This window comes from Sander vitreus, chromosome 24 (genome assembly GCF_031162955.1).
Source record: "Sander vitreus isolate 19-12246 chromosome 24, sanVit1, whole genome shotgun sequence".
NCBI lineage: Eukaryota > Metazoa > Chordata > Actinopteri > Perciformes > Percidae > Sander > Sander vitreus.
Genome location: NC_135878.1, coordinates 4732731 through 4804819, shown reverse-complemented (window position 1 = coordinate 4804819; position 72089 = coordinate 4732731). Strand labels below are relative to the sequence as shown.

At 39.5% G+C, this 72089-nt stretch overlaps 3 protein-coding genes across 3 annotated transcripts in view; 1 reads left to right on the top strand and 2 right to left on the bottom strand.

Moving 5' to 3' along the window:
* Positions 1–40292: 40292 nt before the first annotated feature.
* cfap221 (cilia and flagella associated protein 221) lies at positions 40293–60679 on the bottom strand. The gene is made up of 25 exons (XM_078243836.1): positions 60593–60679; positions 58596–58773; positions 58268–58368; positions 57705–57791; positions 57488–57583; positions 57160–57260; positions 56847–56950; positions 55604–55763; positions 53332–53461; positions 52867–52981; positions 52539–52650; positions 52101–52188; positions 50593–50682; positions 49975–50070; positions 49416–49503; positions 49047–49138; positions 48638–48718; positions 47797–47904; positions 47566–47658; positions 47344–47429; positions 47110–47176; positions 46735–46835; positions 42428–42517; positions 42213–42323; positions 40293–40823 (listed from the first exon to the last, which is right to left on the bottom strand). Exons 2-25 carry the CDS (start codon positions 58723–58725, stop codon positions 40694–40696), a joined length of 2457 nt encoding a protein of 818 aa, XP_078099962.1. The 5' UTR covers positions 58726–58773; positions 60593–60679; the 3' UTR covers positions 40293–40693.
* Positions 60680–61136: 457 nt separating this feature from the next.
* sctr (secretin receptor) lies at positions 61137–67084 on the top strand. Its single transcript, XM_078243406.1, has 13 exons — positions 61137–61300; positions 61377–61476; positions 61895–62008; positions 62516–62622; positions 63668–63777; positions 63866–63998; positions 64173–64326; positions 65122–65182; positions 65291–65360; positions 65469–65560; positions 65873–66011; positions 66114–66155; positions 66248–67084. The coding sequence occupies exons 1-13, from the start codon at positions 61232–61234 to the stop codon at positions 66431–66433; spliced, it is 1377 nt and encodes a 458-aa protein (XP_078099532.1). The 5' UTR covers positions 61137–61231; the 3' UTR covers positions 66434–67084.
* A 1094-nt stretch (positions 67085–68178) lies between these two features.
* LOC144512596 (metalloreductase STEAP3-like) overlaps positions 68179–72089 on the bottom strand; it is an 11931-nt gene continuing 8020 nt past the window's right edge. Inside the window, 6 exon segments of the mRNA XM_078243405.1 lie at positions 68179–68361; positions 68492–68554; positions 69550–69667; positions 69952–70030; positions 70032–70057; positions 70270–70360. Of these exon segments, the coding sequence (XP_078099531.1) occupies positions 68288–68361; positions 68492–68554; positions 69550–69667; positions 69952–70030; positions 70032–70057; positions 70270–70360 (451 nt within the window). The 3' untranslated portion in view covers positions 68179–68287.

Genomic DNA, 72089 nt, shown 5'->3' with positions numbered 1-72089 from the left:
GCAAAATGTCATCTTTCCACTTTGTTCTGTGTACGAATTAAACTAACAAAATACAACATGTTAATTAGTAAACTTTAGAGTTGCTCCTGGGTGGATTTTGTCACTGTTGGCATTGGACAGAGCCAGTCTTTATGCTAAGCTAAGCCTGCTGGCTGTGGCTTCAAATTTAACATAGCATCCTAAGAGTGGTATCAATCGTCTCATCTAATTCTCAGCAAAAAAAGCAAATACATTCGACGTTGTGTGTATGATGTTGTATATTCATACATCATCATTTTTAAATAAATATATACAGGAACAAGTACTAAGGTCAATGGATATTTTAGGGGGTTTAGCAAATGGAAAGGAGTTACATTCTACAAAATAATAGATAAATACATGCTTCAGTCATTCCAAACCAGAATTGTATTCCTGATTAGTACAGAGAAGGCTTTGAAACCACGTTTTGGGAAATAAAACGTAATTGAACATTTAACTGAATAAAGACAATATGACGAATCAAAATGAATAGAACATTTTATAAATTTTATTTTTGATGTCTGATCAAACTTCTTTGATGGGGGAATTGGAGGGGACTTGGACTCATGACCTCAGTATTTATAAACTCCTAGCTACTGTCCTGAATACATACTGCTTTAAAAAAAAAAAAATCACTGGAGTTAGTCCTTTAACTGGCACTGCATACATCTGCAGCTTTAATTATTTATTGATAACACGTTTCCTTAGACATAAATGTGTGCAATGGCAATCTGTCGCTTTATTTCTACTGTGGCATGCAGGGCAGGAATCAAGTTGCTGTATGTGCTTCAGTAGACAAAGCAAAAAGAATAAGAAAGCACAGCTATTCAAACAAATAATTTCAGCTTTTTATGTTACTGAAAAGCATCTGCTCTTCAATATTCTCCTCTATATCCATAATTGATGCCACAAATTGCTGCGTGTCTGCTTAGTTTGTCGCATGAATGGTTGTTGTCGCACTCTTATGTCTGCCAGTGTTAATGGACACTTCAATGCTCTAACAATATGAGGCCTGACATTATTCAAATAGCTTTTCAAGAATGAATCTCTGTGTTTTGAAACAACTTGAAGCACAAGACGGTTGAGTAGGGTTAAAATCATTAAAAATGATTCAGGTGACAGCATCAGGAATATTGTCATTGTTATTAAACTGACTTATCTGCATGGGCCATGGGCACAGCACAGGTACCTGGCCTACTTATTGAGAATCATCTGTGCTGTCTGGTTTTGAAAAAACAACAATCAAAGCTGGGTGGATGGGTGGCAACAGCCCGAGGGCTACAGACGCAGAAAATTGTAGCTTCAAAGAATCAGACTAGTGTGAACTGGGCAGAGAATATGTAATTGTTAATAGAGGGTAAATGTGAAAGTCAAAATAAAAGACACCACTTTAAAAAGTTACCATTAATGTAGTCTATATCCTTGACGTACCACTTCCGGGATTGCTCTGGTGCCGCAGGAAATTCCGCCGGATGCATGCATTTTCGCTGATGTCCGTTACCTTCTGCTTTCTTTGTGTTGGAATTTAAAACTCCGGTGGATTTCTGAGGACTATGGTTAACTGCTCCTCAGATCTCTTCAGGGTAAATCCAGACAGCTAGCTAGACTATCTGTCCAATCTGAGTTTTCTCTCGCCCGACTATTTTGCAGCGGCTCCGTGCGGCGCGTACAGCCACTGACAATTGTGATTGGTTTAAAGAAATGCCAATAAACCAGAGCATGTTTTTCTGCCATCCCGGAATGCTGTGTGGACTATCCAGACCCTCCTCCGCTCCGCAGCATGTGGATGGTCTGGCAAATCGAGAATACCATTAATGTGATGAAGGCTGTTAACCTTTAGCTGCTCAGTGGTGGTGTAAAACTATCATCGTGTTGAATACTGTAGGTCTTGTGTTTGTGATTCCCCACCTGTCTAAATAAAGCAATCTGATATTCCAAGGAGTTTAAAAATGAAAACTGAGTATATCAGTTTCATTATAGCTGCAAATTGCATAGTGGATGAAGACATGTGCCGCATGCACAAACATATCTCTGACAACTCGCAACCCGCAAAACATTTGGGCCTCATCTGAGGGCTTTCATTAATGGAAACTCCAGGGAAATCGGATCGTTGGCAAGGTTTGTCTGACTCTCAGCCTCATGCAGAAATGTTTACAACGCAGCAGAGAGAGAGAGAGAGAGAGAGAGAGAGAGAGAGAGAGAGAGAGAGAGAGAGAGGGAGAGAGAGAGGGAGAGAGAGAGAGAGGGAGAGAGAGAGAGAGAGAGAGAGAGAGAGAGAGAGAGAGGGGCGGGGGGGTGCAGAATTTTGGGCTCCATCTCACAATGCCCACCACTGACGACCTCAATTGGAGATGCATCCTGTTTCGGTCTGGGTGCCTTAAGTAACAAATAGCTCAGGGGAAATCTAACCAAAATAGTTTCACAGATATATATCTCCATCTTTCCGAGGGGAAATCTTGCGATTAAAACAAAAAACTGACAGGATCATCCGCTAACCCAATTTATATATCTGTCCATTCGATCAAATCCAACAGCATTTTCTGGTCAAATAAAAATAAAAAATGTTCATGGAATACAAACAAAACAATTTTGAATTTATTATTTGTTTATTTTCCACATGACACAGGTGGCTTTTGGTTCCCCAGTTTATACTTGTACTATTGTGCATTCTCTTCCATTTTGGGGAATGCCTACTTCAAATTAGGCAATTCCAAGCCTGGATTTAAAAATGGGAGGAAAAGGGAATTAGTAAGAGATATGGATCCTATCGTTTGAGGAATTGAGGAACGAAACATAACATAAATATCCCAATACTAACTTTAGAATTTTAAAGCCCAAACTGTCATTTGTGTCATTTCCTCAGTTAGATCTCCTGTTTCATTGCGCACACAAAACCGTGGCTCCGGGAAAATCCTTTGACCATCACAGTTATTACAGGGGAGTGATTAAGAGAAATGAGCAGCCGTTGTCCAAACATCTGTGGCAACTCTATTAGCCATTTTTGGTCCTGTGAGGGGGGAACCTGAGTCAAAGTCATCACGTCCACCAGCTGTCACCACCGGGCGCTCACGCTCCTGAGATAGGCTTTTGTGATATTTTTGATACCACTATTGGTGTAAATACATTAGGTTTATGATATAACTTTTCACTTTTAAAGCACTGATGCCTTTGGCTCTAGGTGTAAGCCTGAATTGGCCGGATTGCCAAAGTCAGGATTTAAAACAAGACGTTCAAATTGTCTTTAAAGGCCAAAAAAAAATATCAGCCAAGCCAAAAACCAATATACGATTAAGGTCCTACTTAGGATTGACCTCCTATCCATCCACCCATCCCATGTTTTTCATGGCACTGGAATAAAAGGATTTTAAGTGCACATGTTGATTTGCTTTTATCTGAAGCATACAACAGACCTTGAAGAAACACTATACAAGCTAGTCCAGTGGGTGTCTTAATGGATAAGCAACGCGGGGCAAAGAACAAAATGTTTTCTTTACACCCAACTTCTGTTACATGGCATCCCCTGTGTCTGCCAACTTCCACATAAATGCCTTTAGAAATTTGGCGTACTTCAGGTGGAATGCCGATCTACGCTGTGATGTTTCTCGCTCTGCTGAGGTTTTTATTTGCATTTGAAATAGCAAACTGCGAAACACAAACCCGAGGCAGAATCAACACCAATCTTCTTGCAGCTGCTACCTTGCAGAGTGCTCTCTCTGGATTCAGGAGAGGACAAGACCAGATGCCAGAAGAGAAGCCTGAGACAAAAATATTGTCAGAGTACAGGGGTACAATGTTCAGAGGAGCAGCAATTGGACCATGGGGTTGAAATTATTTTCCAAAACGCACCTGGATTCCCCCCTTTTGACATGATATCACAATGCTTTTTAAATTCTGTGCACAGTTTTTAATCTTGTGTGAAAAGGTTTTCATCTAATAGCAATCAAGATTTCAGGAATTTAGGAGAAAGTTATTTTCACTTTATTACTTTCAGGGTCTTGGGGGGGGCTGATAGCTTTTCCAGCATGCACTTGGACAAGATAATACAGTGGAAAATGGTAAATAAAGGCAGACAAGTGTAACTTAGATCACACTTCCAGTGGGACTCATAAAATGGAGACAATAGAAAACCAAAGTGACATCATGACTTTGCGTGAACATACACGCCACTTTCTAAAGCCAAGTGGTGCGTTATCTGTATGCATTTTGAGCTATCCACATGTATGTCTACGCCCGCCATATACAGCACATTGCATTTTGAGCTATCCGCGTGTATGTCTACGCTGTATTGAGAATGAGGACATACGTCATGGTAGCTTGCTGTCACGTGACGATTTGGTGTCTGAGCCGGCCCACCATTTTGGGATCCTATGCTATCGGTTGCCAGGGGCAACAGTGTAAGAGCGACACAGAGACGGAGCAGGAAAGACGGCTCGAGGAATTAGTATCACGGCGAACTGGTTGGGTTTAGGAAAAGATGAACGGGACGGTTGGGTTTAAGAAAACAATAATGGGACGCGGGACAACAACGGCATGGTTGGGTTTAGGAAAAGAAGAAAGCGACGGTTGGGTTTAGGAAACGTGACACGCGGGACACGATCCCCGGTCTCCTGGATGAAAGTCCTGTGTTGTTTGACCCATGCACCACCCAAACCAACCTCCCTAGGCAGATTTTTGGCCTTTCATACTACTCGCTACGGCGTAAATTGACACTTAATTGCAAGGTAATGTAAGTCAATTGAGGCCAAGCGGTGTTGATAAACACGCTAAAAAGCGATTATGCGTCTTGATAACATGCCAAAATGGCATACGAATTGGCGTGTCATACATACGCCACTTCTTGAGATCAGTCTGGGCAAACAGACAAAACAGACAAATTGCACCAGTGAAAAGGGTAGCTAGCTAGCCTACTGTAACCTGGTCTACTTGACCTGAAAATGTGTTCACGCTCTCAATAAACAATAAACATGTGAATTGCGAGTATTTTGTCCTTCCTTTTTTACTTCAATGCTCTTAATACACTAGCATGTCCCTCACTACAGCCCTCTTATGGAGAAATACAAAGCTTGACAGGCTGTTCCTAACCCTAACCCTAACTAGTTACAGTATGGTTGCTAAGCTATGATTGAACAATTGCTATTCAGGGAAGGGGTTTAGCAAACACAATCACAGACATTGTATGGGCAGGGGGTCAGGTCAAAATGGGTCAGGAGACACTGATCCACCACATCATGAGATTTGTCATTTGCACCAGTTGGTATGTTGGGCAGTATATATCGGTGCAAGCGATGCAACACATTACTCCTGCATAGGTATCTGGGCTGAAATGCCCACCGTATTGATTGGAGTGCTCTTAAAGCCTCCATTCCAGGCACATGATTGCATAATTGGACTGACGCCACAAAACACATATATAAGATGTGTGAAGGGTGCAATCATGTGAAGTGGAGAACCTCTAGACACACCGACTCGTTTAGAAGCTGGAGCCTCTTCTTCTTTTTTTGTGTGCGTGTCTTTTTTTGATCTCGCTCAAGTCAAATAAAATATTCAGGCTTCATCCCTGCAAGCTGAACACACTCCGGAAGGAATTTTTCTGAATGCACACTCTGCCTTTCTCTTTCTCTGTCTCTCTATATCTCTGTCACTTCCACACACACACACACACACACACACACACACACACACACCAATGCCACAAACATGCACTGTTTGTCTCTGTGCTCTGTGTGCTACAGATAATCTTTATGAGACAGAGACCCCATTGAGAGTATTTATAACCCAATCAGACGGGTATTCAGCCTTTTCTTCTCTTTCTACTGTTTCTGCCCTTGCTCCTGTATGAATGTTAAAGCTACTAAATCAACACATCAACGTCAGCTCCACGTTAGCCGAGCATACGTATGTATGTATGTGTATCCTGTATGTGGGAGCAGGTGGTAATCCTCAAAAGAAAGTTTAATCAAAAGCCATTAACCAAAACTAACTTGTCACTTGGTTAACTGCAAAGACACAAATGTGCATGCACAAAAGGTGAAAAAGCTGAGTGCACACATATGTGCCTTCCTACAGCTCTTTCAGCCAATAATCACAGTTGTTAATTCAACATGTGCAACTCCAGATGGCAGACTTTGAGGTGAAATCTTGTTAGTTGCATGTCATTTCCCAGGGAGCAGTGCTGCCTTTCTGCTATTTATTTTGTCAGTGCTAGGTGAGTCGAACAAGCAGGTGTGTGTCAGTGATGTTAGAATCACACCTTTAGTGAAACCTTGCAAGAAATGACAAGTTGTATCCCTGAGCTGCTGCAGGATCTTAGTAGTGGAAATAAATATACAAGCACGGCAGCGTAGGAATATTCTTAGATCGTGTTTGTGTTCATGAAATTGGCTGGTGACACAGTCATGTCTCACTTGCTTTCATCTGAAGAAGTGGGTGGATATATCCCAGGGATATCTATATATACAGTATATTGGTGGTTTTGATTTCAATTGACAAAACTAAACGACGTTAACTGGATAAAAGAATCCTTGAAAGAATTAATGTGAAATGACAGATGATTGATTCAGGAAATAGTGCCCCAAAAAATATGGGCATTTTGAGTGCACAAAAATAAAAGGTCATTACAGAGCTGTGTCAAAGTAGTCGGTATGTGCAGGGGTCAAAAACTGTTCCAATAACCCAGTGTTTCTCAAAAGGGGGTACGTGAGATATTTAACAAACTGTTTAATAGTTACAAGGCTGTTGTCCAGAACATTGTTCCTCTTTATGTAGACTTTTTTCCTACCAAAAATGTGACACTTGTGTTGCCTTCCTTCCTTCTACTGTCCTTCTACTTTTTACAAGTTTCTTTTTCGAAGTTATGTCACTGTTTTTGAAGGTTTTTTTCCGACTATTTTCAACCTATTCTTGCCTTTGGCTACTGCCTTCCTTCTTTCTACCATCTTTTTTCAAAGGTTTTGTCTTCTCTTTTTTTTTTTACAGTTTTTGTCCCCTTTTCTCATTAGCATTTAAATGTTTTTTCAGTTACAAGGCTGTTGTTTAGTAAATCTATCGCTGACAGCGCTGTACTGTTCCTCTTTATATAGACCTTTTTCTACCAAAAATGATTAACGCTGGTCAGGGGGTACTTGGCTTAAAGAAACAATTCAAAAGGGGCACATTATTGAAAAAAGTTTGAGAGCCACTGCAATAACCCTATTAAAGTAACATACACACAGTGGTTATATACTGGATATACTTGTCTATACACCACCGGTTTCTCCATACCTTAAACGAACACGACGACTTATTGGGACTTTAGCTTATTCACCGTATCCCCCAGAGTTAGACAAGTCCATACATAGCCTACCCTTCTCATCTCCATGCATGTTTTAACTCTGTCTGACACCCCCACCGCTAGCCTCGCTTAGCCCAGATCCTGGAGGTAACTGGCTCCATCTAGTCTACTGCTCCCAATAAGTTACAAAATAATGCCAACATTTTCCTGTTTACATGTTGTGATTTGTATAGTCACAGCGTGTACAAATAACAAGGTCACATGAGACACAGCCATCTTCTAACAGTATACAAACTGGGAACTATATTCTCAGAAAGGTTGTATACAATTAGAAGATGGCTGTGTCTCATGTGACCTTGTTATTTGTACACGCTGTGACTATACAAATCACTACATGTAAATAGGAAAAGGGTAATCTAGTATTTTTAACACTATTTTCCAATGCATTGGTAACTAAGTGTCTAATGTGAACACATTTTTTTTTAATTGGTCCAGTATTGAGTGAGAACGCTGCAACCGGCAGCATTATGGAAAGGATACCTACAGAGATAGATCTTATTATTAAAAGGGACAATTTTGGTTAATCAGAAACAGCCCCGAATTCACCAAACTCCATTTAAATAAACAATACTTTTAGCATGTATAAAGCCAGCATATTTTGGCATGTAAATGGGTGAATTAAGGGTTTATTTCAACCAAACCAGAGTGGAGATTGTTAGAACAGGGGAAAGACGAATCAAGACGGCTTTTGGCAGTTTTATTTTGTTTCTTTAGACTTAAAATAAAGTGTGTTTTACGATGATAAAATTACTGTTTATTTAGACAGAGTCTGGTGGGTTTGGTGATAGCAATTCCCGGGCTGTTTCATGTTACAGCCTCAGGCTGTTGGCAAAAACCATCATATGGATATAAGGGTTCTGAGTCAAGTTTATCTTTTTGAGATTCAAAATATTTTTAGTAGAGAACATTAGGAAAGGCGGAACTGTAAGAACGAAGATTTTAAAGAGCGCTCTTTAGAAATGAGCACACTGATCAAATCAAAAACTTCCTTTCATGTACATCATATGACTCAGCCATGTAAATGAGCTTCCGGGTCACAAGAGCCTGCTGTTGGTCAACGGTGCACCTGCATCAGAAGAAACAACCCTCTTGAATGGAGAGTTGTTCAGCACAGACCCATGATCAGCTGTAATTTAGCCTCTACTCGGATCTGCTGCATCCCGATTAAATACATCGATAACAGGAGGAAAGAAAAGTGTGTGCATGAGAAAGGGAGCTGTAAAAAGTGGGTTTTACATTGTGCAAACCATGCATCAAGGTTGACCACTGTCATCAGCATTGGCTAATGGCCCTATCATTACAGTACATGTTAATAAGGCTGTCACAGACAAATTACAGGGACGAAAAAATATAAGGAAACAGTTTGTTTTTTAAGAGATGCAAATTTCAAAGTTGAGGTACCAAACTAAAAAGAAAAGATGGAGTCTCACTCGTGCCTGAGATGCCGAACCACACTTTCTATTTTATGACAACAAAATTCAATGTTGTAGACACACCTCATCAACACCCTGCTATTTTCTCTTTGGTGTGCTACATCAATCAAGCGCTTTAGTTCCTGCACAGCCACACCACACATCAATCACACACTGATTTGTGAGTTTCACATAACCCGGTTATGTGCTGGAACAATGCATGGAGAATGGGACAGTGTACACATGTATCTAAGAGGTGAGAGGTGTGTGTAATCCTGTGATTGACTACACACACACACACACACACACACACACACACACACACAGACCTTGTTGTGCGTGAGAGAGAGTTCTCATTTTCTGCTGTTGAATCACTTAAGTTACATGACAGAATGTTGTTTATGAAAGGCCTTGTAATTTCAATAGCCTTTAGTGCAACATCTACAAATGTGGTCGTAAACCACATTTGCAAACAGCAATCTATGAAAAAGTGCATCAGTGAGTGTAAAAAGTGAATCATGAAAATTTAAATTTAAAAACAGCGAGGAATGCCTTTTCACCTACTTGATATTCAAAAGCAATTGAATGATTTCTTGCAGGAGACATATTGCTTGTTTGAATGTTGAATATTTCAATACTGCATTTCTAATGGCGCAAGACAACATGGGGAATGAAATAGATGACATATGGCAAAGGTCAAGACTTTCTGCTGGGACTAGAGAGCTGTTTTATTCAATTATCAGTGCTAAACTGCTACAAGGCTGCCATAGTTTGTGCTGAGCACCATAAGGAACTGCAAAATATCAGAGGATAGTTGATCCTTTAAGTTACTGATTCTCAGACTATTTAGTCAGCAACATATTTTACTGTTTAAATTAGCTTCGGTAAAGTTCTTTTTAACAGAATCAATTCACATTTTAACTTAAATAACTTAAAGCAGAAATATGCAACTTTTATAAGAAATAACACATTCTTAATCTTACAAATGAAAAGTTGGATTCATAAGCAATAAAGAGTGTTTGTGTGCAGGTAAGAGAACTCCATAATAAAACAAAGTTTTTTGTCTGATATAAGGCAGGTGAAGGGACACAATTTATGTTTGGGTAAGGGCTATGCCTATATATATTATATATTGCCTATGAAGCCAGCCAGGGCAGCCAATGTTATTTAGACTACACAGATTCAATGTAGATATAAGAAATGGTTAAGCAGCCCAGTGTTTGCTTTTTGCTTGTGCAAGGGTAGGATTCAAAGTCAGTTTAAAGGTACATTAGGCCAGACTTAGTTAGAGAATGGTGTCACCTGTCCAAGGGCCCATTACCCACTACAGTACAGGACTCCACCCTCACATCAAATCCATCACCAAATCCGCCTTTTTTCACCTTAAAAAAATCTCCAGACTCCGGCCATCACTCTGACTCTGCGGCAGAAACCTTAGGTACCTCCCGTTTGTGACTACTGCAATGGAGTCCTGTCTGGGGTCCCCAGCAAAACCCTAGACAGGCTCCAGTATGTCCAAAACTCTGCCGCCAGGGTCCTCACCCACACCAAGACCTGGCAGCACATCACCCCAATCCTCATCCACCTTCACTGGCTCCCAATTAAGTCCTGCATCACATATAACATCCTCTTTCTCACCTACAAATCCCTCCATGCCCTGGCCACACTGTACCTCTCCGACTTCCTCCATCCATACACCCTCAGACTCTGGCCTGCTCTCCATTCCCCACACCAGACTCTGTACCTTCGGAGACAGAGTGTTGCAGCCCCATCGCTCTGGAACACCCTCCCTGCCAATATCCAAAATGCTACATCCCTGGACATTTTTAAAAAAACTCCTGAAACACCACCTGTTTACCACAGCCTACAACCTCCCTTAGCTTAGCCACTGTAATTATGTAAAGTGTCCTTGGGTTTCATGAAAGGCGCTATAGAAATAAAAGTAATTATTATCAATTATTATCAATTATTACAGGGCCTAATGGTCAAAACGCCATATAACATCATTCTATAGGAATGCTTGACGAACTTTTGGCACATTTGGTGTGTACTGATTTAGTGTATACAATATCCAGGCTAAGTGTAGCCTGTATAGCCCCATTTTCTTTTGCGTTAAGGCCTCGACAACTTTAGAGCTTTTCTGAAGACTAATTACCCTCACAGGATAAGCAGTTTAATCTTCAATGCTACTCCATCTCTTTACTATCATCGCATTTTTCTTGATCAATAGTATAATTGACTACTGCTCATGAATGGAGCTGGGGTAAGAGAACAAGAAAAGCTGGCTTTTAGTAAAAAACAAAACAACTTCATGGTTAGATGGGATCCTTGGAGGGATACAGGTTTTTTTCACTCAAGGTCGACGTCAAAATGTAGCCAATATAAAAAGACATGAGCTTCTGTCCCCAACGTAGCTTAACAGAAAATCCAAACTCAGTTACTCTTGATCAATTTATTATGGTTTGGGATTTCCCAGAATGCCAAATAACAACATCGGAGAGGAGAGTGGGTTTTTAACCAGTTGAAAAAAAGTGACATTACATAAAAAATTTAACACAGACTGGCTGTATGATCTATCTTGGAAGCTGCACTGTAGATATGAGCAACACTGGACCAGAGGTGAAATAAGGTGAAAGGGTTCCTTACACTCAATAAGGTGAACCAGTGTTCATCGACAAGGTGTTACTGGTTCATCTGGTGCTTAGCTCAGTAGAGCTGTGTTTAAAGTTTGGATTAATTCATTTCCAGGCAGTCCTTGTTGGAAGAAAAAAAAAACAGGGGTTTCTCAACCAGACAAGAGAAAGAGTGTGCAGTTATTCCATTTACGTTTTCTTTTCTTTTTTTAAATCGCATACAGCCCCTTTCTGTGGCCATTCATCCTGCCTTGAAATGTGGCTGTTCGGAACTCGTATAGAAACTTCTGCCTTCCAACAAAATGCTAGATGGATTAGTTTCTACAAAGGTAGGATGTATAATATTAAGATTTCTTAAAACTATCCTGAAAAAAATAGTATGCCCTTTTTTTTCTTTTCTGTGAAGGAATAGTTTGACATTTTGGGAAATACACTAATTTGCTTTCGTGCCGAGACTTAGAACATCAATACCACTCTCATATATGTTAAATGTAAGGCTAAAGCGAGCAGCCAGTTAGCGTAGCTTAGCATAGAAAGACTGGAAATGGGAAAAACAAGAATAGACTTAACTTGTTATATCTTGTTTGTTTAATCCGCACAATAAACTAATTAATGTCTTAATTAGTGAGCTTTAGGGCATTTAGTATAGAGGTCTGTTGTCCTATACAGCTGAAGGGGTGAAATACTGCTGGCCCTTGCAGGGTTTTGGTAAAGTGTACCTTGGTTTGCAATGTGCAGTTGTTTCAAACATCACAAGTTCACTGGCTTGATAAAGAAATGCAGTATGCAGTAAGTTAACATGACAAGCCGATTTGACTGACAGCTCAAAGAATGCTTTCTTTTGATGCAATCAATAAGTCAGGCCTGATAGTCTATTTCAAACTCCAAAAACACAATCAAAGCTGTTTTTCCCTGTGACTGAAGGAAACAGCATGACGTTTCAGTAATTAATTACGTACAGTACCGAGTCATTTGCATGAAAAATTAGGATCTCTTATTACATTTATCAAGAATTGGAGGATTCCTACCCTATCAATGCAAGTTGGATGTCAGAAAGTTTTGGTGTGAATTGTGACGATCAAACATTTCATGCTGTGGGAGAAATGAGTGACAGACGGCACAATGGAGATACATGTGTGTATGTCTGTGTGTGCACGGGGGATGTAGAGGAAGTGGTGGGGGTTAAATGGGAGTAAATGAGGAGATTGGGGTGAAAATGAGAAGGGGGAAACGGGAGCGAGACGAGAGAGTAAACCAAAATAGAGCTGAAGAGAGTAGCGAGGGCGATGGCAGCGAGGGAAAAGTCTTAGTGGGAGATAAGGAGGGAGAGAAAGCGCTAGGGAGGGGGGTAAAGATGGACAGAGAAGGAAGGACAGAAAGAGAGAGAGATAAGGGCTGGCAGTAAACAGGGGCAGCCTGCTGATTGGATAGCTTAGGGAAAGCACGTCTGAACACAGAAACTCCCCTGCTTGGAAGAATTAGTCCTGAAAAAACTCATCTATCCTATTAAGGTAGCCATAGCAAAAAAAAAGTACAAAAAATGTTGGTGCAAAAAATGTGCCATTACAGGCATTACTTTCTCTTTTCAAAACAGATTCTAGCCTTACATTGCTTTTCAGCAAGCAATGAAAGCCTTTCAGAGCCAGCTATTTCCTCCATGCGATTTCAAATCCAGCCACTAAAAGATAAAAAGATGTTACCCCCTCTCAGCTGTTCATCAAAGAAGTTGACAGATTAATGTGCTTCAGCTATCTCGATCACCCTGTCAACCCAGCAGGGGCCAATTTGTGAAGCCTTGATGCCAAAAAGGTTTCCTTCTATTTTCATGCTTGTTTGTTGAATTTGTCCAATGAAATAGCCTAAATTGAAACAAGTTTGAAATAGTGTACAGAAACCTGAGTCAATTTCAGAAATTCAAAAAACTTGCTAATTCATGGAAATTAAATGAATTTTACGCTTGGCTGAGGGGGGAAAGTTGGCGGAAAAAAAGTAAGAGAAAAACAATAGGGAATAAATAACAGCATATGGACGAATCACTCTGAAGGTAAAGAGGTGCTTTTCCTGTAGATGTTTTATAATTGCTTTTTAAATTCAATTTGAGTCATTGCCTGTGGGACCTGCAATGGTTGAACCGTTACTGTGTCTTGAGCTCAAACGTTTTTGTGACGAAAGGCTGATTAGTTGACTTCTGAAACCAGCAAACAGGTCTCTTTGGTGCTTTTTTAAAGTTAATGTTGCGGGCAAAATAAAGAACTGAATTCATAAATGTTCTTAAAACATTAACATGTATGCTCTATCTATCTATCTATCAATCAACCACCCACCCACAGTAATATAATGGTTTCTGGGAGTTGGAGGAAATAGGATGTGCGTGACCAAAAGATTAGAAGTGATGGAAATAGCCTGCCACAACTGCTTTAGTTTCCACACACACACACACACACACACACACACACACACACACACACACACACACACACACAGCAGCAGAAGTGAGAAGATGGATTGTTTCGAACTGAACGTAAGTCGGATAACACTATCGACACACTGAATCAAGATTGCCATCCTTTAACAATTAATTGTGGAGCCTTTGTTTGTTTTTCTCATTACACATTAGTCATTTGATCCATTTTTAATACGTTTAATAGCCTTAAAATTAAGCCACTAACCATTCGGTTGCCAGTAGAGGGTAAATAACCAAATTCTTTGTTCAAGCCAGTTAATAGAGAAAGTTGAGGCGGTAGGAGCAGTTAAGAGAAGAGCAGTTTAGACAGAAGCGCATTCATCATGCAGAGGTGCAATCAGGCTTAGCTCCTAAGTGGCACCGATGCAAAAAAAAGAGGATAATTAGTGGGAAAGCCTGTTTTGTGTGTCTATGTGTGTGCCTGTAAGCTGTTTGTGGGCATGTCAGGAGGACAGGGTTTCTCAACAATGCAGCACACTGAATATCACCACTTTGTCATGTTTGTCACATTCCTGGAAGTGTTTACCTCTACCTACTTTTTTTACACTTCTCTAACTCATTTGTTGTATGAATCTGAATTTTTCGGATTTTACATGAGCATGGAGAGAGGAATTACATAGCAACTGCATTAGTAATGTCAAGAGAAGAGAGCTTTTGGTATGGAAAAGTGATACTCATGGCCCTTTTGGAAACCACCACACTTCTTGTTGCTGTGCAGTTCGGTGCATTCTGGTCAATTGAAGCTGACAGTAGAGAAATTGGTACTTCTGCTTGCTGACACCCAAACCTGGCACTTCCACTGCAGATGTCTTTAGCTGGGTTGGAAAGAACTTACAAAATGACACCACAAAATGGACCATCAGAACAAGGTAAATCCACAGCAGCTAATAGTTTTACAAGATGCATTAAATAGATTTGCACTACTGTAAAGTTAGGGGACTTAAGAGACAGATTTAAATAGAAAACAATGGTCAAAATTGGTGCAGCAGAGGCTGAAAAATTCTAATCTTAAGTCCCTAATAATAAGTATGTAATGAAGGTTTTTATGTCAAACATTTGAACTCTCAGACCTAACTCAAGATGGCCCTGATCATCCCAGTTATTTGCTCAGACTTTAGAAAGCTCCCTTCTGAGCACACACAACAGCTGTTTTCACAAGCTTCACAGGAGTCGTACTATCAATAACAAGTAAACTGGCCTGTATTTGTATTTGTAGTGCCCCTTTCAAGTTCTTCATAAAGATGTATTTTTCCTTCAATCTCCACAAAAAGGGATACTGGAGTGCAATTATAATGTAAAGAAGTAAACCTCGTGAGCAGATGGATATACATTTGCCAAGTCTGAGGCTGACATCTGCCACTGAGCATGACAGTTTTGTAATTTGGAAGAAAAAAAAATCTAATGAGGTATTTGAAGATTTTACTTTGGGAGGCACCCACAACTGACCTGCATCTGTCTGCAACTTGATTCTTGGATACATGTTTTCATTTTCTCTTGTACGTTTTTCGGTTCATCTGCTATGTTTTTGTGTGTTCTCTATTCATTCTGGATATTTCGCTGCCTTTTGTTTATATTGTCTTCCCCCGGTTGGCCAGTTTCATTCAACAATGCAAAACAACTGAAGCATGACTAATTTTCTGGGGAACAGAATGACGCCACAGCAGCAGCACAGGACAGATATAAAAAGTAGGGCTTGTCCGTCTTTATTTTGAGCTTGGGTTTTAGAAGAGGTACCCCTACTTTAGGAAGAAGAATTAGAAGAGTGGCGAACTGCGTGATGTTGTTCCCTCATGTAAACTGGTTTAAATAAATCATGTCTCCTCTGAAAGGCTCGGTGCTATTACCCAACCTTCAACTGGGCAGAGAACCGAAGGCCCCTCGCTTCTTCTCTTTCTCTCTCTGTTTGTCTATCTATGTCCATATATCTATCATCTGTATTTATTTGTATCCACATCAAATCATCATTGTGGTTCAAAGACAAACAAAAGTGTAAGACAATTTGCCCCGTGCCCAAAACATAACAGAAAAAACTTGAATAGAGCGGGCAGCTTACTGAAGTCAAAGGCAACTTAATAGCCAAGGCGACTGGAGGACAGTTTTCATGTTCCTTTTCAAAGTTTTATAACCGACACTTACATCTGCTGTGTTAAAGGATGTTGTTTAACCAACTGTAACACACCAGCTTTCAGGCCAGTAATCCACAAAAGACGTTGATTTGTTTGAACTGCTGATGCTTTAAGTATGTAGAACTGGAGGGTATCCAAAAGTTAAAGTAATTAATGGTTATGGAATAGTTTGACGTTTTGGGAAATACGCTTATCGGCTTTCTTTAAGATGAAAAGATCATTCATTAAATATGAAGCTACAGCCAGCAGCCAGTTAGCTTTGCTTAGCATAAAGTCTGGAAGTGGGGGAACAGCTAGCCTGGCCTGGTGTCTAAAGGTAACAGAATCGGCCTACCAGCCATTTTAAAGTTGTATCTTGTTTGTTTAATCAGTACAACAACTGGAGTGCGAAGGCCTGGTCAAACCAGAAATGTAGGCACAACATTAAGCCTTAATATAAATTATATGGGGTTATAAAAAAAAATTAAAAAAGTAACTCCCCGTACAGTTGTCATGAAGCTATAGAGACCAAAACCGTTTTTGTACCAGGCTGTAAACTGTATTTCTGCTGTCAAGACAGCTTGCTATTGGTCAAGGGCGAAACTTTTTTGGATCAAAGTTCAAGTTGAACTGAACACAAAAAAATATGTGCAGATTTACTTTTCCATCTGTCAACAAAAAGCTGACAGATGGAAAAGTAGGAGGACTTTACAGTGTTTTGGCTGACTCGGCTATTCAGCCGTATTTATCGAGCCAGAGTATACTACCGAAGAAATGCAGCAGAGAGAGGCTGCGGCAGGGAGGATATGGGCAGTGGCAACCATCCAGAACCTGAGCTGCCGAGAGCAAACACATACTGGTGATGCCTTTGCTCAAATTGCCCTCCGATGCCAACAGAAACAGAACACAGCTTTCTTGGTCAATATAGAGTAGCATGTACTGAATTAATTGCTTTAATTGACTACATTTACCATCAACACTGATTTGACATCCACAGAAAAGGTGGTGACTTTTCTTTGATTTATTCCCAGCAGTCCTACTGTAAGTCTACTGAAGTGTTGTCTTTAATGCAGAAGTTCTAAAGTTTAAAGCAATTACGATAAATGTCTTCCTACAAAAAAGAATAGGAAAATGCAAAAGAGGGGCTAAATTTTGACAGCATGAGTGCGGTAGAGTACATTACTTTCTGAGCTACCTTGGTTCCTGTGAAATTTCTGATTGTAATTCACTTTCTGCATTTCCATCCCAAGACAGCAACATCAGACACAGACAGTCCAGACACTCCATATGGTCTATTCGTGAACTTTGAATCTACCTCTTTAGCCAAACTTCTTCCCGACTGAAAGCGAGCAAAAACCTTTCTGCCGCTAAGTGTAGTGCATCAGCAAATGCACCATGTTGCTGCTTTGTAATGGAAGCAGCAGGAATAGCTAAGAGTCCTTCCTGCACTGTGTGTGTGTGTGTGTGTGTGTGTGTGTGTGTGTGTGTGTGTGTGTGTGTGTGTGTGTGTGTGTGTGTGTGTGTAAGAGAGAGAGAGAGACTGGAGGAGAGCTGGAGGATTGTTAGAGTCTAACTACATAGTCAGGATAGAACATGCAGCTGTAACATGTTCTGTGTTGTTGGCCTGTTAGACTGTCAGAACATCGGCTAAAAAAGGGTTCTCTTTTTTAAAATTGTTCTTGTGTGTTTATGTGCTGAAAAATGAATGAGTCATAGAGAAAAAACACATACATGCACACATGCTTGTATTTTTTGGATTTAATGGGGTAGTGAGAGCTTTGAAATTAATTATTGGGAGCCAGGAGGGGTGAATGAGGGTAGGAAAGCAGGTGTTAATTGCTTCTTCTTTTTTAAGGTTGAGCCATAGTGTGATTTTTGCCAAGCGCCGCCTGTCTTCCTTGAGTGCAGCATGCCTTAATTGCTCATTCTAGTTGGCAGGAGGAAACACTGCATATCAGAATGTCATTGGAAACCTTTGGAATACGGTGCTATGACTGGGTGCACTCCATGTTTCTGTCATATGCTGCTTTGGTGCTTGGGGAAAAGTAAATGCCAATTAATCTAGTTTCCAGTGAAAGTCTGCTTGCTTTGCCAAAGCTTGGTTTGTATTTCTGCAGGACTGATCCAGAATATTTTAACAGAACACCACCACATTCAAAGTGTTACACTCTGAGGTCTGATTTGAAAACATTAATTTATCCATTATGAGGTAAAAACATACTTAAGATAATAAAACAGATTCCTGTTGATAGCTGTGTGGACTGAAACAAAACAGAAAAGTTGCAGGCTGGAAAACCAAAACAAGGAGCTGAAAGACGCTAAAACGCTCCGTAAAGCTGAGGTGAACTGCAGCATGGAGTGATGACTTTCTGAGGGTTTGTTACTACGAGTGACCACGTGCACATTACTTGGAGTCATTTGACCCATTGTTACTGTCCAGATGTTGATAATTGCAGCTTTAATTCTTAAGAAAACCTTTTCGTTTTGCCACACTGTGCCTAATTATATAGTCTACATCCAGGTTATTAAAGCTTTTGCAGTGTTTGTTAAAAAAAACAAAAAACTGCAGTTTGTTTAGAATTTCTTTTTAAATTAATAAAATGAAGAGACAGCAACAGCTGCCACAGAATATAAGTAAACAGACAAAGAAAAATGTCCATCTGTTTTAGGTTTACATTTATAGCGGCAATTGTTTTTAAAAGGAAAAAAAATCACTTGTTTTTTTAAAGCTGTTTAGAAAGTTTATTCCTCCACTGGAGATGACCGGTTACGCCTGTGCAGGATCCCATATGTACAGCATTCCCCACCTGTGCTGTGGAGTCATGAACATGCGCCCACAGGCTGAACTGCTGAGTAAATAACTAAATAAAAAAGTCTGTTGAGCTACTGATGATGTGCTTACCCACTTTATGCTGGGATTGCATCATGATCATGAAAAAACATCAGCTGTTGTGTTTCATTCGCCCACCCGCTCTCACCAGCCACCATGAGCTGCTGATGTGTAGCCAGCAAACAAGACTGAACAGATTGCAGTCATCACTTACATGCAGAGCCTTGCTTCTGCAGGAACAATTCTCTTTAAAACTCGATGTTGTGCAGACAGAGCTGAAACTATTTCACCCTGAAAGCAAGCCAAAGCATAAATAACAAGTGGCAAAATGTCTAAAATGAAAACAAGTGGATGTGGAAAAAAGAAAAATAATCTCGGTTGACATTCAGGAAACAATTATTTTGGTATAGACGCCAGGTTACACACAGAACGTGACCAGTTTATTCAATCCCACTGTCCACTCCAGGAAAGTGTTAAATGGATATGGGCAGCTGTTATAATATATATGTATAATAATATACCCTCTCTTCATAGGCAATTATGGTACACACAGTACAATGTACCTACCATACTGTATATACTGTATTGAGGCACGCTGTCAAGTTCACTTGAAGATAATTGACTGGTGCTGCTAAACCCTCCAAACAATAATGCCTTATTGAACATACAAGACAGTTAACAGTGGGCGACTGTATTTGTTATGCCTGGAACATCTGCGTGGAAATAAATCAAATGTTCACAGGGAATGTTGTCTGAGAAAACACTTGCCCGAGCCATGAGCTTGTCAGCTTCACCAGTGCCAGAGCACACAGTGCGACCATACTCTGTTGTCCTCTCCCTTCCTGGCTGAGCAGAACGGACATGTATTTTCAGTGCTCGGTCAAAAAATAGCATGAGCGCTGTTACACTCCAGCCACCTGAGAACCAGAGAGTGGGATGCAGTTTCTCAGCTCATTACAGAGCCAGAATCTGCCTTATTGGTGTTACAAAGCAACACCCTGGAGAGTGTACACCCCAAACAGAATCTTCCACTTGAAGTGAGTAAAGCATACATTGATTTAAACTTCATATTTATCCAGGGGAAGGGTTTATTTTGACCGCTGGTAATTGAGCAGGGTTTATGTGCTCTGATCGAGGGCTTTTGATCTTGGTTGTTGAGGTAAAGGGGAGGGCTACTCACTTGATTAAGTGTCCTCGCCAGATACAGGGCAGCAATTGTTTTATGTTCAAACAGCTCAAAATGGTCAGTTTGGTATCAAAGCATAACATTCTGATTGCAAAGTCACTAGGAGGAGGTTGGCATCTCATCTCACAATAGAGTGTAAATGTGTGGTTTTATCTAGTGAACAAACAGTTGTGTTTACATTCAGGGTTTCTCACTAAAACCAACTGGGGCTATAAGCAGCTAAGCTAGTTAGCTCAGCTAAAACGGTGTTGCTAATAATGATGAACCAACGAGCATTATCAACCAACTGTGTAATTCCCCTCAGCTCTACAGAGTGCTTTAGCATCTTTCAGCTCATTGTTTTGGTTTTATGCCCCACAACTTTACTGTTTTGGTTCACTCTCACAGCTCTCATCAGTGTCATTTCCATTAGCAGCAGGAAGCAGTTTTGAGCAAAAAAGCTCTGATGAACCCGCTATACACTACCTTTCCAGCACCAAACAGCAGACGGACACAGTTAGTGACTAGCTGGTGAACATAGCTCAGCTCACCAGCTAGTCACTAAAGACCTAAAACTGAGGAAAAAGGACAGTGAATATGGGACTTACATTCGTCAGATTGCCAAAAATGACTCCAAATGAATGCTAATGCTGCACTATACCTGCCAGATGTGTAAATAAGCAACTGTTTGCTAACAACGTTCACTATTTCAACTAGGTGAGTAATCAGTGTTAACTGCAGTTAATGCAGGTTCAAACAATTGTGGCTAAGCTAACGCTACAGCCCGTCTTCTTCTCCCCTGCCTTTGCTACATTGACACACAAAGGTAAGATAACACCACCATCAGGGCTGTAGCGTGAAACTGTTGGTACAGGAATGTGTATCGCCTCAGCCGCCACCTCATGCATGTCCTTGTGTTCGTGCTAGTAGAGCAAGGGGTACAAACATAATGGGGAATCGATCATCAAAACATTCACCATAGCACCACTAGTAGTCAAAAACCCAATATAATTATACCCTGTACAATTATGGTGGAAATAATTATTTAATAGTGATTGCTTGTTCTGGAGAAAATAATTTATAAGATCTCCGTGGAGTCTCTAAGGTGCAATTTTCAGTGCTCTGACTAGCACTGGCAAGCTACAGATAACGATTAAGGTAAACAGCTCTATATTTGTACAGCTTGTTGTGTACTAAACAGAGTGTGAATTACAGTAGTTAGAATACAGCTGAATGAGTCATGTTCACATGATCTGTGGATACAGCATGAGACGCAGGGTGAGAGGTGTAAGCAGCATGTGTAACAACGTGGTCTCACGGCAGTTCATGAAATTGTCACGTTATTTTTAATCTATTGATTCGTGTACAAGAACACGTTTATCTCGTTTTTTTTCGTGGTGGCCAGCACGAAATGGGAACCACGGAGGTTGGGTTTAGGAAAGGATGAACGGGGAAAGGGGAAACGATCCACGGTCTCTGGGGGACACGCGACAACAACAACGGGACGGCGGAGGTTGGGTTTAAGAAAAGAAGAACGGGAAAGGACGCGTCACACGCCGAGAGACGGCCGCAAGGGACGCGCACAATAACGGGATGGTGGAGGTTGGGTTTAGGGAAAAGAAGAACAGGGAAAGGACACCTCACACACTGGGAGACGGCCACGGGGGACACGCAACAATAACGGGACAGTTGTGATTAGGAAAACAACGGGGAAACAAAATGCCACACGCGGGCCACGATCCCCGGTCTTCGGGGTGAAAGTCCTGTGTTGTTTGACCAATCTACCACCCCAACTAACCTCCTACCTCATGCTACTCGCTACCGTAGTCGTGCTGTGATCACAGCATATGCTTTCCATTGAAATACATTAGTTTACATTTTCGTGCTGGCCACCACAAAAAAAACGTGCCCGTGTATACAAATCAATAGAATAAATAACGTGACAAACTGCTGTGAGACTGGGTTGTGTGTAAAGCAACGTGTATCTACCGTTTCTTGACTGGCAACATTGCTTTGTGCATTTTAGCCATGCATTTGAAAAAGCAATACTGGAGGTTCAGTATTTAATAAATATGAGCGTCTCTATTTTCTATGCATCTATACCTATTTTTTTGTCCCTTAAAGATACATAAACGCCGTATAGATTGTTTGCGTCGTTTTCAGCATATTGGTGAGTTCACACCCAAAATGACATCATTTTCCACCATGTAACTGGCATGACTGGCCAAAAGACTTTCTGCATAGCTTTAAACCTTTAAGGGCAAAAAGACGTTCAATGCTGAAAATGTCCAGCACAGGCCCTGTTTTGAGAAATAGAGGCTGCAAATTCAATAGTCGCCTCCAGAACCAACAATATGTGATCCATAAAGGGCATTAAAGCCCATTGTTCTTGTCTGCAGTACCAAAAAAGCAATTGTGAATTTTTGGCCATGCTAGTGGCATGGCTTAATGGATGGCAATGTCAGTCGTTGGGTCCATCACTTTGATCCAGATTCAATAACTCAACACCTTTGAATTAATTGCCACATCATTTTGTACAGACACTCATGGTTCCCAGACAATCTATTCTAATGCCTTGGGGGATCCCGACTTTTGGCGCCATCATCATTCCAAATTATGTCCAATAACTCATGCAAAACACAACTGTAATAATTTTGGAGAAGTCTTTACTCCAGCACAATTGTCATAGTAAACATTATACTTTGTCATTGTGAGCCTGTTGATGTTAGCATTTAGCTCAAAGCTCCACTGAGCCAAAGTAGTACAGCCTCGCAGAGCTGCTAGTGCGGCTGTAGATTATTAGTCTTGTTGATGTGTATATACTGTATATGATAATATAAAAAAATACGGTGCATCTTTTTCGATCCAATTTCTAGCTGCTATTTAGCCAAGTTGCAGTGATAACAAAATTAGCAGAGCAGGCCTAAAAAAGGGGGGTGCACAGGGAGCTTCCTTCCCATGTACCGGTGTGTTTCTCTTGGTATATGTTTACTGCTGGCTGTGTTGTATTTCAAATTGTATTTTATTCATTGTCATTTTAAACTGTATATATGTATATATTTTAAACTGTATATATGTCTAATGTATTTTAGTTCCTAGCCCTACTCCCTTTCCGTAAGTGACTTTGTCACTTGTCAGGCCACCATTGTAAATAAGAACCTGTTCTTAAACCTACATTGTGTAATTTTTGAGTTGATTCTTAGCAAAAACCCCTTTGTTCTTTCACAAATATGTACTCATTCATGTGTAATTACTTCCACCAACTAATCAAAGTATTCTCATAAGTGTAGAATCTGACATTCAGAATCATTCAGAATACATACGAGCGACTCGCTCTAATGACAACAGCCATGTAGCGCCTCCATCTTTAAAATAAATTAGCCAAAGAGGGACATACCTCCGCATTTTGCCCTCTTACACCTATTGGCACCGTGACGAATGCAAGGGGGAGATTACTCGCCAGGGAAGCGAAAAAGAGAATTAAAATGACAATGCGACGCAAAGCAACAAAACCAAAGTTAATATTGGAGTGGCAAGAACAGCTGCGTGTAAACGATGGAGAGAGCTAATTTCGGGTTCGGCCACCGTAGGAGGAAGGGCTAGAAAGTACTATTTAGTTGGTTGTCATATACAATTTCACCGCTAGATGAGAGAAATTCTTACACAATGTAGCTATAATGACTTGTGACCTGTAAAAAATAAAAGGTAAAATAAAACGAAAGACACACTAAAACAATCTCTATTGACTCTACCACAGCCCAGTACCACATCCACATTACTGCTTCGTCATATGAGTTAGACCTCAGGACCTCAGACCTGGAAGTTCTGATCCTCAAAACATCCAGCCAACAAACTGCTCCATTGCACATCAGTGATCACAGTTAGTTGAAGCCAGGAGGACAGTGTCATCAGCAAAGAGCAGGTAAAACTTTAATGTCACTGAACTGGACTCTTTCCAGACCTCAGCTGCACCTTTATACCCTTTGATTGTTACAAAGAGGAAAGAGGAAAATTACTTTAAGGTGACTCCACCTTAAATGTGCTTTGCCTTAGTGCCAACGAGTCACAATTATTGCTTAGAGGGATCAAATTGCTGGCAGCAATACCCCTGGATGTCTGTACTCCCATAGGATACACTGGGCAGCACAGTCAAAAGCCTTTTCCAAATCCACAAAAAACACATGTAGGCAAATTCTGTGTAGGGCTGGGTACCGAATTTAGTACTTTTAGGCACCGAACTACCTTTAAAGTATCGAGGATCAAAAAATGCCTTATCATTCAATGCCCAATTTCAATGCATAAGGAGTAAATGTCATGGTCAGTGAGCCAATAAGCATGCAGCATGCTTCTACCAAGATTTAATAATGCTGCTGATTGGCTGTCTAACATTACACGTCATAGATACTCGCAGGAAAACCGTTCTCAGAGACGGGGCTCATGTAGTTAAGCAGAGCTGAAAAATGAATAAAAAGATTTGTGCCGTAATGTGTAATGTTGTAATTTCATTTTGTTTTATAAAATTATCGAAAAAATGTTAACGATATCCAGCCCTAATTCTGTGAGCCGTTGATTCAGTAAATATTACTGATGGATGGTTAGCAATGGGGTGGGTGAATGCACATTACACTAACATGTCAAGGCCTTTCAGATATAATGCACACACACACACACACACACACACACACACACACACACACACACACACACAAATTCAGAGACAGAGAGGGAGAGAGACAAAGAAAGGCCAAGGACGACTAGCAAAATCAGCAAACTATAAATCGTTCTCTTCTTCTGAGGACATTTGGTCCTCATAAATACAGTGCCACAAGAACACAACACAGACAAACACACACACAGCAGTGGATAACCCTTAGTAATCCCCAGCCTTCCCTTTCTCTCCCAAGCAGCTGTGTCGTTCATCCCTCGTGCCTTTGAGTGTACATGCACGTGTGTGATCCCAGAGGGATTCGACAGCATAGCTGACACTGATGATAGCAGACAGATTATTACTATCCGTGTGCACATGTATACTTATATAGGCTAAAGCGACCCACTGAGTGCATTTACACTCCAGACATGGAGGGTTGCCTCAGACTACATGGGAGTGGTAAAATTCATCTTCAGTGACGCACACACACACACACACGCACGCGCACACACACGCACACAGAAACTTTGGAAGAAAACAAACTGCACAAAAAATATGTTCTTAAATTTTTTTAGTTTTCGCATGTAAAGGTGTTTCGAGTATGATCTATGGACTGAGAATTCGAGAGTGGACCACATTTTAGTTGAATAAAAGAAAAACAAGACAAGAGTCTACAGCCATACTAGCAGCTCTGTAAGGCTGTACTTAGACACAGCAATGTGTGAGCTTAATACTAACGTCAGCATGCTAACATGATGACAATGTTAACATGCCAAAATTATCAATGGTAATCCAGCCAATAAATGTTGAGACATTCACTAATACCACAAATGTGAACCTCATGGTGAAGCAGGAGGAAAAGTCTGTACGCCTCATCCTCTAGGGACCATGAATGTCTGTACAAAATGTCTATTGTAGATACGTATATTGTATATTAAAAGTACTCTAACAGTGTTACACAGGAAAGCTACATAAAACGCACTACAATGAAAACTATAACTAATACCATATACTGTAGGTATTGTAAGGCAATTGCTAAATATGTTGTCCAAGCTCTGGCTTAGCAAACCAACCATTAGCTAATATTTCTGCCCATGCTATGAAAGCTATGGAAGCCAGTAGATCATCCTGCACTGAAAGCCTGTTGAGTACACTTCCATCCAACCAGCAAATCTCTGTAAGTGGTCGAGAAATAGACCGTGACTTGGGAGCCTGAGGGTTGGAAAAGTGGGCTGGTGACAAGACAATTGCTGGTCTGAAGCCCTGGAGAGGCAGGGGAAACCTGGGCAGGTGGAGAGAATGAATAACACTCTCTGCTGCTTAAAACTGTTGACGTGTCTTTGAGCAAGGCAAAACACAGACTGAGCTGCCCAGCAGCATTGAGGAGAAAGTTTTATGTGAGTAGCATTTTCTCATGCAGAAAAAAACAGTATGTATGAACAGAGCAGTTTTCAGAAGTATGAATAATGAATTTAATAGAATAATAGTTGTTGAAAACAAGTTGATAAAATGTCAAAGATTCTCAAGATTCTATAGGTTAGTGGTTGGTAATGGTGCACATATTCCAGCTGTGGGTGTGTGAATGTGTGAAAGTCTCACCCCTGAGGCTGCTGCAGGAGCTTGTTAACAAGAACGTGTTAATAAATAAGTTAGCGTTGACAATGTCTCATATCTTTCACTCCTCTCCTGTCTTTGGCACATCAAGTTGTTAAAAAATCCCCATGTTGAAAGCGCTGGCCTCAAATTAAAGGCAAGCACGAAGAATCCTGAAATAGACATTTACTAGCACTGGTACTGTATCTGACAGTAGTGAAGCCTTTCGTAGAAACCCGAGTCATAATCTGTATCGGAGATTAAAACTGTGCTATGGGCCCTAATCCTTCCCCGAGCGCATACACACTGATGAAGCCTTGCAGCATAAATCCCACTTAGGCAGCTCTAAAGCACACTTTGATTGAAAGTATTCCACATATTTAAAAAGGTGGCATCAATGGGTAACAACAGTGTGTGCATGCAATGGACATTTATCTGGGATCAGGATGAGACAGGATTCCATACTGAGAAACAACAGCTTCTGCACTTTAGCAATATTCAGTGTTAAACTAATACATGACATGCATGCAGAGCTGTGTTGTGTACATTTGTCTCTTTAATTTCAGTGCTTAAGCGACAGCATGCATGATTGACAAATTCCACATACAAAAAGGTCCAAAGACAGCCTTGGAACTGCCAGCACATTCATTTCCTTCCTTTGCCCTTTATTAGCCTGCGTTGGCTTTTCTGACCTTTCCATGGCCTCTCTAACCACTTTCTCTCTTGCCCGAGGTCCCCCCTGCTACATGCGCGCTGACACTGAAATGTACCACTAAGTGTGTAGGTTCACAAGATTGAGCTCCCCATCATCACCTGACTCCACAGATTAGACGATAGTGAAGTTGAGTGCCAGGGTTAAATCAAGTTGTTGGCTGGTTTGGCTCGTTTGTAGCTGGGCGGCGTCGGCCTGAGGCCACGGAGACGGGAGCTCGCGAGTAACACCCGCTGTATCTTTAAATAAATCAGAAAAGTGCTGAGAGCAGAATGGGTACACGGCGGGTGGGGAACATAGCACAACTACAACCTGATACGCCTGGACTCAACCTGGGCGTCAACTCTGAGTAACAGCAAAATTACAAAGGCAGGTGGGTCATATTATAATGGGTGCCACTTAGCAGCAACGAGGTGTGACAATTATATTGGCCCTAGATTTCACGGTAACATAAGCAGTAAAAATGGCCATAGCTAAATCAGTTCGATAGAATTATCAGAATACTTCATTTTAGATTAGATTCAACTTTATTGTCATTGTGCAACAAAATGCAGTTTGCGCCCAACCAGAAGTGCAAAAAGAGCAGAAAAGTGCAATGTGATATACAAGTACAGACAGGACAAGAAATATAGTGCAGTGTAGACAGTAGCGTACAGTTGGTTTACAGAAGGTGGGTTAGAGTAATATAAATTAAATATAAATATGTGCAGTGTATTAGCAGTTACCTTATAAGAGCAGAATCAATATGGCTATGTAATATGAACAATGTAGGAACAATGTACAGATGTGTGCAATGTAGTAGCAGTAACATAATAGTAGTAATAATAATTAGATATTATGCAGTGTATTATAAGAAAAACTGAATAAATATGGATATTCAGTATGAACCATATAGACAGATATGTACAGTATGTACAGCTATGTGCAGTGAGGTAACAGTACCATTGTAGTGTGTGTATGTGCAGGATGAATAGTATGAAGAGCAGTAGAATAGGGCTATAAGTGTAGTTACAGTTTACCCGACTAAACAACAAAAACTTAAACTTGTTCTCATGAAGAATGCTGCAGAAGGGATTTAGATGATACAACTATATCTCCCATGTGTTAGGATGACTACACTGGCTGCCTACTTTATAATAGATTTCAAGGTTGTTTCTCCTTATTTGTAAGACCAACTTGCCTGAAAAACTCAGGCTGGCAGAGTCAAAATAGTCTTTTATACTAATACTCTCTTTTAACTTTTATATTACTGTCAAGGCCTCTTTATTGCTATTCACCTTCAATATTATTGGATTCATTCCACATTCCTTTTGTTCACTGCATGAATTCATTAGTTACATTATTGCTGATTCATTCAATTGTCTTGTCATATCTCACGTTATCCGGTCAGTTCTTTATGTTTCTCAGCTGTTAAGCAGTTTTGTAACTTTCTTATGAAAATCTGACTATTGATAATCATTATAGATATACATTATTATGGAGGCAAACGTGGCAGAACAGGGATTTCGGCAAAGATTTAGTGGATACTGGGTAATATAGGCTTGTGGTGTTTGTATGCTGTAACAGCATGCTACAGTACAGGAGAGGACAGGCATCATTTAAATGAAATGAGTCTTGGCCTGGTAGCCTGTTGATATCTAAAGATGATAATACACAGACATAATTGCCTTGGTGATGAAATCAGCTGAGGGACTGTCGGCCCTGGGCTATCGCTCCCTGGGCTATTCGCTCTGTCCCTCCATCACACATAAAACCTCACGGGCATGGATCTTATCAACATTCTATAGACTTTTTCATCTCAGTAAAGTATTACACCATATTCTGAATAATCTTATTTTGACAGAGAAGTAAATAATGCATGGTATTGCTCAATTTACAACATTTTTACTGTGATTATTCTGAGGAGGGCACTACTAATTCTATGTATGTCACACACAAACAATTTCTTGAAAGCCAGTAAATTTCATTCATGTCGAAATAAAACTATTATTTATTAGAACCTATTTTTGACTTTTAAAAAGTGTGTGCGTATATTAACAGTAGCTCTCCAATGTGCGGCCATGTTTTCGTCTGTTTTATTTTATAAATTGTCTCTTCTTGTGAAACAGAGACTATTTGGAGCCTCTACAGCAGTGATTACCCTTACTTGTACCCCAGGGGGTATCCATATACTGTAGTGCAGCTCATCTATGTTGGTGAGCTGTGTGTTTAAGTAAGCAGTAAATCTGGCATCGGGTCATTCTGGTGAGTAAGTCTGTACAAAAGCCAAGGAGGGCTAATGCTCCAAACACAGCCAAGTCCATTTATTTTAAATTACAGTTAAATAATGTACAGCCTTATTTGCTTTTCAATTTAGATTTCCTGCTAAAATAAAAGAGTGGTGTGTTTACTGAAGCTGTATGGGAACACAGTTTGACAGCACAATGTGAAAACATTAACATTAAGCTTCTATTTTTCACTATATACGCTGTGCTGGAACCACAGTGTGCTCAAACTCCTTTCATTTTGTGAAAACAGACGCCTACAATTAAACAGATGGGAGATATCAACAATTTGTGCTTTAATTACCTCTGATTTTGGCAGATTCTGGTAGATGGAACAATTTTCTATTGCTGCTGCTACTTAAAAGGAGGAAACGGGTCTATTAAATAAATTGCTTTGGTTACTGTAAAATCAATTATAGAAATATATTAGAGTTGTATAGAGTTCAGAATAAGAATACTTGTCAAGGGCAAGTTGAATATAACTTGACAGTAGAGAGAGCTTAAGTCTCCAATGATTTTCTAACGTGCCTCTACCGAGAGCCTGTTCTCAAATAGGTAGAGAGTGTAGTTACAAAAGGCTCGGAGATTCAACAAACGCAGTGTGATCTCTGATTACGGCAGCATATCAGGAGCCACAAATCTGGCGGTGGTTAAAATGAAAATCTGTTGCTCAAAACATGTCAGATGGAGAGGAGAGGAATGGAGTCAGACATAAAAACAGATAGCAAATAGTCATTTTAGTACCAGGCATGCAACCAAGGTGTGCCTGAGCTGACAAGGGTTTATTTTTCACATCATTTTAAGGATCAGTGATTGCAACGACAATCATCGCTACGAGGGATTTGACCTCGTGCTTTCTCAGCAGATCAGATGATGCATTCAATTAATTTGGGGAATATAACTTGTCTGTTTTACACAGTATTAGCATTATAACACATGTTGTATAAGAGTATGGTAAAGTGTGTGATTTTCATTAATATTCTGTGCATTTGTCACATTGGGTATGTGTAATGGAGCATAGTGAAAATTTCATATTAGCAGTAGAGCCACTTCATTTGTCGCAAAATTATTGGAGGGTGGCTGTCAGTAAGGTGAGACAGAAAGACAAGCCTTTGAACTGAAAATCCTATTTGACCCTGAGAAAACAAAGCTAATATAAAGCCATGGCAAGGGCACGGCATATTAAAATAAACTTTATAAACCTAATATTCCCTATGAGTGTGATTAAATAAAGTACACAGTGCATTTGACATTAAGTAACTCTTGAATCTTGCAATTGCAACCAAAATTGGGTGACATGCACATATAAACTACTGACTATAAATCTATGGTCATAATCTTTCTACTTCCAATTGCAACATTTTTTAAATTATCGCTGCCTACAATATCTGTGTATAGTCACTATGGTATGGGAAAGTTTAGTTAGGCTAAGATCATGTTTATGGAATATAAAATATGGTTAAGATATGGTTAGGCAACTACACTTAAAACATGGTTAAGGTTAGGGAAAGAAAAATGTGCCACAATCAGCCACCGGGAGTACTGTGGTTGCACTTAAAACTTTTGAAACGGTGAAAGGTCTTGCTTTGAATATGTGATTGAAATTCAACTGTGTATCTTAAGCTTAATTTATCTTGACAACATGCACTCTTTCAACAGCAGCAGCTGGAAGCAGCAACATCTGGCACATTTTAAGCAAATGCATTTTGTTGTTACACTTCTAACATGCTGTGGTGGTGTGGATAATAACCGCTTGCAACTAACTGCACACATTCTCGGCGTGGTTACAAAAGTAATGCACCAATACTAGAGACCCAGGCAAATAAAAAAAAAACTAAACACAGATCAGCATCTGACATAACATTTTCTTGAGGCGGACTAAAATGTGCAGCAGCAACACGGTAACTCTTTGAACAATTCAAATGTCTGCAACAGTGGTAAATAATGTACTGTAAATAAACAGTATGGACTCTGAAGCATGGACAAACCTAATGGTGTCCGTTAGGCAGTAATATTTAGGTACATAGTTATTATGTCAAGGGAGTGTTAAAAAAATCGAGCAGGATAAAGAGACTGTTTTGATCAAGCCAATTGTCCCAAAACCACTGACTATCCTGTTTTCTCTCATTTTTGTGTATTGACCTGGTCTCCCTTGAAAACTAACCCAATCTCAAAGGAACTAACCTGCATACAAAGAAAACAAATGAGAATGAAGAATGATTTTAAAAAAGTAACCGTGTTGTAGTACTACAAACCATCCCTGGGAATACTATTGGCTACAATGTTCTTTTCTAGCTCAGTAATTAGATAGATGGCTTGGAGTCTGTAAAGCTTACTTCACTGTTTATGCTGCGGTTACTAAGCTAATTAGTGGTAAACAAGCAGCTAGTCAACACCCTTCTGATTGTCTTATGTTGTTTTGTGTCTTACACAAAAACAGCTTGTCCCACATTCATGCATCGGTAACTGATGTTGAAAGCAATACAACCCTCAAGGCTCTCCAGTGGAGCGACTTGAGTCCTTAAGTGTTGGTGACTCTCTTGGGTATTATTGTGAACGTGTGCGTATTCAAATCAAAATCATTGTACAAACAGTGTATGTACAATGGCACTGAAAGCAGTGCTTTCGGACCATGAGCGATATAAGAACAGTGTTTCTTTCTCCTGTCCTCCTGGTCTTTGGAAAGGATTAACCCGGTCAGTGGCATTCACGTCTCTCTAATGACCCTAATTAAAAGGGGCTATCACGGATATTATAGAAACATAAAATGATACTGTGCTATTGAAAAAATTCCCACTAATTATAATCATTGTACTTGCTTTAAGCAAAGCACAAAGTGTATTATTATGGACATTTTTGGGGAAGGTTCCACCTTCTTTTTTCCTAAAAAATTAATTCAAACTTCAAAATGCCAACTGACAGTTCAACTGAATACAGTGCTCACACTGCCACTGATTTCATCTCAGCTAAAATTTCAACTACTTACCCCTTAGATGTCAACTGACATTTAAATTGCATTCATCTATTAATCCTTAACTGATGTTTCAAGTGCCTTCATCTCTTACTCTTAGCTAGTCTCGCATTTCCAGACCTTCCTCCACAGCCTTGCAGAGGAGGGTCTATCTAGTCCACACAGCATTCCGGGATGGGAGAAAAACGTGCTCTGGTTTATTGCCATTTCTTTAAACCAATCACAATCGTTTTGGGCGGCGCTAAGCACCGGACGGAGCGATGGTGCCGCTGCAAAATAGCCTCAAGAAGGAACTTGTTTTGGTGGAATATGTGTACATTCAAAAGTTGTTTTAGTCGTGCAACAGAAAACTCAGGTTGGACAGATAGTCTAGCTAGCTGTCTGGACTATGGTTAACTGCAGAGATATCTGAGGAGCAGTTAACCATAGTTCACCGGAGTTTAAAATTCCAATACACAGAAGCGGAATGTAGCGGACACCCGGCGGAATCAGAGCAATCCCGGAAGTGGAACGTCGTGGATATAGACTAGTCCTCAGCTAACATTACAAGCCTTCATCACTTTGAATGACAATTGAACGGCTTTCAGTTTTAACAAGTTTACTTACATTTTCAACTGCATTCATCTCTTTTTCTTCAACTGTCATTGCTTACACTTCAACTGACACTACAAACCATTTGAACAACAAAAAAACTCTTATTTCCCACAGCTTCCACTGTTCACACACAATTTACTCACTTCAACTTTACTTAAACTTCATTCAGTGCTGACGCTTCAACTGAAACTTCCATTTAAATCACCAACTCAACTTCTTTCAGTATTCGTATTTCACAACCTATTTAACATTATTAAACTGCAAATTTCCAAACATGAGCACACGAGTCTTCAAAAAAAATTGCCTTTTCTAGTCTTCTGTCTTCACACATTTTTTTTTTGTATCAAAAGGACTATAATTGTTTGATTCCATTATAGTACATCCTTTATAATAATACATTTTATTTGTTGACGCCTCACACTCACAGAAACCTTACAAAACATTAATAAAAACATCAATACAAGCACAACAATTTTATCAATAGTAAAAACAAGTAGTAAGGAAAATCTAGGTCTTCAAATAGTTAAAAACATTTAAGTCAATAAAATCAAGGAGGATATGGTGAAAGTTATGTAGTATGCTAACCTAAACATATGGTTTAAGTTGTGATTTGAATTGATGAAGAGAGTCCAGTTTATTGGTCTTTATTACTTTTCATTATGATCATTACATTTCCTAATTTGAGGTCACTAGATGGCACTGATCATTTGTTAGGTAATACATACAGATTCAGACATCAGGTAACTGGATCCCATTTAGAAATTAACCCTACATGCTTTTATTTTGACATCTTGACAAGGAAAGATGCACCACGGATCTCAGTTTCTTTCAGGTGGCGTATATCTATCCATTGAAATATCTGCTGAAATTATGTTGTTTTGTTGCTTTGCAGGTACAAAAATTCAACTTGTAAACTAGATTAACATTTTTAATAATTTGAAGTCACCTCAACTGTCTGCAAAAGCACTCTGTAAACGTTAATAAAAGTGCTACATAAGGTTAACATTAACATAACAACAAGGTAACATAGTATTTGACAGTAGAATTGTGTTTTTGTGTGTAATGTGTGCTGCTAGTTTCTGCTACGTATGTTTCAGTCTCTCTTCTGTATCCCTCTCACTGCTTCCTTGTTGGCCTCATTTAATTTACCAAGTATTGGAAATAAATAGCAATTTGTTTCAAGGGCGTAAGGTGCCGGTATTTTGACAAACCTGCAATTTCACAAGAGTGCGACACATATGATGCAAGGAGAACAGGAAATTCTCTAATAAGGTAACGGGAACTACTGCACATGGCCGCAAGCAGCAGTGATTTGGGTCTTGACCCCGACATGTTGTAAAGCTTTACCTTAAATAGAAAAAAGGCATTCCTTGCCCGGGAAATTTTTTTTTATATACAGAAGCACAACTGAGATCAAGAAATACAGATAAACGTTCTGTAATCTCTGACAAGGAGGGTCAGAATAGAGAATGTTTAGATCTATTAAATTTAACCATGAAATCCAGTGACAGTACAATCCTGACAGCTGCTGAATCTACAGCCAACCTCAACTCGCTCACGTTTTTAATCCAGGCTCCAGAATAACCCAAGGCAAGGTCAGCCCACTCTTTGACAAAAAATGGTAAATTATTTGCGGCTTGTTTTTTTCCCCCATCAGAAAACAACATTTGTATTTCCGTCTGCAGAAATGTCAGGGGGATTTATGTGGTCCCGGTTTTGTGTTGGTGGCCTATTTTATGCTACACTGCACACCTCTCACAACCTTAAATTAAAGCATGGCTCTTTCTGTAGACGGCCATGTTCACTGCCAATCAAACTGACAAGTATTCCAAATTGAGATTATTGGATAGTGTATCTTTGTAAATGGTACTGATGGTATTGATATGAATCTATTTCTGGTCGATCATACCCTTAATTAGACAACAATGACAATGAAAAAGTGAACAAAATGGCCTCACTTATGTATGTCCATTTGCATTCACACTGGCCAAGTGGCCATAGGAACTGACCTTTTGTTATTCTATGCCATCTAACCACCACTAAAAGGGAAAAGACCCTGCCCTGAAGTAGGAACTGAAAGAGTTACAGGAACTGGATGTATTTAATAATGCCCAAATTGGTCCAGTCGGAACAGGAGAAAAAAAAAAAGGGTTCTAGGAACGTTATGTTCTAGGACCTGCAAAACTCCCTCCAGTCGGAAAGCGGCTATTTACACAGTGATGGACAAGCAAACAAACCTTGCTACAAAATTGTACTTAAGAGTACCCAGATTCCATTTAGCCTTTTTTTCTGATAATCAAGAGTATAAATCCTTCTGTGGTTGGGCATTGTGACATCTGCCTGTTGGTTTTTCCTATTTGGATCCACCTGTTATTCCGTCATCTACACTTCAGATGTGGTGTTAAGCCTAAGAAACACCCAGCAGTAATCTCTGTGGTCTGAGTTTCAGGTTCTTGGAGTAAATCCTGTTAGATAAAGGTAGGGTTTGAAAGAAACCATCTAAATAGTGCTTTTCCTGAAGGTATACTCATACACGAGTGCACCGTTGTTTGAGTGATTTGGTTAAGCCAACACTAGTCTATATCCACGACGTTCCACTTCCGGGGTTGCTCCGTCCTGGAAATTCCGCCGGATGTCACTCTTTTCGGCCGGATGTCCGTTAACTTCCGCTTTCTTTGTGTTGTAATTTTAAACTCCGGTGGATTCATGAGGACTCCTCAGATCTCTGCAGGGTAAATCCAGACAGCTAGCTAGACTATCTGTCCAATCTGAGTTTTCTGTTGCACGGCTAAACAACCTTTGAACGTACACGTTCCACCAAAACAAGTTCCTTCCCGAGGCTATTTTGCAGCGGAACTGTGGCTCCGTCCGGCGCATAGCGTCGCCCAAGACGATTGTGATCGGTTTAAAGAAATACCAATAAACCAGAGCGCATTTTTCTCCCATCCTGGAATTTTGTGCAGACTAGCCAGACCCTCCTCTGCAGCGCTTTGGAGGAGGGTCTGGCAATGCGAGACTAGTCCAACACCTACAGGTCATTATGGTCATTGTTCGCCTTTAGCTGAGACTATCCCCCTCTGACTCAGTTCCGTACTGCAATTAGGCGAATAAGGGCTAAGTTTAAACCACTCTTTTCAGGAAATTGAATTAAACGATTTGATGGTGTCTTTTCTATTCCCACCCCCCCTTTTCTATTCACTGATTAAGAAAACACAGAATCTTTAAACATCCCCACTGCATTTGCTGTTCCAGTGAGTTAATTGTAGCATTTGACTGTCTGATACCATTTAGTACAACAGTAAGGAGCGATCATTTAATAAAGCTAACAGAGACTGATAGCATCACAAGCATTGCAACCACAGCGCTCAGAGATGACTCAGAATACAGCAATTTTGCATTGCTTCAGGCTATGTGAAAGGGTTGCAAGTGTCACAGTATCAGTGATGAAGGTGATTAAAGGAAATTTAGGTTGAGAGAGTGCACTAATACTAGACTAAATTGTGTTTTATTAGTTATTTGATGCTATAACAATGGGGTGAAACGTCAAGATTGACTTGCGATTGGTCGGGCAGGTGTATGGGCGGGACTTGGATACCGCAACTCCAGCGCCCAATCATTACTTCACAGACTCTGGCTCTAAAATTTCAAGATGGCAGTGCCCGTATCCGGGATATTTTGACTTCACTATTGTACAGGGCGAGGAAGTGGTCTTAATATACAGTCTATGGCACTAAACAAGATCGAGCTACTACAGTATAGAACAAAGGTGTGATTCAAAGTAGAGGTTCAGATGTTTTTTTTAAAATGACTGTAGCTATATACAAAGGCACATTAAGGTTTAGTATGATAAGAAAAAGCAATAATGACATTTAAAGGAAAGTTAATTATGCCTGGGGACAAGACTGCATTCACATTTTTACTTTTTCATTCAACACATATCTTGAGCTTAAGTGCGTCAAACGAAGAAACCACAGCACCCCCTTTTCAAAGTTGAATCATGATTTCACAAATTTAGGGAGAGATGACAACTCCAGCATCTAAAAAAAAAAAAAAAAAAAAAAAAAAAAAAAAAGGCTTTTCGCCCCACAATAACAAGTGAAATTGAAAGTGAGAAAGACTCTAAATGATCATTTTTGAAATCACACAGCACTGTGGGTCCAATTGTGATGTAGAGATTCTGGCTACTTATTTTCTCAAGACCGCAAAATCATTTTAGATTTCGGGGGGGTTTGGAAAGTGACTATAGCAATTTTCTAAAAAGTCAAACTCACTTTGAACACTGTAAGAAAATAGATTTGAAAGGCTTTCTACCAGATATGTCCCCAACAGAAAAAAAGCCTGATTATTTTACCCCAAGTAACCATGATACCTATAAAAATGCAATGAGGTTCGCCGTCACAGAATTAAGACGGCTGTATCTACAAATAAACTTCATAAAATCTTCATTAGGCGTTTTGTCCATTTTGTTTAAAACTAAACGCTTTATGTTGATTACAGAACAGAGTATTAAGAATTAAATGTAGCCGTTTTGCGGATCTACTGTTAATATCTATCGGAATTCAATTATCACAAATTCATTCACAATTTAACATATTTAAATATGGGAGTTAAAGGTATCTTAACCACATAAAATAGCAAGAATTCCAATAGAAAAAGCTGAGATGGTAGTGCTACTGCTCTTAGCATTAGCATGGGTATACCAGGGGTTTTAGTTCCACCATGATTAGATGTAGCAACTGTGGAATATCAAAATTGAGTTACCACGGTATACGTTTGTTTTAAATCAATATACCACACTACACCCTGAGAAAGGCTTAAGCCGACACGCATTGGTGTACTTTTAAATGTCTTGCAACATGAATTAAAGGCCTTTTATTTTTTGTAACCAACCTGGAGTGCCTGGATGTTTTTTTATACAACTTTTTGGTCATAACTCTTCCTCCTCTCTGTGATGTTTCAATAAACAGCTTGAGAGAAATAAGTAGTAACATAGTTTTTAAACTGCCGTTTTCTTGAAAATCATTTCTGGCATTTTTATATAGACAAAATATGTAATTACTGTGTTTTGGCTTTGTAGGCCTATTGAAATAATTAAAAAATATATGTGATATTGGTCATTAGTGTAACATGTATAAAAATACTGGCCATCTAGTATCTGCTAAGGGAGTCTTGAAGAAACTTTTTGATGGAGTGATTATATTAAATTATACCTTTGGAGCTCTTCTTGTAAATAGTTGTAAAAGCAGCAGCAATTGCATCGCCCAAGAAGAGTTCACCTGTTGTAGCTTCTCAGATCATCTGCTTAAGAGGGCAACTCAGAGACATGTCAGTGTTGTTGCGGCTCGGCTGTTTCTGGCCCCTAAATGCCCCCAATTTTGACAGAAGTAGAAGTGCTGCATCGCTTAATTTAGATAGGCCTTTCAGTGATTCCACCCTGCCAATAGTTCAGGGCATGTTGCCACAGCCACAGCCATTATGCCTTTCTGTCATCAAGGACAACGCATAGAGCAGACTCCACATTTGCACGACCCTAAGCTGATGTTCAGAAATAGTCGAGAAGATGTCAGGACTATTGTTATGGTTGTTTATGGTCGAGACAGCTGACATGGCATTAAGGCTAAGGAGATTTTATGTTTTTTTTTTCCACTGGCTCCCACTCTGTCATACATAGTGACCTGACCATCTTTCACATTTCAATAAACCCTCTCTCCTTCCTTCTTCGCTCTCTTTGGTTAAAGAGATTCAATTCAAAATGTTGTAAAAACAATTAGGAAATAGGTTGTATTCCTTTTAAAAGCCCCAAAACGTAGTGCTTTATATTCAAGGCTAAACAAATCCCTTCCTGAAGCCATTCAAAGCTCTACTTGAAGCCAGTCCAAACATGGACAATGCAAAGGATTTTGTTCAAATGTATTTCAGCTTTTGACAGAAGCTGCTGGGTTGCCAGTCAAAGAATTTCTGGAAAAATGTTGTATCTCTGAGGAGCCATTACTCAGGCAAAACCTACCAAAACCCCAACACAAATCCTCTCTCAGGAAGTAATTCAGTGAAATGTGTGAAATAAAAAAACGTTGCGAGGATGGAGTGGGTTCAAGGGAGAGATAGGGATGGGGAAAAAGGATTCTGTTAAAAGTTGCAATCGCTGTAGGTTATTGTTGGTTTGAGTTATAGTGTCTGAATGAGTTTAGAGACAGCATTAGAGGCGGATTCTGCCGCACAAATGACTTCTTGTTTACTTTAAGTCCTATTTTGAGACTTTTCAGGATGGTCAGGTCATTGTGGCGAAACATGTCAACTGGGCAACGCTATTTTCTATTGGGGTGAAATGGGCTGGCTGAAGCAAAACTGTTCCTGTTTTCACTGTTGTTGCTGTAACCGTTTCGCATCATCAGGATGGAGTAAAGAATGGCCATTCATGGATCAAAAGTTTTATGGTAAAGTGAACTGAAGTGACGGTAGATACGGATTTTTTTTTTACTGGAAATGGTAGATGCTGACTACTGTGTGAATAAATTATACAAACTGACTGAAATAGGCTGATGTACTGCATCTCCTCATTCTCTCTCCGTCTCTTCACACACATCAAACATTCAATGTCTCTCTCTCCCACACATTTCTGTTACTATTATTACACTATTACTTATTCAATGCATATCATTGCTGTGGCTTTAATTAAATGAAGCTATAGTATTGAGTGCCTTGAAGCATATATTTCAGGTCTCTATACTAACTCGCAAACATATAATGGCATGTGCTTTCATACAATTAATTCCTCAATTTGATGTTTTCTTTTTAAGCTGCAGTGAAAGATCCGTCCTTTAGAAGCCACCCTCTACTGTCACGCCACGTATTCTGACAGTGACGTAGTTTGACTGTAGGCTTCAGTGTTCCTGAATGGGTCCAACCCCATGTCTAAAAAAATTTGACCTTCTTTATAAAGTGTGTGCATGTATGTGAGTGTTTTTGTCTATAGAAGGCAGTTGAAATAAGCAATGTCCTATTAGTGTATTTTTCTAAAGCACACTGCCAATAAGTGGGTACACGAACACATTCACTGAATGAAAAATACATGTGGAAAACTAACTAAAACTCAGAGTTGGAGCCCCCTCTAGGGGTGAGACAGGACTCCATCCCAGTGAGCTGCGCAGGGTGTCAGCTCTTGATAATGACATTCTGACCTAAGCAGCTTTCTTTTTACAACCACATAAAATTGAACATTTAAATGTTAAACTGATGTTTATGGCTAATGGCAACAAATCGAGAGGTTACACAAATTGGAAGCTGAAAACAAATACATATTAAAAACTAGTGTTACTTTTGATGACACCAATTAGCATTTCAAACTTTGGAAATCTCATCCAAAACCACAATCAAGCCTCAAAGCAATGGATGGCATGTGAATGACCTTTTTAATGCAAAGACATTTAAATTAAAAAGGTCAATCATATTTAACTGTAAAAGACCAAGTATTACACTGTTGTTTGCAATATCATACAGTTTAATAGTGATAAGCGTCGTGTTGCTGACTGACATCGCAGTCCCACTTTGCTTCTAAGACACCACAAACTACAGCATAGAAATGCAGTATTATCATTTTTAACTAAATGTAGTTGTCAGTAATGTGATGTAGCTCGTAAGAATATACTTTAGCTGTGCTTATATATGGAGCTGTGTGGGCGGAGGGAAAATGAATTTCCAGCCTTTGTAAGAACACAGGAGCTTACTGGTAAATTTGAGTAGGTGGGAGGGAGGCTTATACGTGGGCGAGAAAGTAACCAGGTTTTATATTACAGAAGTAGCAGGGCACACAATCTAGAGTCTCATATAGGTGAGTAGGACGGGCATGTTTTTCATAGTCCTGCAGTTGCGTTTATTCATGTGAGAGTGTGTGTATATATTGTGTGCACACAGCCTATTTGGAAGGTGTTTCTGGAAGTGTGTGGGGGCGTTTTGCCTATCCACAGTCCTCTCCTGGTGAAGTACTGTCAGTGACTCCAAGTTGCTTCAGCCTGGTCATCACTCTTTTCCCCATCTGGTTGAACTCAGACCTGTAGGTCGCCTCCATCTGAAGCTCCCTCTGGTGCCTGTGACAGAGCAATTTAACATTACAGATGGAGGAACTGAGGAATTCAAACTGGTTAAAAGGATTGATCGGGTAAACTAGAGCCTGATTCACTATTCACCATAAGGTAGCTAAACCACTATCGATGTAAGCTCTAATAAGCAGTATTGATGATTTTAGTATTTGTGGTAGAATTTCCAGCTTACGAACTCATGCTGTGTAAATTGAGACAGGGGTGCCCCAGGTCACATTCAGGTCAGGCACCAACATGTCCAACACTATCTCACAACCTGTCTTGGGCCAAGCAATAGTTCAACTCCCTGTCTCGTCAGATGACTGTGACGTAACAGCTTCATGATACAGAAGACTGTTTTGCCTGTTTCTCTCTGACACCCAAGGTTCCCGGGATTAGATTACACCCCATAAATACAGAATAGACACACTGGAAAGACAAGCGCACCCACTATAAGATAAAGTGAACCCTCTTCTATGGTCAGATTGACTTTGTGACCTCAGAATGTGCTGAGATCTGCAACATGATTTAGGTAAGCATGTGTGTTTTCGGTGCCAATAATATCTTTGCATACATTGAAGGTTAGAAAAAAAGTCCTTATTTGGCAACTCCTAACCTCCAGCATGAGTTACCTGCTTGGAAATGCAGACGCTTCAGAGTTGGGATGGCACTACGTGACAATACTTTGTGATTGAACTGTATTGCTTATTCATAATTCTCCTTGATCAAGATTCATTAAATGCTTCTGCGTAAGTCATCAAAGCCTCCCGAACTTTCTTCAGTCTCTGAGTCAATCAGCTCCCGGTTTTCTTTAACAGTATTGACTAAAATGCAGCAATAAAATCATGTTTTTTTCTACATTTCACTTTCAAATTAAAGTAATCCTAGCCACATTGTGTATTTATGTCAAAATATGCTAGTGTCCATCTGAAAAATGGACATGTAATACTTTCCTAGAAATTAATGATAAAACAGTAAAATACAGCATTTGTGCAGAAAAAAATTAATTTTCTTCATCTTTTCACCTTGATTAATGTTCAAAGATAATGACGGAAACAAGTTTGATTTTTTTTGTCATTGCTATGAAAAAGAAGCATCTTGCAGTGTGTTCCTGCTCCTAGAAATCTTTTGTTTGAAAGACCTCCAGGTACACGGTTTGCACATTATTTAACTTGTTTGGTTTATCTCTTGAGTTACAGGAGGACTCCCCCTCTTAAAACTGAAAGAACAACATGTTCTGGAATTTCAGTGTCTAACAATCTTATTTATTGCATAGGATGTGCTTCATTCATGTAAATAAATTATTGTGGCAAAAAAACTAAATATCATTTCATCTCTGCATCTCTACTGAATGCATGAGTAATCTTTGTCTTATACACATCATGCCAGTAGACGTACCTGCAGACGGTCATTGCTCTGGTGAGGTTGCTATTGGAGACCAGAGCTTCCCCAGACAAAAACTCTGCTCTGATAATCTCTGGTGTTAGTTGGACTCCTGAGCCTTCCCACCTGAACACAGACAAATGCACAGAATCTGAGCATAAAAGCAGCAATCTTACTAGAAAAAAGAGCCAACAAAAAGATCAATTGATGTCAATGTTGCATGTGCTTACGGATTGTCCATTAGTGGTGCCAGATCATCTGGAGGTCCGGTAAGAGGAGGAGGAGGAGGTGGAAGTATATCTGTGCTGTAGTCGACAGACCTATAGAGGACACACATACTGCTGTTTCCCCTGAAGAGCCAGACCACATATTACCGAATCAAGATAATGGTCAGATATCCACTCCATCTCACTTAGATGAAAGGACTGCTTAGGGTTGTTTGAAATCACAGTTTGAACAGGAATGATAAAAGATCTCCAGAGTGGAAGTTGATACCACTGACGGGCATAAAATAGAATGAAAGCACTGACAAGCCACAGGTTTGCTTTTGGAGTCATCCCTAGGCTCTGAACAGGAACTTGCAATTTAAAGTATAGTATACTGAGTCATTTTGAGACATCATTAAGCATGTCCACCATATTCCATATCACCTCTTTTACTCCTCAGTCTAAGCAGGTCACATGTTAGCAAGCTAACAGTTTTGTGAGTTAGCCAGCTCATTTAGCTACACAAGTTGCACCTTGCAGTTACTGTGTGTAAATATTAAACCTGCAGGAACAGGTTTGTTCGGCCACTTTGGGGCAGTGAAAAACTTTGACATGCAATCACCTTTTAAGTTAACATGGCGAACAATTTAGCAGTTACGTAGCAACACTGCGCTTCATTTTGAGCCAAGTTTATGTCCAGCTGTTGAATGCAAGCCCAATACCGCTCAATGGTGTTTTTGCCTCCAACGGCCCCTTCCAGGCAGCTAACCCTAACCTTAACCCTAAACATAACCATTGCCGCGCTGCCTGGGAGGAGACGTTGGGGGCAAAAAACACCAAAGACCCCTAATACCACTCCCTTTTAGCTATGTTTTTGGTCTCTACCAACTCCTGAGGGAAAAATCTGCTTCTTTAGCTGCTAAATGCTTCACTATGTTCACCAGCTATTCACTGTGTCTGCAGTTTTGCTGCTGAGCAGGTAGTGTACAGTGGGTTTATCAGAGCTTTTTCACTGCAAACAGCTAACTGCTGTGGCCATAGCGACGCATTGAGAGCGGTGAGAGTGAATCAAAACAGTAAAGTTGCAGCTGGACACCTAAACAATGAGCTGAAACTCGCTATAAAGCTCTGTAAAGCCGAAAGGAGCTGCAGATTGGACTGATCATTCACTACAGATTCTTCACTATGAGCGACGACCCCTTCACACACCGTTGTTTTCACAGTCATTTGATGCATTATTACAAAAAATAATCAGGGGACTTTAAACATTCTATGCTTTAAACCATTACAGCGTGCTGTAATAAATGACTTAATACTAAATTACAAAATCAAACCTAGGCATTTCAATCAAACGCTCATGTATTATGGGTATTAGTTGCCGTAGCTCTGTAATAAGTAGAGTTACTGTTTTAAAGTTTGGTAGTTTACAGAATCCTTTTTGCTTTCACACATTGTGTATAAGGAAAACACTTCTGTTCTCCTGCTGTCAAGTTGCTGTCAAGTTGCTGTCAAGGTTGTTTTCATATTTTATTATAGCCATCTGACATAGTATTGTTTGGGTTTGTAAGATAACCAGAGAGGCTGTGAATGCAACCGCCGAGGCAGTAATAGAAATTAATTTTAAGACGTCTGAGCAGAGAGGCTGTGGGAAATTCATCTCTTGCATGATAAAAGAAGAATATATCTACAGTTATCCTACAGATCAGTGCTGACAGGCATAAAGAGAATACTATGCCTTGCCAGGCATCTGATTATGTAACACAGGGAAGGTGAGGAGAAATGGGAAGTAGACAGAAAGGTGAGGGGAGAGAGCTGTAGTGGAGTCAGATTCAAACCCACGCATTCACACGAACATCATGTGAACAGCGGCTGCCCAAGTGACTCGGGCATCTTTTCAAATAAGGACATGAAATTGTTTTAGATCTCAATAGCAAAATTGCTTCATCAGCTCTGCAACTTTAAGTGTCTATAATGCAAGACAAATTACAAAGTACATGACACTATTTTCCTGGGTCAGGGACAGAGTGTTTTGCATACTGAGTGGTATTCGTTGTGACAGGGTGCATAGAGAACTGCACAGCATGGGACAGCCACATGCTCCCTTCACTTATATATACACACTACATCAAAATATCATAATTTATTCACTGTCCATTTAGGCTACAGACTGAATAAATCATTATTTCACAGTGTAAGTGGAGATAGTGTGCTGAGCTCTTTGCCTCAATATGACCTAGATTCTGCACACACAGAAGGTATTTCACTTGAGGTATACAATTGTACTATATTATATATTTTATACACATACATACATATATACACATACATACACACACACAATGTTAATATATAATTAGTACACCAATAGGTTTCAAATGAATTTAAAACCTATTGTTGTACTAATTATATAGTAATATAGTATAATATAATGTCTAGCAGGGCTGTAGTCAAGTCCACCTTTGTCGAGTCCAAGACAAGTTCAAGACCAGGACTAGTCAAGACCGATTCAAGACCAAGTCCAAAGAGGTTCAAGTCCAAGTCAAGACCGAGTCCAAAAACGTTTGAATCTAAGTCAAGACATTGTGTCTGTGGCCAAAATGAAAATGATTGATAACTGATGATTGAGGTATATGATGCAGCCAGGTGTATACCAGGAGACCAATCTTGATGCCTGTTTTGGATGGATTTTGAATTAAACTAATACCCGTTTTCTGAACGAGCGCGCATCATCAATGGTTTTGTTTAGAACAAAAGCATATATTTCTGGACTCGGTCGAGACCAACTCGATTAATGGCCGAGTCCAAGACAAGTCCAAGTCCAAATATCAACATGTCAAAGACGAGTCCGACACAACAGAAAACCATCAAGTACTACAGCCCTGGTGTCTAGTATAACAGTAATTATACTATTTCCTGTGGACATAGTTCTCCAATGTGGACATTTCTGTGTGTGTGTGTGTGTGTGTGTGTGTGTGTGTGTGTGTGTGTGTGTGTGTGTGTGTGTGTGTGTGTGTGTGTGTGTGTGTGTGTGAGAGTTTATTAAATCAGTGGTTCTAACACCTAAAGGACAAAACTGATCTCAACACTCAAGATTGTGATTTCAAAAATATAAAAAAAAAAAAAGTAGAACAAACCTAGTGCACAGCATCCATATAGCTTTATCAAATCCTAAAAGGATATCAATAAAAAAACAAAAACTAAATGAAATTCAGATCCAATATTTGACATAAAAAACTGCTGTAAGTGCAAAATACTGGAAGACGGCGAGAAGTCATGTTTCTGTAATACTGCATGTGAGATGATAAATGGAATGCCAAGCTATTAAATATTCAAGCTTTGTCATGGCAATTTGACAGGATAAATATTTACTCCAAGAAGATAAATGTACTACTCCAAGTGGCCGCTTGCTGAAGCAGTGATATGAGCCTGCGTCTTACAAACAGTAACAGGATCTCAGTAAATCTACAGATGAACAGCTTTAGATCAAGAGGTCAATTATTGATTGACTGGATGTGTTTGGGGGAAAATGACTGCTACAAAATATATTGATATACATCAGTGAGATGCACCCTCCCATTGTCATTCTATATATTGTTATATTGTATGAAAATGATACTTCTGACAATGTTAAATGCTGGAGAAGCTACAGTGAAGTGATTGCGACCACACGGTCATAAGTTCAAATTCCTCCACAAGCTGGAAAGATATGGACAAAGGAAGTGCAGCCACTTTCCACACTGTAAACATATACTAGTACTTTTTCCATCCCACAACAGTCCAGTTGAAGCTTCTTTGCGGTTTTACATGGGAATCTCTGGGTGACTATACCCTGTCTTTTAACTTCTGGGTGGCTGCTGTCAGTACATTATGAATGCACTCTTACTCCCTTGTTCAGTAAAAGAGGAACTGGCACGACTTGATGCTGTACCTAGCATTATGCAGTTAATTGAATTTTGATTGTGATTTCAGCTCCTAACGATCACAAAAACAATGTAATCGAGAAAAACAATTATTTTGCACATTACGTTTGCAAGTTAATTCTTATTTTGCTTTGTCTTCTGAATGACACGCACACTTCCCGAAGCCTAAACTCACTCAGCCAACAGTCAATGAGGTCCTGTTTGTGGTTTCTGGTGGCATTTAAAAATCAGCGCGAGTGAACATGGTGGAGGGAGAGAAGCACGCTTGTCTGGGAACAGTTTGGATTTTGAATGAGTAATCGTGTTAAATAATCGCGATTTCCATATTGACCAAAATAATTGTGATTATGATTTGTTCCCTAATCGAGCAGCCCTAACTGTACACAGTGATTAAGTTTAGTTCTGTCCTACCTGCGGGGGGCACAGTCACTGGTGAGAGCAGCTTGGTTGGACAGACACTTCGAGGTAATCAAATCAAAATCCTTCCATGTCATGATCTCTGCGATCACTTCCTGTTGTTGGTATGGAAAAAAGAAGCCACGTCTGCATCAGTCCATTTAGATATAAAACAGTAGCTAGTTTCAGATTAACTTCCAACTCAAAGGGATTGCTCACATATCACAAATGGCTGTTTTAATGATTAGACCCTTTGGTCCAGCAACAACGCCTCTAAGTATATAACCAAAAATTATCAAAGTGATACTGATAATGTACTGAAACTTGGTTCAAGTGCTTCAAGCATCCCAAAGAAACTCACAAAGTTCAAAGTCTCTGAAGATAAATTACCTTGCGGTCCAGAGTGTGTGGGGTTTGTGCCCCTCTGCCACACATGTTGCTCTCAGGGATTGCATACCTGCATACGGAAAGCACTTTCTTTAAAGTATCTGGGTTTGGTCAGGAAATAATCAGGGCTATAGCTGGGCATTATCAAAAGTCAGCACAGAGAACACTTGTTTTTACTAAAGCAAAGATTTACAGTATATTACCATCAGCATGTCTTCACTGATGTGTTGCTGTTACCTGGGCAGAGGGCAGAGGTGGAACTCCAGGTCACTCTCCAGGTATTTAGGGCTGGGCTTGTAGGTCTGCAGGCCTGGAGCTGGATTCTAAAACACATGATGTGATAAACACAGGAACAATAGTAGTTTAAATATACTGCCAAACCGATATGCATCATGTACAGAAACAAACTGAACGTTCAATTTCAGACTTTGGATCAATAAAGAGAAATGAAAGCCTTACAAAGATTCTGAGTGGGTTTGCTGGAAAAGGTCCGAGCAGAGCTTCGGGGGCGCTGAAGGAGAGACACGCAGCCTTCACATCCTCCAGCTCGTCCTAGAAATTGACAACAACACAGAAGCAGACATTTTAAAAAGTGTAAGTAGATCGAGAGTGGATGAGTGAAGAAATAAATGAATAAATATCGTTCTCCAATATTGGCGAACTCTGTGTGTTTTAGGCCTGCATAGTTACCAGAGCTCCAGAGCGAAGTGGTCTGGCCAAAGTAGTGGGCGTATAGGAGTTAAATGCCTCCCAGGCTGACACAGGCCGGTAGCCCATAAGCTTATAGTGCTGGGGAACCTAGAGTGACAAAATAAATAATATGGTTACATAGTTTTCTATTTGTAAAGCCAAAGGGCTTCTTCTTAGTCTCTTTTAAGATGAAACAATATTGCATTCATGTCATATCGACATTCAAATATGAGGTCACAGGTTCAAAGTATGAAATGTGTTATCAAGTTAACACAGAATACATCAAATATATTGTGTTTTTACATTGTCACATTTCCCATTGTTATGGCAGCGGTGGAGGAAGTGCTCTAAACATTTGCTTTAGTAAAAGTACCACAACAACAATGTAATAATTTAGCATTCGAAATCCTATTAAAGTACACATAAAGTATAATTCACTAAAATTATCAAAAGTGAAATTACTTTTTCACAGCAAAATGGCCCCTGTAACTTATATATTTATTATTATATATGACATAATGAGATTGTTAATACTGCTGCAGCTATGTGTAAGTAGCATTTTACTACTGTAGCTGGTCAAGATTAAGCTACTTTTAACTACTTTAGGTAGTGCAGTTCAGTAGTTAAGTCCAGGTTTTTAGGTGTCTGTAATAAGTACAATATTTCTTTCTGAAATGTAGTGGAGTAGAAGTATAAGGTGGCATTAAATGGATACACTTGTGAAATACAAGTGCATCAAAATTTTACTTAAGTATAGTACTTCCACCACTGCTGTTTGTTACACATCTGTGGATTTAGAAGCGTGATCTTCAGATGGCCAGGTGCTGCAGTAAATACCTACTTGAAGCTTGAAGAAAGGAATACGTGTTGTCACAGTCACATCAATAGGGTCCACAGGCAATGTGTCCAAATGACTGTGAGCCTAGAAATATCAAGGAGACAAATGGCATTATTTGTTCAATTGAACACCGAGGCCTTTTCTCTGCGGGGCATCTGGAAAATGAGAGATTTAATCAAAGTGCGGGAAAGTGAGCTTCCTCTTTGATTCCCCAGCTAGATCAAAGACATCTTTCAAGGGAAATAATGAAAGAAAACTGTTTCATGTGCAGGACAATTGCCACTTTTCAGCCATTTGTCATCCTCCATATGTCGGAACCAATTTAGGTAGTTTAGGAGTGAATTTCAATAGGCTTTAACAAGACAACCTGATTTGCAAAGAAGTGGTCAAGTTATATAATGTACTCACTTACCAGCGGGTCATCTTCATTAGAGAGAACGGGGAAAGCAAATGGAAAGACTCTGTCTGGGGAGATCTTTAGATCACAAGTCGTCTCCTCTTCAACTGAAAAAAGGTCAGATGGTTAATAATTAAAAAGTTACATTTCTATAGATCCTTGTTTTTTAGGGTCAGTGAGAAATGTAACATTCAATGTATGACTAAATGCACACAGCACCATAAATAGCCTTGTCCCTGAGGCATGCACGTATGTTCTAAGAAGCTCATAATAACCAGAGGGGATTTCAATTTTACCTCGAGGAATACATTCAATTAAGCATGCTTTAGTGACATGGCATAATGAGATTATTTCTGAATGAGGAGATTATAGGATAATCAAAACCTTTCTTTGCCAAGGGCACGTTCTTCATGCTGCCTGACAGTTTCTTCAAACAGGTCAGTCTCAGGTTCATGCGACATCGGATCACTATCTGGATGGGCGAGAAGAGTACAGGGTGTTACTGCGAGTTACTGGTCATTCACATCTACCTCTTTGAATCTCAGAAGGAAAGGTATATGGACATAGTGAGACATAAAGAACTAAAGAAAGAGGAAGGTTTTCTAGCTTTTCCACCAGAAACAAAATGACCGTTACTTCACTTGCCACTAGGCAAAGAGAAGCATGCTCTTCCTGTGTCTTTAAGAAGCCATGTCAAATTACTCTGCTTTTACTGGAATGCACTGAGTGTACCCAGGGAAATTGACTGTGCTGTAAAGAATATTATACATTTAGTGTGAGTTTACACATGGCTGAACTGAAGGGACAGGGGAGCAGGGATACTAGCCCATTCCTGAGGGAAAAGGAAGGCGTGTGTGTGTGTGTGTGTGATGTATTTGTGCATTTAAGCACATGCGTATGCATTTGCACATGTACCTATACAGTATGTGTATGGTGTGTGTACCTTGCGTGCCGCCTGCTGGAACAGTCTGAGGGCTCTTTGTCTCAGCTCCCACTGAAAACTGGAGTAAAACTGGAAGGATGGGGCTCCCTCGCAGGCCTGGAAGAGGTTAGAAAGACATTTACTTCTGACTTCATATGCTCATTTGGCATCATTACACTGACTGCATATGAAAAGGACCATAAAGTGAAATTTCATGAGATCTCAGCTTGGAGTATTTAAAAAGAACAAAAGACATTAGGACAGTAAAATTGAATGTTGAATTGAATTAAATTGCAGGACGGGCTGTAAGCAAGTGATTCATTTAATTTCAGACCATTAAGAGCCAGGTGTTTATTACAAAGAAGAATAAAAGACAATGTATCATCCAGATTTATTATGACTTGGTAGAGATATATATGGAACGCACTTGCAAACATGTGTAACTAAATCATGTACACCAACAGGCAAATCAACCTGTAAAGACTAAGAGTGATCATTAATGTAGTGATTAGAGGACGAGCTATTTTAAAACAACAGCTTACACAACCAGGGAAGTCCCACTTTATCAGAAGCTGCATGAAATGTGAAAGTTCTGAGTCTATCTGGGAGATTAGTGAACACAGCACAGCAGAGGTTTACCTGTCCTGCTTCACAAAGCACTCGTCTGGAGGAAAGTTTAGGTTGTCCAGCAGCAAAGTCTTCCTCATGGCTTACATCTCCCCTTCGGACCTACAACAAAATCAGTTAGCATGATGAAGGTCTGTAATGGAATCTGCTAAAAAAAAAAAAAATTAAAAATTACAGTACAAAGGGATATTGATATATGGCACAGAAGCAAAAAATGTGATGCTGTTCTTTCTATTTTTGCTAAACCCTTCAGAGTTCTGGCAATGGCAGATGGTGCAAGGACGATGGAAGAAAAATATTCCAACATGTTTATATGCTATAGTAAGGACGCCTCCAAATCCTTTGGCTGAAGAGGCAACAGTCTCTTTGTCACAGGAAGAAATAAGCGTGATGAGGTATGTCTTCATTTCGCCAAACAATAGCAACCATGACAACTAATCCTGTGGCGCATGGTGTCATTTGTTTATGTGTATTGCAATTGTGTTAGACAATGACATTATGGTTTTGACAAAAACAAAGTCACACCTAATGTCACTGTCCCAATTCTTGTAATAACACTTAAGCACCATAGGTTGATAAAAGTTGATAATGTCACGAAGCTGTAAACCATCACTGTGATACAAACAGAGGAGGATGGCTTCTATGTCGAGTTATTTAAGTTCTGGCCTGCAGTCAAGATTCCAAAGAGAACATAAAGAAGATAATAGCTCTGCCCATCCTATCATAAAAAACAACAGTGTCCCCATAAAATACCAAAGTGTGGTGATATGAGGCTATAAATGAAGAGTGTGTAGCAGAGGACGCATGTGTGCATTATAAACAGAACAGGTGGAGAGGAGATGAGGGAGGAAGTGCTGTTAAGTGTCTGTGAGAGTTCTGTCAACTATTCAAATAACTTTTCTAAGGAGACAGACACAGACACACACACATTTCAGAACTGATGTTACTTTGGCATGAAACGATCAAAATCACAATGTGGATCTAATAATGCTGCAACTGAATCAGGTTATGATGCCATTGGTATGCATATGGTGTCTAGCAAAAGTGATTAGCTAGCCAACCCATCCGCTAAATGTCATGTTGAATGAAATAGGAAAACAAAGACCTTACACGAAAAAAAGGCCAGAAAAATCTGTTCTACTAAAAACAAGATTTATAGCCATCAGGATTTGACCTGCACAGATTGCCCTGCACTGACTATATAAGATAATACTTTCCAACCAATACTCAGTTCTGGTCCTTGAGGGTCAGTGTCCTCCAGGGTATTTGTTCCTCCCAACTGTATTTGTACAGTTATAAGAGCATGATAATCTCTGGAATCAAAGTAAAGCAAAGAATAATAACAGGATTTGGGGGGGGTGTTAAGGGCCGCAGTTGTCTCCGTTTTGTGTGTGTGGGGGCCCACAGTGTCAGACTTTGAAAGCCCCTACTATTGATTAAACCTTCTGTAATACAACTTGCTGTAAGAATATCAGTGGGCAGACTGCTATCTCTATGTCCACTTTAAAGAACAATCTTACCATGTATTCATGTAGCGCAATCTCTCTCTCCTCCGCTATCTGCCTCCGGCTGTGCTCTGACACAGGGTCCTTACCAAGATGAACTTGCCTGAATTAAACATACATATTATTTAAGTTAGTAAGTTAAGTAAGTTGTCATTTTGAAGAACAAAAAAACAATGTAGTGAAAAAAAACTATACGTGAAAAAAAATCATTTTTTATGTAGCTGTAAGTTCCCTCTTAGATTTCAATTATTTCTTTCCAGTTGTGAATGAAGCAACATTATTTCTTTTTCATTACAGAAAACATTAAGGAAATATTCCATGGCCCCTGCATGCTTACTTGCTTTTGTTTGCTATCGCCCTGCTATTTCTGTAAGATCTACCAGAATAGCTTCTATCTATGACTACAACATACCTTTTTGCTGTTCAACTTTTAGACATTTTAGTTTGACCTACCATCTGAGGTGGTTGGCTTGCTCCTCCTTCACATTTTGTTGAACCTTTTTTATGAAGAGGGCCTCCTTCATCTGCCTGTTTGGCGGGCCAACCATGCTGCCACAGGATATGGCTGAAGGGGATACCGGCAAAACAGTAGAAAAAAAACCATAGTTTGTTACACGTATAATCTTAAATAGAAAGGGTGACAGAGTGCAAAAGGAGAATAGAACAGGATGCTTATACAACATTTATCCATAAGTTACAGCAACTGGTTTGCAGAAGTGGCACTGTATGTCACAAAAACACTACAACCACTGAAAGAGTAAAACCACTGGGTGGCATTTACCTTCCCTCAGGTCTTTAGAGCTGAGTTTATCCGTGTCTTTGATCAGCATCTTTGCCACCCCTGCAGGAGTACAGACATCTCCCGGAGGCTTAACACTAGCTGGATCTCTCCATGTCTTGAGGACAGGTAAAGAAATAACAGCAAGAAATGAAGGATAACACATACCACTGCAATAAATTATCAAAAAAAAGAGGAAAAAAGCTGTGTGCCATCCACAAAAGACTAAAACAAATAGGTTCTTTCTTCTCTTGTCTCCTTTCTTCTCGTCTCTTTAATCAAAAATGAAAACTGAAAATGGATCAATTGAGGTAAGAGATTTAAAAGCATCGTACATTGCACTATTTTCAGCATAAGAATGAATTCATTAACCTCTTCATCTCCCTCCATTTTACATATAAGTAAACAAGAAAAAAAAAAAAAAAGAAAAAACATACATTTACATTTGTTACTGAAGTACATACCTACCTTTGATTTGTCAGCCTCCTTGGTCGACCTGTATTTGGTTTTGCTGCGAGGGGGCACTTGGGTGGCAGGTAAAGGTCTTTTGTATTCTGCAGGCACTGCATCTCCATGCCCCGATTTTCTTCCCAGCTCGCTATCATGCAGGAAAAATAAGCACATTAAAGTGCACCTTATGGAGCAAATCTTTTTTTTTTTTATGACAGAATTGCACCCATTAGTAAGGGCCAAAATGGATTCATCAGTATAGAACACTAATTTGACTGCAAGTGACAGTTTGCAAGTAATTTTAGGTTGCTAGTCGAAAAATCGGAATGAACAAACACAGTTGATGGGACAAAATGAAACGGTGGGGAGGTGGTGGCGAGCACAGTAATTGGTTCATTTTTGTTGGAGGTCCAGGATCAGATCCTATAGCAGAGTGAGAAAGCCTCTAAATTGGGTGTTTATATCATTATATATGGACATCACTGATATATGGACATCACTGATATATGAACATCATGGGCATCACTAAGTTCTGCCTTTTAATGAACACAGAGTTGACTTAACACTTGTCGGACACAGTGTCAACAAAAGCTCAATATTATCAGCAATACAAAGATTTATGAGGTTTATTCATGATTTATTGCAAGGTATTAGATTGATCAGACTGATGGAAAATGCAACATAGACGCAAACTCATATTAAAATTAAAAACCAAGATATTAATCACTGTCTGTTTATTTTAAGAATGGCTTCTATCTGAGTCAGATAAGTGAGGCACAGGACACTAAGCAACAAGAGAGTATCAGGCATTGGTTCTAGCTGGAAAAACATTGGCCCTTGCATATATTTCTTAATCTATCAATTGCACATATCTCATCTTTTATTTGGTTCCATTGTGGGTAACAACAAACAGAGGGAGAATGTTTTATATGCTAAACATCCATCGGGAGGCATATCTTGATATCACCAGCTACCAAGCTATTTTCATGAATTATTAACTTTTGGCCGAGATAACACCAAGACAGTGCAGTGGATGGAGCTACTGCTGTGTGATGGATAGCACCCTCTTTCTCATGGGAACAGAGTTAAACATTAGGTTTTATACTGGCTGGAAAAAAAACAAATCAGCACACAAGCTCATTATCTTTTAATCCAGTTGGGTGCATGCTGTTAGCCCAAAATGAACCACATAGTTTTGTAGTTAGTTGAGTTTGCGCATACAACCTAAGAGCTGGTATCACTACTGGACAGCAAGAAGAGAAGGGAAAGGCTCCACCCGATCGAAGACTCCGTTAAGTACCATGGGGAAGAACTACGTTAGTTACATACAGTAGATTAATTATCCTATGTATGTCACATAAATTAAATATTGTCGCTGCTGTTATATAACAGCAATATGTGGCGTTACTTTGATGTGCTGCCAAACGGGCTTGTGTACTTGCTGAAGACGTAAATGGAACCGATGGAATGGCCGTGAGCAAAAGCAACATTAGAGTATTGATAACACAGAGGGATGAGATAGCATAGTGAGAGAAAAACAACAAGATGTGTTACAGGGCAGGAAAAACATATCACCACCCCTAGCTGAATAACCACACAAAGGGTGGCTGTGGCTCAAGTGTTGAGCGGTCGCCTACCAATCACAGTCCATGTCGAAGTGTCCTTGGGCAAGACACGGAACCCCAAATTACTCCTGATGCTGCACCATCGATGTGTGAATGTTTATCTGAAGAGCCGTTGGCACCTTGTACGGCAGCCTCGGCCACCAGTGTATGAATGGTTCCTGTGCTATGTAAAAGCACTTTGAGTAGTCGTTAAGACTAGAAAAGAGCCATGCAAATACAGTCCATTTACACAGGTGATTTCACTTATTCTGGCTGATTAGACCTCTGCTCAAGTTGAAGGTGGGCCGGAGCTCAGATGGGACATTATTAGGTCACAAATCTTTTCTACCAATAAGAATGATAAAGCTGCCATTTGTCCTGCCCTTACAGGTGCAACAACACTCACAAGAAACTCAGGAAGATGTCAATCAATCAGTCTGAAAACACTAACACCTGGTCTAATCAGCCAGATTACCTCAAAACACCTGTGTGGGTGTTCAGGGCCTTTAAATTATTTCTGCTGGTTCCTGGTCAGTGGAGCTACTGCTATGTGTGTGCCTTTAATGCCAGTGGAGAAACTGGAAAGAAGACCTAAAGTCTTGATATTTTACATAGCTGTCACATTGTCTTTATGGGTAAATAGTCATGTTTAAGTGCTGAACTAAACAATCAACTACTCTGATTACCTGAGGGCTAGGTGAGGTGCAGAGCTCCCAGTGATGGTACAGAGGTAGGGTCGGGTGTTGAACTGTGAGATGACCAGCTGGATGGTGACCTGACAGGTCTCATATTGGAAAGGACTAAATGTCACAATGATCTTCTCTTCACCATTGGCTGGTATCACACCTGGAAGAACAAGGAGAAGACAATAGGGATACATGGCTGTTCTGTGTATATATTTGGCTTGCCTTGGTCAGTGATTTCCAACCAGGGCTACTTTGTGTGTGTTCAGCGACAATTTGCTAAACGCACAGTAAATAATGCCCTCCAAACTAAGTCCGTTGTAACACCTGAACACCACCTGTTGCCATTGAGAGTGGAAAGTAGTTAGCAAGGCGAGCAGAACTTGTAATGGAAGAGGTACTATGAGTCGTTGAAATAGTTAGCTAAAAGTACTGGACAAACAGTTAAAATTGTTTGCGAAAAGTACTGGATTTTTTATTTTTTTTTATTTATTTTTTTATTGTAAGCGAACTAGATAAACAGTTGAAATAGTTAACCAAAGTACTGGATCGAAAGTTGAAATTGTTAACTAAAAGTACCAGATAAACAGTTAAAAATGATAGCTAAAAGTACTGGATAAGCAGTTAAAATTGTTAGCTAAAAGTAATAAGTAAAAATGTTGAAATAGTTAACTAAAATTACTCAAACGGTTAAAAGTAATTAAACACAATGGACAATGGTTGTCTTTATATTGTAAGCTGTAGGTGGTGTAACATAGCCATTGGGGGTGTAGGAAAAATGACAAAACATAAAAAAGCACCTCCAAAATAAGAAACTCATTTGGATCTCTTCTTCTCATTCACTCATGTAATTCAAATGCTGAGTGCTGGTTCCGCCATGTGTTATGATGTTTGCCAGAGCATGAATACTGCTTAGCGTCCGTGTGTGGAAAGTTCTGTGGTGACTTGTTTAATACACAACCAGTCCAAGTTTTTGAGAAAACACAGCACACCTGCTCTCCTGATGGGTTACATTCTTAATCTGGTAGGCTAAATGAGAACTATCAATAGAAAAACTTATTCAATTATTATTATTAAATTATTCAACCTTAAAAGGCACATTCAAAAATAAGTTACATAAAGAGTAAAACGAAATGCCTACATGTCATCTTTAAAAGACACAATGTACTGTAGAAATTATGTGCACTGCAATGAAAAGGCAGGTTGATAAAAAATTTAAAAAAATTAAAATGCCACTAGTCCATACCTGTAAGGGGATGGATGGTGAAGGCCTCATGGGGCTGAATAATGTACACCTGAAACTCAAAGTCAATGGGGCAGCTGCATCTCAGAGGAATAGCATGGCAAACACTAAGAGACAGATGGAAAAAGAGATGGGATTATTATGATTTGACATCAATGGGTGAATGGAAGCATGGTTGGTTGTATGGAAGAATACAAAGAGACAGGCAAGCCCTTGGGCAGATGGGAGGTCAAAAAACAGTCCATTGAAGATCCCAACACACACACACACACACACACACACACACACACACACACACACACACACACACACACACCTTTGTCCAAGTGGTACGGCTGATAGGTTGATACGAGGAGGGATTTGCAGGTCATCGATGACAGGATAAGCGTGAACTGGAATTAACAGGTTCTCTTCCCCCTTAGAAAAGGGTGTAGGTGGATTGAATGAACAATACAGAGAGAAGATATGGAGATAAGAGAAGAGATAAGAGAAGTAAACATGGAAACGTATCATCAAAAGAGATAAGTTAAAGCAAGTAGGAATGGTTTCTCAAGGTTGTTTGAGTCAAAAGAGTCAAGAAATTTAAGTGTAAACTAAACAGGAACGCTGCGTCCACAGTGGCGTACAAACTGTTGGATCCTAACCTTGCAGTGAACCCGAATGCAGTCATAGAAGTACCGCCACTCATCGGGACAGAGCCTGACCTTCAGTGTGTAGGCGAGGCCTGGGATGAGTCGATACTTGAAGAAAAAAAGATGGAACGAGGTTGAATCATCCGAAACATCGATTGCACTTACGGGAAGGGTGGAGTCATAGTATTACATTTAGGTCAGCAATTTGTAATGAAAAAAAAAAACATACCTTTTTGGTAAAAGTTGTTTGGAAGTGCTTGGTTTGGGTGGGAATGATATGAATATTTATGACTTCAGATGAGATGTTGATTAGTTTCTGAGGGAGATGAAGAGGAAGACAAATAATAGCTAATTTCCATCCACTCATGTGCACTTTACATCCAGTGCTTCATCACTCATATATAAAGTAAAATCAGTGCCCGTTCAATTAAATCAAATTTATCCTAGATAGAAACCAAATCATATTCATTTGTGGGGATAGGATGTTTACAATTATGTCAATACTTCAACATCAAAATCAAAATCATGCTACAATGTTGCTACTACAAAACCCAGACGCCTTGGCATAACACCAAGTACAACACTCTACTTCCTGGTTAAAGCTATGAATGCTGCATTCAGCTCTAGTCACCTTAACCTTACCATATTTCATCAAGCACAGTCTATGCACTGATAATAGTTCCTAAAAATAACTCACAATCAGTAAGTTAGCTGCCCACTGTAGCCTGTGAATGGGACAGTGAGAAATGAATGGTTAGACATTTAAAGCACATTAAAAAGTATTTTCCTCACCAGGATCTTTACGTAATCCTTCCCCAGCTCAAACCCACTGAAGTGAAGCACTGGGGGCTCTGCTTGGATCAGGCTGTTGCTTTTCAGTTTGGCATAGATTTCTACGCAAGGGGAAAAACTTTAGTGAAATGTAATAAGCTTTTTGCAGAGAATGCAAACAGAAAAAGCAGGTTTTTCACATCTGCAAAGAGGTTTTCCATATGTAAAAAAAATCTAAACCTTACAGTGTGTTACTGTAAGGATGAATACTGAGTATCATTGCTGGCAGTAGGAAAACAGTATTATTGCACCCTATCATAGGGTTCCAGAGGTCATGCTTATTATGTACTTGATTCCAGTAGATGATTGGGAATGTTGGCTGTGCTCCTGCTCTCCTCTACCAGCTGGCTCAGAGGCAGGGGGGCCCCCCTCCTGAGGGAATCTGGCACTATCTGCGGGGCAGAGAGGGCCACCTCCATCCTGGCAAAAGGTCAGCTCTGGCTCCTCATGAGAGAAATGACAGAAGGCTGGAGGACAGACAAGGAGACAGCAGTGTGTTGGGAAATAGTATGTTGGTAAACGTATGACTTTATAATCTGACTACAAGAGGAGAGACATGGAAGGACAACAGGCTATTATGTGGGCAATTTGTTGTTACGTCAGAGAATTCACTTGAGTAGTTAGAACTTATAAACACCCCGACACTGTATTTTAAAGATACTTTTGTAAAAATCAAAATAACTTTAGAGATATTCATTGTAAAGGGTTTAAACAATGTTGTCCATGCTTGTTCAATGAACCATAAACAATGAATGAACATGTACCTGTTGAACGGTCAAAAAAGACAAAGGCAGTAGGCAATTAAGGTCACAGTTAAAAGAAAATTAGGAAAGTAAAGAGACCTTTCTACGGACTCTGAAAAACACCAAAAGAAAGACGCCCAGGGTCCCTGCTAATCTGCATGAATGGGCCTTAGGCATGGTGCAAGGAGACATGAGGACAGCAGATGTGGCCAGGGCAATACACTGCAATGTCCCTATTGTGAGACGCCTAAGACAGCGCTACAGGGAGACAGGAAGCACAACTGATCGTCCTCACAGTGGCAGACCACGTGTAACATCACCTGCATAGGATCGGTACATCCGAATATCACACCTTACAGGATCAGGATGGCAACAACAACCGCAAGAACTGGCCAGTCTGGTGCAGTAAGAGGAGATGTACTGCAGTACTTAATGCAGCTGGTGGTCACACCAGATACTGAGGGCTACTTTTGACCCCCCTTTGTTCAGGGACACATTATTTTTGTGTTTGTCACATGTCTTAGTTGTTAAATCTTTTAATGTTCATGCAAATATTTGCATATGTTAAGTTTGCTTAAAATATATAAAGCAGTTGAAAGTGACAGGACGTTTCTTTTGATATGACTGTAATACTGTTGATATGAAGATGTAGAAAGTAGCCTCACATTCCCTCTGCCTTTGCAATACAGTGCATTCAGAAAGTATTTAGACCCTTTCATTTTTTCACATTTTATTTTGGTGAGGCCAAATGCTAATATCATTTTAATTTCCCCTCAATTAACACTCAAGACCCCTTAATGACAAAGCCAAAACAGGGTTTTTTTTGTAAATTAAAAAGGAAAAGGCTGAAATATCCCATTGACACAGAGTATTCAGACCCTCAACTCAGTACTTAGCTAGTTGAAGCACCTTTGGGCAGCGATTACAGCACTGACTTTTCTTGGGTATTAAATTGACAACAGGTGGACTCAAATGAAGGTGTAGACACCAAGATAATCAAGAGAAATGGGAGGCACCTGAGTGCCAAGTCAATGTCATAGTTTAGGGTCTTAAACTCTAAAATCCTGTTTTCCCTTTGATATTATAAGTGTAGATTAAAGAACAGCACATAAAATGTGAAAAAAGTTAACAGGTCTGAATAACGTTACTTGCACCGTTTTTGTGCTCCCTGTAATAAAATATATTTTTTATATATATATATATATATATATATATATATATATATATATATATATTCTAATTCTAATTCTAAAAATACAGTACATTTTTATTTATGTGGCGTTACATATTTTTAAGAAGATAGAGAATAATAATCTCACCAGAATTTATAATATTAACAGTTGGCTATTATTATTAAACGTGTAACAAACCTAAGTTAGCAAGGAGGCTACCGAATGGCAGAGCTAATAAGGCTAGCTAATCTACCTGTTAGCTTCATTTAACTAACGTTATGCTAGCGTAAACTTAAAATAGACGCTTCATTGCATGAGTTTTCTCCGCTTCTGATGAAACACCTTTTGAACAATGGAACTTCAGAACTTACTTAAGTTTTAGACAATGGGTTGCAATTCGTTGTACAGAAAAAAACAGCCATACTCCATCTATTTTCATACCAGAAGCATTTCGTTTAGACACCTGCAGCTCTCGTTGTTAACTGAAAGGACCCCACTCTCAAACACTGCCGTTGCCATAGTGACGTTGTGCTCTCAAGGGGCGGAACCAACGTCCTGTGTGCGAATAAGCTTTGTTGGATGCAAGCGTCATCAAACCACGTTAATCTAAAAAATTAAGACCAGAAACTAGCCAATCTACCTTCAAAATAAAAGCACAGAGTACAAACGTGGTGTGCAGTGAAAACAGATTCACATTTTACAATTTACTATGACTTTAATAGTACCAAAGATGCCACGTCTCTGTTATTACATATACTTAACGATGTCATACCTATACCGTAACCTGCCCATGAATAAAGCCTTTATTTCGATAGTCCCGAAAGGAAGTTCTGATTGTATTATAGCTACCTTGATAAGCGCTTATCAGATTGTCCTAAGGAATAATGAGCATAATTATCGACACTCTATGTTTGATTTTCAGACTTGATATATCTGCTGCATGGCAGGATGCTTGCTTTTCATTCTAATCAGATATGCGGCTTGAGGTCTGGACCTAGGTACCTATCTTGATGGAAAAAAGGAACCCGTCAGACACAATGAAAAAAGTTGGACTTATTGGAATGCTACTGTTACCCCAGGTGAGAAAATAGATGCATGTTTGATTTGAATCTATATATGTTAAGAACAAGTGCATTATCGTCTCCTTATTTACAGGCAAAATCGTCTTCATGGTGTCATCCTCATGTTCATCTTGTGAAAGAGGAGGAAAAGTGCATGACAGATCAACTACTTTTTAAGTCACAAAAAGCAACAGGTGAGTCAATACAGTTTCTAAATTGTGTATTTTACACCTATTGTTTATCTTTTGCTTTAAAGATTATTGAATGACTCGAGATTGCTGCGTTCCGTTGAAAGAAACGATGATCTCCGAAAATGAATAAAATCTTGGATGAAGCTTTTTTTAACTTACAGAAATTTGACGTGATGTTTTAGTGACATCTAGTGGTCCCATAACATTATGCACCTTGAAATCCAAGACTTTCATGAGGCAGAATGCATTTAATACTGAAGGATCAAGATTCATCCAGATATGGTGGTTTTGTAGTGTTTTATCCTGCAACTAAAACACCTACTCAGATATATTTATTTATTTTCATTATTATTGACTTTTTGTGTAGAATCCAAGCAAATAAAGTGAAAAAAAAAGTGTAATTTTTGTTCCATCATTGAAGAAAACAATGTAAGTGTACACTGTAAAGGAATGTGGGATGAACTGAACTGCTGGCCTCCTGCTTCTCTTGGGGATACCGTCTCTCAGCCATGTCCAGAGTTTTTCAATTCCGAAGGTGAGATACTACTCTTGCACTCACACACTCACACACACACACAGACACACACACACACACAATCTGTCACCCATTATCTATATCTATCTACTGGTTAATTATTTGCCGGGAAGCTGATTAGTTTCCATCGAGGATTAAGACATGTTTTCCCTCTCAGGGTGTCTATCCAAACATTTAGCCATAAAAAGCCTATGCACACAGAGACATTGTGTAACACATTGGAGTGCTACGTATATTAGGAGATGAAGATGATAGATGATCATTTATCTAAATAACCACATGTGAACAGCCATGTGAAGCACCTGATAAGGGAAAGTAATGGTTTGGCAGCTTCTTACTGTCCAATAAATCCAAGTCTGTGAGCACAGATCTACGTGCTATTATACATACTCCAGAAAAAACATCCCCATAAGACATTATTTTCCAGGATACATTCATTTTTCTGTCCGGCTCAAATGCACTCACAGACAACAGTGACAGATGCAGGTTTTTATTGCCGTTTTGCAGCTGAAGTACATCGCAACTGCACTGCCAGTGGCTGGACAGACCCTCTCGTCCCACATGAAGTTGCATGTGGCTACACTTTCAATGAGACACTTCACTTTCTCAGAGAGGTTGGTGGTAACTCGTATGCACACACTATGTGTAGTTTATCTAATAGAAAGCTATGAAGCACAACGAACCCAGTTTTGCATTATCAGAGTACTCTTCTATCAGAGTACAGACATACTGTATCTCTTGAGGTGATGGAGAAGCTTAACATATGTCGATTGAAAGAATTGTATATGACTATAACTAGTGTTTCTATGCATACTTAGGTCTATGAGCCAATGGGAAGAGAGTAGGGTCCCTATACCTGAGATTCATCACTTCCTTTTCTGCCATAAAAGTATACAAGCAAATAAGATACTATTTTTACAGTTAATATTAGTCTATATCGACGACGGTTCATTTCCGAGATTGTTCAGGTGCTGCCGGAAATTCTGCCGGATGTCCCTCATTTTCGGCCGGATGTCCATCGCCTTCTGCTTTCTTTGTGTTGGCGTTCTAAAAGATTTATGAGGACTATGGTAAATCCAGGGTAAATCCAGACAGCTATCTAGACTATCTGTCCAGTCTGAGTTTTCTGTTGCACAACTAAAACAACCTTTGAACGAGCACGTTCCACCAAAACAAGTTCCTTCCCGAGGCTATTTTGCAGTGACACCGTTGCTCCGTCTGGCGCTTAGCGCCGACCAAGACGATTGTGATTGGTTTAAAGACATGCCAATAAACATCCCGGAATGTTGTGTGGACTCGCCAGACCTTCCTCCGCAGCGCTGTGGAGGAAGGTCTGGCAATGCAAGATGAAGAATGAGAGGGTTAAAGAATCTTTGGTGTAAAAAATCAGCTGTAAGAGAAATAAAAAGCCACACAAAAGAGTGAAATGTTTTACTGGGCAGATATAACTTTATCTGCATTGTGTTATAAATACATTTGTAGCTAACATTAGGATTTTCTTACATCTACAACAAGTAGAAAACTTTCCCTTAGGCTTCTCAAGTCCCCGCACAGTGGCTGTTATTGTAATCTTTGTAATTATTGGGAGCGCTAGATGCAGTATATTGTAAAATCATGCTGTTTTGAAGGTGATACAGTGCTGCTCTTTCCCTTGTTCAGTCCTCAGACTCCCATTTGTATTTCTCCTACGTGAAGACCATGTACACAGCCGGATACACACTCTCTCTCATCTCCCTCACCATCGCCGTCACCATATTCTGTCTGTTTAGGTGAGAAAACACCTTTTCGTAGCCCTTTCTCTCTCCTTCAACTAGGACTAGTGTGAAATGCATTGGTTGAATCTTACTATTTCTGCAGAAAGCTGCACTGTACCAGGAACCACATTCACATCCAGCTGTTTATCTCCTTCATCCTGAGAGCCATCTTCATCTTCATCAGAGACTCTCTGCTGTTTACCAATGAAGAGTTCTATCACTGTGACCACTACCCCGTATGTATGGATGCATGGACCCTTTTTTTTGTCATACCCTCCCATTTTTCCATTACTAGCCGATACTCATTTTAATCTACTACATTATACAGATACAGAAAGGTGTTTTTATTTATTTCCTCAACACCTACATAGGAGTGTCTGATTAACACATCCTTCTTTTCTGTGCGGCAGGTGGCATGTAAGGTGGTGTTGATGTTTTCCAACTACTCCATCCTGGCAAACTACAGCTGGCTGCTGGCGGAGGGTCACTTCCTCTTCACCCTGGTGAGCCGCTCCTTCTTCTCCCTGAAGAAACACCTCGCCTGGTACATCGTCCTAAGCTGGGGTAGGGAGAAATCAAGTGCACCTTTCTCTTTGCTTCACACAAAAACAAAAGTCACATGAATGTTATGGCTGATTTATTAATCAGCCATAACATCTGATGGTACTCTAACCTTATACCTTAAGGCCTCCTGCACACTGCCTGCGTGGTGTGAGCGTGGATTTTCTGTTGCGTGGCGTTTTCACACCAGAAACGTGTCTGACGTGCCGCCGCTGCTGCTGCTGCTAGCCTTTCCCATTCATAAAATTAAATGTTAAACATACTGATTTTGATAACAGCAAAGACAACGTCGGCAGTATTGACGGCAAAATAGGCTACAGAATATTTTGTATTGTATTGACAGGTGCAATATTTGAAAATTGATAATTATTTATTTTTATTTTTTTAAATTACATTTATATCTGCATTTATGTCAAAACCTAGAGACTTTCAAAAATGTCAAAATGACATATAAACATCTTTTTTTGTATTCTATTTTGCCTGGAAACGCTTCCAACACGCTTGCGTGTCGTGTGAAAAATAGGCGCTGGTCACGCCTGAGACGTGCGTGTTACGCAGGCAGCGTACAAGCTATAACCTGTTAACATGGGAGCCGAAATAAAAACAGACACGCCACGCAGCTGACACGCTCACGCCACGCAGCCAGTGTGCAGGAGGCCTAATTGTTTCACACTTAGGAAACTACTCATATGGCCTCACAGTGCTAGTTTAAAGTTGCAGAAATACAATGTTTTGAAATAATATTATATAGCACCTTTGTCTTTGCTTCTATTTACCCAGATTGATTTCATCACACAGGTTTACCTTTGATTGTTATTGTCTCCTGGGGATGCACAAAGTATTTTTATGAAGACGAAGGGTAAGGGGACTAACAATTGGTTTCACTCATTCATTTGCAGTTTCAATATTATCTTTATTATATATTAAGTGTGTCATTTGAAAAAGATTTCTTACTTCATTGCCAAAGCTGTTGGGAAACCAGGAGACATGAATGGATTTGGTGGATTCTTCGAGTACCAGTTCTTCTGACTATATCTGTAAAAACCTTATTTTTTCTTTTTGACTTAAATTCCATTCTTTTTAAAAAATTATATATATAAAAAACGTAGTTTGATAGTATTACAATGGTGTTTTACTCATTTCAGATCAATCTCATCTTTTTTGGGGGCATTTTGAGGATACTGGTGAACAAACTCAGAATGCCAGTTGCACAGAGGAATGAATTCAGCCAGTACAAGTGAGTAGTGATCACACTGTGGGATTGTTGCACAGTTATACTATATACGTATCTGTTATGTAAAGTTGAGGCCAGTAATGGTTGACATGTGAAAAAGCAGAGGCTTTGAGGAACGGGAATGTACTTTGCATTGTATAAGGTCATAAAGATTGTTCCCATTTGCTTTGTTAATCCGAGTAAAAGTACAAACACAAGCAGGTCAGTTTAACAGGGACTGATGCAAATACAAGGACATACTGTAATACAGTAGGTCAATGCCTGGAACGAAACATTTTATGGTTAAAAATACTTCCCTTTTTTTCCTTTCACCAGGAGGCTAATAAAATCCACTTTTTTTCTGGTGGCTCTGTTTGGTCTGCATTACATCCTGTTTGTTTTCCTACCTGTTGAAGTCAGCAGCTCAGTGTTTCAGATATGGACATTTGCAGAGCTGGCTCTGTCATCCACACAGGTAAATTAGGTGTACGTATGAGAGAGATAGAACGTCCAATCGAGTCAGAATAATGACAAATCAAACTACCCTCACCGACCTTTTCTCCTCATATCTCTAAAGGGTTTTGTGGTCGCTGTGCTCTACTGCTTCATTAACGGAGAGGTAAGATAGCTATTTAGAGACTAATCTCAAAGCTCCCAAAAAAGTTAAAGTGTGGAGCAAATGTGGGATCTATAATGTGCAACATTTTCCAGGTGCAGCAGGAGTTTCAGAGGAGGTGGAGGAGGTGGAGGCTGACTCGGCACCTCCCCAGTCGGCGCCGGCAGCATCACGGCTCCATCAGCCACAGTAGCTCTCCCCAAACACAGGTCTCCCTGCTGCCCTGCTCTCCAGGCAGCCCGACAGCCAGTGGGCTCCCCGTGGATACTGTGCAGATGTGATTCGAGTTGGGATTGGCTCGTTTTCTCACTCTCATCATCGATATAAGTAATGGATCCTGGCTTATTGCTGACAGCCAGTTAGTACACAACTGCAGCTTGGGTGTTTAATACTGTGGTACTGTCAAATGCATATTTTTCTAATCCCTGGAGTGTTTTTACTTGATGACGTGAGGATGTAAAATGCACTGTAGATGCCCGGTTAGTAAGCTGCCAGGTGCACTTGTTTGTAGTTCTTTTTATAATGTATTAAAATGAATTTGGCAATGATGTTCAAATGTCACATATACAGTATAGATATAAATTTTTTGCACTTTGTGATTTTTATCTGTGAAAAGCGCTATATAAATAAATTATACGTACTTACATTTTGAAATACCAATTTAAAGGCGGTACTACAGTTATTTACTATTGCACCATTAGGTTTTGGGGACTTGAATGACACAGATAGAAAACAATAAATAAATGAATGGTTAGAATTTATGAAGCAGAAGCTAAGCTATCTTGTTGTTTGCCCCTTTTGTCTCGAAAAACACCTGATCCTACATTTCCCATAATGCAACTCGACAGCATCTTTTTGTAAACCCTGATACATTTCTTTCAAACGCAGGCTTTCTGTTGTAAGAATTTGAAGTCTCAAGCCGATCTGAGAACCCTGATGACATCACTATGACATCACCGTTTTTTTTTTGTTTTTTTCTTCTTTAGACTTGACGAATCTCCACAGCTACAGAAGACGTTACACAACTGAGCACTACACTGTAATACGTGCAAACTGATATTGATGCATAAAATTGGTGGAATTCCTCTTTTAGCGTAGTAAAACCAAACAAAAATTAGAGGTGTTGATTCAACTATATGTTCACTTTGGAGGCTGTAGTTTGTGATTATACCGACAGGTACTTCTATTATTTATATTTACAGCCTGTTGGATATTTGGACAACAGAAACAAGTTCAGTCTGAGGCCCAAACAACAAGTCTTCATTTTTGATAGCCAGTCCTGTATAAAGATGCTCTTAATTGAAAATGTTTTTGTGAAACGTATACTGTATTTGCACCTAAAGGAATAGTTTGACATTTTAGGAAACACGTTTATTCGCTTTCTTGCCGAGAGTTAGTCTACATCCACACTAATATGTTTTCATTTTTAAACACCTTTTTGAAACAAAAACGATCTTCGTCTATCCAAGAGTTGAGGCTCCGCAGCAGAACTAATCTCCGTCCATATTAACATGTCAACACAAACTACAAATATCACGATAGTTACACGAATGGATTACCCAATAGCTCTTAGAGGGCGAAGCCTATACGAAATAGAACATGACCATTTGCATACACTGGGCATGCGTGAGCCAGTGTAAACAAAAAGCAGATTGTCTAACATTACTCTGCAGTTGAAAATCATGGATGTACAAGTTGAAAATGCTTTGGAGAAAGAACAACAATGTCGAAAAGTAAGTATATTAGCTTGGACCGATGACGAGGTGGAACGGTTACTGAAAGGGTATGTAACTGATAAGACGGACGTCGTCGTTTCCAAAAGGTCTCCAAATTCTGGACAAAAGATATGTTTTTAAACAAACGCGTATTATTATGGATGTAGCCTTAGACGAGAAGATCGATACCACCTTCATGTCTGTAAGCACGATATGAACACACCAACGCACAAATATAAACTTCATGCCACTTACGTAGGCTACGGCGGAAGCCATAAATCATGCTTTACACAGTAACAAAGTACCAAAGATTGGAGCGGCATGTCAAATCTGACTTTAATTTTCAGTTACTATTGAGAACAAGTAAGAAATGTGATGTTGAAAAAGCTACGGTACCGAATAATTTGTGAGAAACAGACTCTAGAACCCATATTCCTTCTTCAGCTCCTCCACCAACTTAACATAGGCGGCCATCGCTTCATCTTTGGACAGACCTGTTGGTTCAAAATGGAACCAAAAAAAAACAGTTAGTTTGCAGGACAAAGGTAAAATACAACATTTTTATGTTTTGCATATAATCTTTCATGTTATTTATATACAAATAAAAAGTTCTGTAAATCTGACCTTTCCTTCGTTCCCATGCATCCCATTTTCCTCGTCCTGCAAGGTCAAATATCCCTGGACGCCCTGTGGACGTAAAAGCAACCGTCAATAACTGAAACAACTGAAACATAATGTACTTTAAGTGTCAAAACTACTCATGCAGTTTATATAGTGTTATACTATTACATTCTACTATTAAAAATGTACACATGATGGGTATTTTATAGGCCGATTGTAGTATTTTTAAGAGTCAACACATTAAAAATGTGTATAGTTTTAGAACAATGAGTAAGTAAATACATGATTCAGTATTTCCCCACGATTTAGATCTTAATGTCGGGAAACAAAAGTTATACAAAAAGTGAAGACAAATAATAATTGAACCGTTTACTTAACAGATTAAATACAAAAAAATGCATGTAATTAAAAACATTAAAACATTTATAGATAGGAGTAGGGGTCCTGGACGGGAGACCTCCGTATTTCTAGAATACTTGCTAGTACTGTATATATTTAGGAATATTACTACTTTTGCAGTTGGTCACGATGAAGCTCAATTCAACGCTTTTGTATCTATAATTTGAATATGTTAAGTAACTAAAGCTGTCAAATAAACAGAGTAAAATGTACTAAATGCATCACTGAAATTTAGTTTTGAATAATCATTCATAATAGTGCTTTTTTTTTTAATAAGCCGCTTCATGTAAATCAGTCATGGGATCTCTCACCAGGGGCGTCGGACTGGAGGGGAAAAAGGGGACGGAGTACCCAAGGCCCTCATGTGAGGAGGGCCCAAAAAGATGCTAGAATGAATAGCTGTGGATGCGGGGAGGGGCCCATAGAAAATGCCTTTCTACAGGGCCCAGAATTTTGTGCTACTGTAACACCCCGGTCTCTCACACAAAGACACCTAACTTGTCAAACCGCATTCTTTCTCACCACACCCTGCTGGTTCCCTTTCCATAAGAACTGGATTACTCAGAGCACATCAAAAACACAAAGCCGTTGTTTTGTGTGTATTCATATAAATTCCACAATATTAGAAACCTTAAGAAAACGTTTGCGCTACAGAGACTCACCTATGTTAACATTGCCGACTGTGGCTTGCTTATATAAACCATACACTTCACCCAGTACTCCATAGCCAGGTCTTTGTTTCAGTATCTTCACGTCCTCTACTGCTTGCTCAAAGGACTCCTGATAGGATCAGAGAAAACACAAGCTGATACAGACATCTTCTTATAACCAGACTTACTTATTTGCAAAATAGGGTTATTTTTTTATACTCTTGTTCAATTATCTAACTCATCGCATCATTACATTTACACAAGACTTTACACGTAGCTAAGCGGAGGGATTCCTGCTGCGTAACAACCTCCCTGGGAATCTGGATAAGTAAACATCCCTGAGAGATAACTTAATAGTCCCATAAATCTTCTAGGAAACTTGTAGGGAAGGCTTATATTTAGAAGAGTACTTACATTCATGACTGCCGGTTGAAACTGACACACCTTGCTGCTGCTGCTGCTGCTGCACCTTGCTTGTCCAACTCGTCCTGCAAGTGTCCTTTTTCTGGGTTGGGATTTGATGAGGAGCATAAAGTGGGAGGTAGTTTCTTAAGGCCACACTGCCAGCGAAGACAGCAAAAGACCAATTGCTAGACACTTACAATTCTTTAATTATAAGGGAACAATATAGTTTGATATGACAATTTAAGTTATGTCATACATTATATCTTAACACTTGCCATGACTTGTATTTTACAATAATAAGATATAAGATAATTATACTCCTCTTACCTTCAATTCATTTTTGTTGAAACAAGATTCCGTCACAACTATGTACGCAGTGGACAGATAACACCGGGGATTTCCAGTTACACTTGCAGCACTGCAAAACAGATATTTATAACAAAACGTCTAGCCTCTTTCACATATTTCACAAGAAATTCTCTTTTTTTGTTTAGACTTTAACGACGCAAGAACAGATTGAATCCTTTACTTATGTTATGCACCAGAACACGACTTGTTGACTTTGTTTTGACGGAGCTGTATGAAAACCAAACGTCTCTTATTACTTGTGTTTTCCAAAGTACATATTCATGTCAAAGAAAAAGTTTCTACCTTTGGAAAACAGGGGAAAAGAATATTCCTCCACCACAAGATGGCAGCATCCACATATTTCATGATCTGCTGTGTTCACTGCTGTTGCACACTTTGGGTTCGGCCTGAGATTAAATTATTATTTCATTTGATCATTATCAGTCGACACACACACACATATTATATATATATATATATATATATATATATATATATATATATATATATATATATATATATATATATATATATATATACATATACATATACATATATATATATATATATATATATATATATATATATATAAAAATATTTTAAACAGTGAAGATAGTTGTGTTATTTCAGCCTTTGACTCAATTAAGAAATCCTAACATGAAGATTTAAAAATCTATGTCCCATTATTTAAGACAATACAATAGTGAATAGTAGAACAAAATGGTTTATTCTATGTTCTCGAAATTTCCATTTGAATAATTTCCATTCATGCATTTGTAGTTAGAAACTGCTTAAATTTCAGTACACTACTTTGACATAGTCATTTAGATTCAGATAACCTCTACCTATCACGTAACGATAACAATCATCTTTGGCAAATTCACAAAACTGATAAAATACAAACGTATTATAAAACACAATAGCTGAAAATTGTGCTTTTAATGCTAATAATGAAAACAGTAAAACAGTTCTGTAACAGCCTATTGATATTTTTGTAAGTCAAATGTGTGCTGATGGGTACTTCAGCAGGTCAGTTAGCACAACGTTACATTGTAACCATGTAAAAGAGAAAAACAAAACGGCAATGCGTCAATGATCATTTTCTAAAACTTGTGTAACCATTTGTCTGTCCTAGACGTTGCACACTGACACATTGCATCATTGCATTGCAAGTGTGGCAGCTACAGCAGCAGTATTTTTCAGCTTCAGTCTTTGGGTTTTTCAGTTGGCATGGAACAAGCAACTGTAAGCGACTACAGAAATTATTCGGGGGAGGGATGGTCAGTAACAGGGAGATGTTGAATTCCTTTTCAGCTCTGGACCCATGTTTCCAGCCCATTAACCAAGACACTTTCAGTTTTCTTTGCATACATCACTTTGCATAGGAAAAATAAATGTCCTTGTGCATAAAACAGGTATACGTTTAGCAATCCTTGGTTCTAACACAAAAATGGCTGGAATATAAAAAAGGTACACATCATTTGCCGTACATTTGGTAATTGCTACTTCTACAGTTCTAATTTGTGTAATGGTGGAGGACATCAAATATTTAAATTGGGGTTCATCATCTAAAATGCCTACTCCCTCCCCACCCCAATAATTTCCATACAGTCAGGAACACTTTGAATGAATATTACAGCACATCAAATTGTCCAGGTTTTGCAAAACAAGCTGTTAAAGCAAAATGAAACACTGTTGCCAGTGAAAAACCTCATAACAATGCTGGGCTATGTTGAAGACTGGCTGACAAAAAAATCTGTGTAGAAGTCCTGAAGTGCAAAAAGAAAATATAATTATCC

Bases quoted from the DNA above. Each gene is read 5' to 3' on its own strand.
- cfap221 (XM_078243836.1), bottom strand. From the start codon at position 58,725: ATGGAGGTGGCCCTCTCTGCCCCGCAGATAGTGCCAGATTCCCTCAGG. The intron at 47,905-48,637 runs GTAGGTATTTAC...TTGTCACTCTAG, and splicing joins TTCCTTTCTTCAAGCTTCAA to GTTCCCCAGCACTATAAGCT. The intron at 42,324-42,427 runs GTAAGCACATGC...GTCTGTGTTCAG, and splicing joins GCACCACTAATGGACAATCC to GTGGGAAGGCTCAGGAGTCC.
- sctr (XM_078243406.1), top strand. From the start codon at position 61,232: ATGGAAAAAAGGAACCCGTCAGACACAATGAAAAAAGTTGGACTTATT. The intron at 62,009-62,515 runs GTGAGATACTAC...GCCGTTTTGCAG, and splicing joins AGAGTTTTTCAATTCCGAAG to CTGAAGTACATCGCAACTGC. The intron at 63,778-63,865 runs GTGAGAAAACAC...CTATTTCTGCAG, and splicing joins ACCATATTCTGTCTGTTTAG to AAAGCTGCACTGTACCAGGA.